The sequence below is a fragment of the Anas platyrhynchos genome, chromosome 2 (genome assembly GCF_047663525.1).
Source record: "Anas platyrhynchos isolate ZD024472 breed Pekin duck chromosome 2, IASCAAS_PekinDuck_T2T, whole genome shotgun sequence".
Lineage (NCBI taxonomy): Eukaryota > Metazoa > Chordata > Aves > Anseriformes > Anatidae > Anas > Anas platyrhynchos.
The window spans coordinates 42,204,857-42,267,354 of record NC_092588.1 but is presented as its reverse complement, the minus strand read 5'-3'; the positions used below and the strand labels follow the sequence as shown (position 1 = coordinate 42,267,354).

The 62,498-nt window shown below is 39.8% G+C and overlaps 1 protein-coding gene across 3 annotated transcripts; it reads left to right on the top strand.

Moving 5' to 3' along the window:
* Positions 1 to 3,467: 3,467 nt before the first annotated feature.
* Positions 3,468 to 42,156, top strand: SS18 (SS18 subunit of BAF chromatin remodeling complex). 3 transcript variants are annotated; one of them, XM_027452209.3, is made up of 11 exons: positions 3,468 to 3,626; positions 4,208 to 4,284; positions 5,463 to 5,547; positions 17,490 to 17,643; positions 22,969 to 23,190; positions 31,661 to 31,828; positions 32,509 to 32,613; positions 34,810 to 34,902; positions 35,621 to 35,743; positions 38,240 to 38,373; positions 40,484 to 42,156. In XM_027452209.3, exons 1-11 carry the CDS (start codon positions 3,558 to 3,560, stop codon positions 40,508 to 40,510), a joined length of 1,257 nt encoding a protein of 418 aa, XP_027308010.1. In that variant the 5' UTR covers positions 3,468 to 3,557; the 3' UTR covers positions 40,511 to 42,156. The 3 variants fall into 3 exon arrangements, with proteins under 3 accessions (XP_027308010.1, XP_027308011.1, XP_027308012.1); XM_027452210.3 differs by lacking the exon at positions 34,810 to 34,902; XM_027452211.3 differs by lacking the exons at positions 32,509 to 32,613; positions 34,810 to 34,902.
* The last annotated feature ends 20,342 nt before the right edge of the window (positions 42,157 to 62,498 follow it).

Sequence of the window (62,498 nt, the reverse complement as noted above, 5' to 3'; positions counted from 1 at the left end):
TGGTTGTATTGCTGATGTTACCAAACACATGCAGAAATGCCCTTCTTTTTAAATTGCAAGATGAAATTGTCCGTGTTGGAAAAAAAGAGCCTGCAATTTGCCCTTGCATCCTACTAGCAGAAGATCCTGAGCTATCATACTTACTAGAGTAAGGAAAGTCATTTTATTTATTTAGTCAATTGGAAATGCATACAGAAAATTAGGTGCTGTCACCAGCATGTTAAAGGCTTTATTCAAGAAACATCTAACTCTTAGGGTCATTCTCAGAAAACATTCCCAAATGAGACCTTTTAGTCAAGCAGTTGTTGTAGACAGAGAAGACTACCATAACATTATGTGTTATTGTCTTTCCTGTATATAGCTTGGTAAATACCAATTCTGACATTTGAAATTTAAATCTAAGTTTGAAAATAAAGATGAATCAGCATTCTGTGTTTGTCTGCTTGTGGAAAGGAATGGCTGCCAATTCCTTCTTGTTACCATCTCTTCCAGAGAATTTATGGAAACTCAGGTAATGACGGAAGACACAAGCAGAGACCACTGAGGGCTTACAATTTTTTCTTCAGATTGTTGGAAGACGGGGTCATTCCAAATTATTACAGGTTTCTCAGGAACTAGCTGAAATATAGCCCTCTGCAATAAGGAATTTTGACACAATCCCAAGAAGACTAAAATCACTCTACTTTTACGCACTTCCTTTCAGCTAGTTATATCAAGGAATCAATTGTTAAAGCTTTCTAGACCCTAGTCTCAGGGACTTTATCTTTACCTACTACTTGTCGTTAAAAAATGTGAGTTGGAAGCATGGGAAACAATCTCTCAGAAAAGGGCCCATCCTTCTCTACGCATGTTCATCTCTCTCCAGAAGATACAACACACTCAAATGCACATTAACGAAAAAGACACTATGCTAATAAAGTCAGAACAGAGGTGAAAGAAAGATCAGGATGAAACATATTTGTGTTTGAAACTCTTGGTGATGACCTAGATTTATGCATCTAAATTACAATTAAATAATGTTAAGGTTGCGAGTGACTCACAAGAGCAAAGAAATGTGCAATTAAAGAGAAAATACACCATATGTCCTTTGATATCTAGGCATATTGCTGTGCATTAAGAAAGTCATAAAAGAGACACCCTGTTGTGGTTATGTGTTCTGAGACATGTGGCACATTTCCATTGTAGCTATCTATTTCCCTGCTTGTATGCATCTGTGCCATTATTTACATGTTGGTTTTAAAATGGAGCTGTGGAGTCTTTTTCCAATATTTCTTTAGAACTGTTGCTATTTATGAATGTGTAAGTCCAACATTTTAAACATATGAATGAAAAGTCATCACAAAGGAAAGGGAAATAAAGGGATTTCATTTAATTGTCAGACAAAGCCAGGCAAAAGAGATGGGTTTAGTTATTACAAATGAATGAAATTATGTGTCTGTCTTCCCCTAAAATCAGATATAGTTGAATTCCAAATACCATTCTCCCATACTTTGCATAGAAATAGGAAGGAATGAAAAAGTTTCTCACATTCAGTTTGGACCACCTTGGTGAAATTTGACAGGCAATTACTCCTTTCATTTTAGGGTTCCTCACCTGTGGAACCCCACAAGCCTATTTTTTCCTCTGCTCATCATCAACCAGAAAATGTGGGGGAACATAAAGCAACGTTCAGGTCTTCAAAGCAGTATTTATGTGGCTGACATCTGAGTGTCCAGACTACTTCGTGAGAGCGTTTGCCTTCTGGTTACTGAAGGTGCCTGCAGCTTTAGGACACTTTCAGACACCTCAGCAGTTCTCAAGAGCCAGGTGCTCTTCTTCTGCTTCTTCTGCTGAAGAATTAAGTCCTTGTTTTTGCAAGTGGCTAGGAGATAGCACCTCCTCGTTACACTCTGATTTGGTCACAGTTGTCTTGGGGGGCCCAGATACCACGGGGATGAGTGACATGGTTAGAAACAAACAGCCTAATGGATGTGCTGGCATCACTCCTCCTCCTTAGAATGACCTACAGGGAAAGGACTGGGCCAGAGACGTTTTCTGGAGAGGACAGCAAGCCAGATTACCGGCACATCGAGCCAGGGTGCCGCATAATCAGGGCATGGAGAGGAACAGGCCTAAACAAGGGGCCTTGGGGAGGGGGATGCAGTGGGAGTGGAGCAGCTTGGAGACAGCAGTCTGGGAACAGGGGAATGAGGGCGATGGGCAGCGGCAGTCAGTGCCAGGACAGCGGAGCCAGGAGGAGCAGCCTGGATGGGGAGAGGAGGCAGCCTCGGAGAAGCAGGAAGCAGGGAAGGAGGCAGCACTGGTGGCCCATCGCTCAGCACATGGAGAAGTGGACGTGCCTGGAAAAAATAAAGCATTTCCCAAACGCTTGGGCTGTGCGTCTTCTGCCTCGCTTTGCTACCGCCCTCTGCAACTCCCAGCCCTGCCAGGAGCTGAAGACTTGGCAAATCTGCACAGGAGGATCCGCGGTGAGGCCAGAGCCCCCCCAGCAGCAGCAGTGGAAAAGCGGGGCTGCAGTGGGCGACCTGACCCTCGGCAGCGAGCGCTTCTCCTCGCCCACTTCGCTTGGTAAGGGGGAAGCTGCAGAGGCCGGTGCTGAAACCAGCCCCACACCGAGCAGCCGGGGGCACGGGCTGCCCGCTGCTGCTCCCCCAAAACTTTTATTTTATTTTATTTTATTTTATTTTATTTTATTTTATTTTATTTTATTTTATTTTATTTTACTTATTTTATTTTACCTATTTTATTTATTTTATTTTACCTTATTTTAATTTATTTTTACCTTCCTTTATTTTACCTTACTTTACATTATTTTTCCTTACTTTATTTTTTTTACCTATTTTATTTTATTTTATTTTATTTTATTTTATTTTATTTTATTTTATTTTATTTTATTTTATTTTATTTTATTTTATTTTACCTTATTTTATTTTACTTATTTTATTTCTTATTTCCTTTTATTTTATTTCTTATTTCCTTTTATTTTATTTTATTTATGTCTCCACCTGTCAGTGTTGGCAGCCGTTCGGGCGGGCTCTGCCCTTCCCCGCCCCCTCCCCCTCGCCCCGCCCCTCTCCTCCCCCCTCCCCGCCCCTCTCCCCGTCGCGGGCTGCCCGGGCGCGACCAAGTGCCGCGAAGGGCGGGGGGGGGGGGAGCAGCGCGGCCCTCGTAACATCAGCGCCTCAGAGCTCCCATCCACCCTCCCCCCTCCCCCCCCCGCTGGCCGTACCACTTCGCCGCCCGTCCGGCGCTAGGGAGACTTGGGATGGAACGTACCATTAGCGCACGGGGGGGAAGGGGTGTCCGGGCAGGCGGCGTGACAAATAGCGGTGGCATTCAAACAGCGCACCGCCCGCCCAGCCTCCTGCTCCTTTACAGAGTATTTCTGAACAGATCGAGTCCTCTTCGCTCCCCTCCTCCCTGCTCCAAAGCGCGAGAAAGCCCCCTCTTGTTTCTAACCCCCCCCCCGGCGGGCTGGCGATGGTGCGTCCCGCCGTGTCAGGGCGCCTTAAGGGGCGGGGGCGGGCGGGGGCCGTGCTGCCAGCGGCGCCGCCGCCATGTCGGTGGCCTTTGCGGCCCCCCGGCAGCGGGGCAAGGGCGAGATCACGCCGGCCGCCATACAGAAGGTGGGCGGGGGGGAATGGGGCTCACGGCGGGGTTGTGGGGCCGCGCTGCCGGCCCCGCTTGGGCGGGTGGGGGCTGGGTGCAGCCCGCGGGGGGCTGCGGAGGCCTCGGGCCCGCTGCGCGGGGAGGGTGCGCGGCTGAGGGGGGGTCGGGCCCTGCCAACGGCCGTCTCGGGGCCTCTTGTAACTGAATTTAATTCACGGTTGTGCTCTGGGGAAGGGGGAAATGAACTCGGGGTGTGCGCTTTTAAGTGCGTTTCTTGGCAGAGGTTAAGTGAAGAAACTGAGAAAGTGCTGTGAGGTGCTTGTGGATCGAGCACAGGTGGCTGAATGGGGAACTGCACAAACAGAACAGGGGCTTAAAACCTTTACACTTCAGCCTCTAACTTCAATCACTTCAACCTCCAAAGCTAAGGGGGAAGGCTAACAGTGCTGTATAACTAACTGGTAAAATTAGAGCTTTCTGCAATGCTAACTTTTCTTAAAGGAAAAAAAACTCTCTAAGGATAGGAGCAAGACCCAAATTTATCTTCAGTATCCACTAAACAAACCTAAACTTAATTCATGCTTCTTTATTGTTTCAGATGTTGGATGAGAATAACCACCTTATTCAGTGCATAATGGACTATCAGAACAAAGGAAAGACATCCGAATGCTCGCAGTAAGATACTGATCCAAATCCTGCGGACAGGATAAATTTTCGTCCAGATCACAATTGTTGATTTGTTTAGCTCACATTGAAGGAAAACTGCCAGGAGGAATAGAAGAGTATTGCTGCAGATACTGCACTTCGTGTTTTTTTGCTGTGTGGTTATTGCTTCTGTCAATTAAATGTTGCAAATTGATTAGTGGAAGTTGGTAGTATGATGATGCTAATAAAAATGGGGGCTGTATAACTGAGATAATCTCCTGTATCATAATTAAGGTTTGGGAAGGAGGTACTCCTGCCTAAGAACAAACAAGATTTATCTTAAAAGTGTGGCTTGCTAAAGTATCCCCTGCAGATCTGTTGTCTAGTGGGCTTTCTGGGGAGTGATCAGGGAGACAGCTGCGGAAGGAGGGAATTATTTTCCCATTACTTGGACAAATATTCCATCATGTGATGACAGTGGAGTACCACAGTATGGCTCTTGAGGCCCTTCTTAAGAGAACTGGTAGTCTGGGGGGAAGATGGGGTTGTCCATCAGTGTTTTGGCTTTATGGGAATGCTTTTGTTGATACGAGCAGGGTGTAGCACAGTTGCTATACTAAGCTGCATGCAAGTGTGTAGCTACATATTTGTAATCTGTTCCTGCTTTCAAAGTTATTCATGTGACTGTGGGCTGGATGTTGAGACTCTGGAACGTGGTTCTGTCGTAAAAAAATAAAAATCCCACAGCGAACTTCCAAAGTTCAGGGTCCTGATGGAATGTTTGCACTGTTCTTGGTTGTGATTCATATTAAAGTGATACCTTGCATCTGGGGACGTAGCAAAAGCAGCTCCCTTTCCCTGGTGTTTCTGATAGAAATGACACCAAACAGCCACTCTTACTCTAGATGTCTCCTGGTGACTTGGTTTGAGGCAGGAAGTGAAACAGTTGAGAGCAGCATCGCCATGTTCTAGACTTGCACTACCAAGACAGGAGCTGTAGAGAACAGGCACAGATGTGCCAGAAGATGTGGGAAAGGTGAGGCAATAGGGAAGTGTGGGACAAAGGTGTAAGATTCCTGGTAATGGTACCCTTGTCTCTAATTTTACTTTACATAAGTAGCTTTTTTGACATGCATGGAGTTGAAATAAAAGAGGCAACATTGTCTTCCTGACTTAATGTCTTTTTTTCCTGTTGTTCTCTTGGGTAGGTACCAGCAGATGCTGCACACAAACTTGGTTTACCTAGCCACTATAGCTGACTCCAACCAGAACATGCAGTCTCTACTACCAGCAGTAAGTATGGAATGGTGTAAAACTGAGGGAAGAGATTTTATTTGGGCTACTGGGGTGGGTAAGAAGGTATTTAAGGTACTCTACAGTGAATAGAAGCTGCAGTGTCTCTTTGTGCCATGTTTGGAGTCTGATGTTCTCACTGCTTCAGTCAAGCTCACAATCTGACCGGTTTAGCTGAAGACTGATATTCTGGGATGCAGCATGCAAAGGCTAGCTAATAAGGCAAGCCAGACAACCTGTGTGTACTGCATTTTCTCACCTGAGAGTTTTCTTTCTGTGTCTCATCATCACCTCACGTAACAGTACTGTATTTTTCCCTTGCTACTGTAGGGAAAGGTTGGGAGTTTAGGGGATTTTCCACTTTTTTTTGGTGGAATATCATCCATTCTTCTGCCTCCATGGAGCGAGGTGGTTGGATAAATGTCTGCTTTGCAGGATTTTAGGGATGTCTTAAATGTTTTGCTTCTCTCCTTTATCTGAAAGTGACCTTTGTGGTAGATAGTGATGTGTAAGAAATAAGGTCATGCAGACTCATTCTGAGAAACTGCATAGCTTTACAAACGAAATGTTTGCTGGATTTGCCTTTTCTTTAATCAATAGTTTCTCTGAATTGGTATTTTTGAACTTGTATTTCATATCATACCACCAATTTTTACTTCTTTTCCCCTCCTTTCCATTGTTTATGGAATGGTATGGAAAGATACAACAAACATGAAAATAGCTTGCTGTCTTTTTGTGTGTGTTAATCAGAAAGCTTGGGGAGTTCATTGTGAGTAGCATGAGAAAGTTCTTTGTTTTTTTGGTAATAAGACTTTTCTTGAATTAATATAGTCTTGATTCATTTCTGTAATATGAAGCTAAAAAGAATGTCTATAAAACAGCCATTCCTAGATACTAGTTCTCACCAACTGAAATTGAATTACTTTTTCTTTGGTCTCTGGAGGAGTGTTCTCCAGTCATTGCTACTAGCAAAGCATCTTTTCAAGTTGGTACCTAGAGGACTATAGAAACCAGTGCTTCATTACGTCCAACCTGTTGTGCCTGCAGAGGCTTCTCTTTTTATAAATCCAAGCTTGTAGCTGTGGGGGAAGGGAAAGAAACCTTTAAGAGGGTTGTGCATTACTCAGCTAATGTTTTTTTGGAGGCTTAATTCATATCCTGGTTCTGATGACAACTGGAAATGAATTTGACCTTATTGTAGTCCCTGGTGCACAGCCCTGTTCTCACAGTTGAATGTGGTGACATTCTCTTAAGAAAAAAAATGAAGATAAGGCTGGGAAAGACTCTTGCAGATCAGGACTGAAGTACACTTCTGATCTTGAATGTGAAGCGTAGTCTGTAGTAGTGACAAAATTAGCTTTTTCTTCTTTGGATTACTGTGTGGGGGATAGAAAGGCAGCTTCCTAGTTTTTCTTCTAAGATAAAATACAAAATGAGATTTCAGGGTTCAGCCTTACTGAAATGTAAAGGCAGTGACCTACCAAGTCAAATCTTTGAAGATCTGCCTGAGATGTGGTAATTTCATCAGATAAGCATGGCTTTTAGCTGAGGCATTTGGAAAATCATTCTTTATGGTAACTATCTTCCCAATGTATTTTAGCCAGGGAAATTTGGGAACATGCAAGCTACAGCTGTTTTCAATATAAGAAACATTCAGACTTCATTCGTTATCTACTGCAGACCTGAGGAAGCTTAAACTGACTTGGAAGTCACTTGGCATGTGCTTCTCTGCCACCTGTTGAACAGTCTTACTAAATTCAAGGGTTGTGGTAGACAGCAATGCAATGTGGAGTAAGATACTGGGTGTGTAAACACCTATGTTTTTTAATAGAATACATAAAGTTTACATGGAAAGCTACTGCAATGGTAGTAACAGTGTAGTGAACCAACTGTGTTGCGCAGAGAAATGCTTTGATGAAGGTCTTAGAGGTGAGGAAGAGGTGAAACTAAAGTAAGTGTTGCAGGCTGTGGTTGAAGAGATCTAGAAAGACTTGAAGCTCCAACAAAGTTCTTGTCTTTGTATGCACAGTAGATGTTGAATATTATATTTACTCATGATAAGAGGCCTTCTTCACATCAGAAGACAAAGGAAATGTTCATCTCCTTGAGCTGACCAGTCTATTTGCTGAGTTGACCAGGGCTATTTTGTCCTGTCTTCTGGACAGGATGGGAGCAGTGGCTAAGTCTGCAGTTGATGCAGCTTTTGGTGCCTCTTAATGAGTTATGACAGTTGTTTTCTTGGACAGCAGTGGAAAGTCTATTTACTGTCACTGTATAGGGTCAGTTTCCCAAAAAGAGTTTGAGAAACTCAACACACGTGTTTGACTTCCATTTGTCTGCTTTTAAGGGAGGCAACAGCAAAATACCAGTCTCCTTGAAGTGTAGAGAACAAAGATGCAGTTAAAAGGTGGTTACTGGGACTTCCAAGACCAACCCCCCAAAAACAGCAGTGTGCACAGAAGCAGTATGCACACAGTGTGTGTTCCTAACTATGTGGTGTCTCAAACTGCAAAGTAGGCATCTTGTCCTTCCCAACTTTTAATTCTTATGCTTTCTTGAGACAATGCTTTAGTGACATTAAAAACCTATTGCTAACTACTGAATGAAAACAACCTTATCTCCTCAGGCCTTCTCCCTTCGCCATGCTGCTTCTTTTTACCAAGTATTTATAAGAAAACAACTCATGGCTGTCACATTTCTGGAAGAACTAGAAGGAAGTTTTTATACTGCACTTGAATGTGTTCTTTTTGGCATATTTATAATAAACAAATATGGAAGTTTGCAGGAATTATGTGATAGGAAAGGTTTTTTCTTTTTAAACACAGAAAAACTTAATTCTTCAGACTTGCTCATGCAATGCTGCTTGCCTTCTGCCAGTATGTGGAGCGCTTGATTTCAGTGTGTATTTCAAGAATGATGAAGATAAAGGGTTATGATTATTATTCACTTCTGTAACACACTATCTTAACTATCTTATAAAAAGTGCCAGTTTATTCCACCAGCAAGCTAAATTCTGTATGTGAAGTGACTTGTAATAAAACTCACTGAGTTTCAAAAAAAAAAAGTATGCATTCATTAAATATTTCATTAACTTTTTAATAACCTTTCCGATATTACTAAATTGAAGACATTGAAGTGACTTTTCTTGAGAATTTTCTCTCAGAAGTGAATCCTTTTTATAGGACTAGTCATCCTTTCTGTAGTCTTCACAATCTAGTCTCAATCTTGTCACAGGCTGTCATTATAGTTACAAAACACATTATATAGTGATGATGGATGTTTATAAAAAAACAAATGTCAACAAAATGAAATATTGGTTACTTCCAAAGAACCTGATTCAAGAGGTAACAATGATTGCAACATCTTAAAAGTACTTCAGTACTTTTCAAATGGGTACTGCTCCCTCTGTGCTTCTAAGGAACTTGTCACATGATTAGCTTATAGGAAAAAAAAATTTGTCTTAGGAACTGAAGAACATGCTTTATTTTTAGTCCTTCATTCTGAATATAAAATAGTTTAAAATATGCTAATTGGAAAAAAAGTACCCAGGAAATCCAACTGTGACTGACATTCAGTAACTTAAAATTTACAAATACCTCATTCTTACCAAGAATGGGGGATCCTAAATTAATGAAGTTCATGTCCAAATGTATGCTGAGTGCTACTTCGTAAAGTCTGGTCTCTGACACCACACTAGAAAATCTGTTAGTGGTGTCTTTCCTAATGATCACAGTTGGCATCGGTCTTTGAACCTCTGGCTTAATTCTTTATATAGTGAGGAGTAGGTTAAGTGTTGATAACATTATTTTTAAAACAGATGCAGAAAGCACTACGGTATATTGTTCTGGATTAGCCTTTCAGAACACAAGTCCATGCCAAACTCAAGTTCAAGTGTAAATTGAACTAATAATGAATGGCATAAAAAATGTTGCATGTTTCCTGCCATAAGGCAAGTGAGCTATTAGTCAGAAGTGGAACGTGAATTTTGAAGAATAATTGCTCTAATTAAAGGTTTGATAAACAGTTTTTGAAAACTAATTTCTAGAACACTTTTTGAAAGGCAAACACTCCATAGGAGGTGATGACAGGAGCACGAAACCAGCTAACGTTCCTGAGAAAAGGAGGAATGGTGTTGGTGTTCATACCTATCATGTTATGCAGGTACACTCCAAGGAGGATTTCTTCCACTGTCAGCAACTGTGCTCTTTAAAAAAAATTAAATAATTTAGATACTCTAACATGAAACTCCACATTGAAAAGTAACTTTAACAAAAGAGCAATTTTCCATCTGCTCTTTGAATGAGGCAAGTGGAGCAACTCTAGGATAGGGAAAAGAAATTAAGCTTTGTGTTCCTGTACTGTTACTAGGAACTCTCAAGCTGGTGTAAATCCTTATTTGATAAGAAGTAACTTCTTTGCAGAGACTGCAGACACAAGTAATATAGTTTCTTCCATTATTTCTTCTTTAGATTCTTTTTTCATTCTACTTTATTTGCTGTTTTGTGCACCCAAGTCAGAAGGGGTAAGGCTCCAACAGTAATAATGTCTCCAGTAGACAGTTTTAGGCCATCTTTGTTACTGAATGAGAAATGTAGGAACATTTAGGTTCCTTTTGTAGTACTACAGTTCTGATAATTTAGCATTAACATTGAGTATCTCAGTCTAAACACTTCTAATGAAATGGTAAAGAAGATTTTTTTTTTCCTTGAAGTTTTACGGTTCTGTTAGAGATGAGATGTAATTACTTCTGTCAGCAGATTAGTTCCTAGTTAGGACTAATAACCAGTCCTAAAATCAATGCATCATTGTGGAGCTGTGTAAGTCCTTACAGAGGTATAGCATGTCTGTATCAATTCTTTGCTCTATGGATCTGCTGTACCTGTTTCCTTTGCTTGAGGCTGTGGGTGCTATTTGAGTTGACCTCTAGATGAACACTGATTTCTACGTAAGATGAACGTGGAGGCAATGTGGTTATGGCGTATTAACCAAATGAACTAGTTTTACAAATAACTAGTCAGATTTTCTTTATTTACTTGCTTTAAGCAGAGCATGGAAGGCATCTGTCACCATGGAACTGAGAAACTTCTTTTTATTAGAAGGATAGAAGGAGATCTTGTAGAATTGTTAATGTGTTTTTTTTTTTTTTTGGAAAACTTAAGGGCAAAATAACTAAATTGCCTATAAGATAGGGTTTGTGAGTTGCTACTTACCTAGTCTTTTTCTGAGTCTCTTTAACAACACTAGTACATACATTGCTTTGTACCTTTTGGGGCTAGTAGAGTCATCCTGCTTTAGCAAAAGGGAATTAGATATGATGCATTTTTAAAAAGTTTTCAGATTGTGGACCCTCGGGTTACCCATGTGTGTTGTAATCTTGTAATAAAAATTGCTTTTCCAGGTTGATTGTTTTGCTCCGGAGAGGCTTTTAAATGTTGGAAAGAAGTCTGGCTGTTTGACAAATTTCCTGTTCCCTGTCCCTAGTTAAGCTGACATAACTAGTGCTTTTCTCTCATCAGCTGTGGTTCTGCTGTTTGATGTTTTAGTGTTTCTGTGTGATGAACCAATCTGGAGAATCAGTCTGGGTTAATTACGAGGGAAGGTGGATGTTCTCCATCTGGGTTAGTTCAGATTAACTGCAGGGCTGTGTTGGTAAGACTGAAAGGGAGGTGGTGAGCAGCTGCAGGGAGCTGCTTAAGCCAGAACTTCGACTAAAAGAAATTCTTACCAGAACATGGGGTTGAAGATGTTACCATGTAAGGGGTGAGTTCACAGACAGTGTACTACTGCAGGTGAAATAGGAGAATCACTCCAACTTCTGAGAGCTACTGTGCCTATATTGCTAATCAAGCGTCCACATGGGGAGCTAGTGCACTGTGTGCAAGAAACTACGTTGCCTGCTAACTTCTGAAGCTGTTTCAGAAATCACTAAAAGCTAACAGCCAACTTCATTAAGGATTATGCTCCAAAATGTAATTCTCCTGTACTTGAAGATGTGATTTGCCTCTCTCCAGTAGTGTCTGTACAGTATGTGTCTGTTTCAGCCCTAGACAGTTTGCCGAGGGTGGTACCAGGCACTCTGGTAGCATCAATGTTGTTGTATGGATACCAGTCCTTCTGGCTGCACCGTTTTGCTGTTTTCCCAATGAATTGTACCTCAGCTTCTGTAGGATTCCTTGTGCCTTGAGTTTGCTTAAGGCCTTCTGCCTGGAATAGAGATGGAATTCTTCTCCAGGGTTATTGAATGCAAGCAAAACTTGTAAATATTGGACCAGATATTAAAGCATCTTAAAAGCCAAAGAGGCAGGGTGTAAATGGCTGTGGAACAGAAAGTTCCTGCTTTTGAAGACTGATACAAACTGTTTTATGGAGCTGTGGAGTACCTTTAATTTGCCTAGTTCCTACAGCTGAGGGTTCCCCAAGCGAATGCCTACAGTTAACTTATTCCTAGTCTCTCACAACAAAATCTGAATTTGTACCAGATCATTTAACTTGATTTAAATGACTTCTAGTTGTAATGAGAGTTAAGAATTGTGTGATGACTTTAAGTAAGAGAAGTGCTATTGCTATGGAGACATTAAGTAATTCAGGGTTAAATTTTTCTGTTCCTTTAAATGATGTTAAGGAATATTTGTACAGTGAGATATTTTTGTGAAGCCACTTGTGCAGTTTGAAACAACTAAAAATTGCAGTTTCTTCTTTGAGTAAAATGCTTAATTACTATGCCACAAAATACTGTAACATTTTGTTCAAATATCAAGTCAAGAATTTTTCTGGTTATCGGAGGTAGTGATGTAAATCAAGACTTAAGAACTGGCTGTTAAATTACAATTCCTTACTGCTGCTGTCACAACTCATACTTCTGATAATGGTAGCACAAATTACATTTGTAGGTAACAGTGGTACGTTAATTAGTAGAGGCCATTGTAAATGTTTTCCACATAGAAATCCCCTCTCTCCAAGTATTACTGAGAGGTGATTCATTTTTTTTCATTTTTAGAGGTGGTTCATTTTTTTATTTAAGATGTTCTCAGTACAAGGTACCCTGCACCTGATAAAAAAGAGTCACAGCCCAATTACGTGTATCTTGGTGCTTTTGAATCTCAGAAATGTATCCCTTTATGATCTTATTTCCCACTCTGACACCTCAGGAAGTGCTCTGCAGGTGCCATCACTGTCTGTCAACAGGGTACTGTTCTCTGAGACTGGGACAGGTGCTGTGATATTAGCAATGTGATATTCACAGGGCAACGTATCTCTTGGGATGGGATATTTTGCTTTGTAGAACAGGATATTTGAGGACTGAAAATAAAGATGACTGATTAAATTCTGAGTTAGGGCTTCTCTTAGATTAGAAAGCTTTTATGCTTGCACTGCATGTAGTTCTTAATTGCTATTCTAAGACAATTTCAAGAAAATTGTATTTGTGGTAGTGTACTTTCAGTATTTCGTTAGATGTATTGATTAGTGATACTTTTTTTAGTGTGCTGAACACTATTTCTTGTATTTTACGTTTTTACTGCTTTAGGAATGTTGACTACTGAATTGGTATTCGGCCTCAGTTGATATAACAATAAATTTTCCATAAACAAATCTTTCAACCTGCTATTGATGGTAAGAGAAATCTGATAATTTGACAGAGGGCAGGGAAGAAATGATAGATAAAAGTTCCAGATGTACCATTCCACTATAATAGATTTTTATTGTTTGCTGTTGTGCATTTGATCTATTTTATAGCTTATTCTTAAAAGTTTATGCTTTCAAATAACTTTTGGGATTTGTAGGATTTTGCTGAAAATTGTCAGTTAAAATCTAATGATTATTTTTGTCTCAGTTCTTATTAATTTATAATTGCAGGCAAATTTAATTCTTTATCTAGTTTAGCTTACCAGAATTAGGCAGAACAGTTTATTTTTTTCATGCTCTGATAAATTTTAAATGCTTGTAGCAATAAATTGTAATTGGTATGTTTGGGGAAGTGAGCCAGAAAGTAGTGTTTAACAAGTTAAGCTATGTCTGACACTATCTTACTTCTAATTATTTAATTTATTCTTGTACTGAAATTTCAAATTTTCTACTTAATAACTGGAATAAAATTAGCAGAGATCTTAACTTGCTTTCTGTCACTTAGCCAGCAAAATAAGAAGTGGCCTTTCCTCTGGTTCTGTCAACCCACCTACAAGCGGATGTAATCTCATCCGAATGGAGTATGTAGGATTCATGTTGGGTCAGTTTGCTTTCACAAACTGTGTGGGTTTTCTTTTTTATTTTTTAACTTAAAAAAAAAATTTTGGCTTTTGAATACTACGTGGTCATTTTGGACTTCAAAAGGTCTTCATTATGCCTAGTGCATATTACCTGGGATAATCAATTTCCTCAACTTCTGTGAAGAACAAAAAAGGCTAGATGACCCAAGGTTATACTCCTTTAATTAAAGGTGATTTAAAAGAAGTTTACCTCTAGAAGTGTGGAATAACTGATAGAAATAGGGAAATTATCATTTTAAAATATTTTCCTTGTTTTCTTCTGGGTGTAGCCAGTAGAAAAACGCTCTGGCAGAATTTCACTGGGGAATAATTATATCTGCAGCAGACACTTCTTTTTAATTACTATTGGGTAGTGATTGGTTTATGACCCTGACATAAAGGCTTATATCATGCTTAAAAATATTCTATATAATCTAACCCTGTTTCTATTGCATATATGTATGTGTAATTATCTCCAAATCCTATTTAAACCTTGCTCTCATGTCCTGTGTTGATGAATTCCTCAGGTTTATGTGATTTATGTGGTGTCTTATATGTTTAATGTTATTCCTCAATTTATTGACTGTTCTCCTGGGGTTTTCTTTGTTGTTAAAGCATAAATTGGATGATCTACTTTTTCTGTGGATCATACATTAAATTGTATTTCTGTCATATCCTTTTACGTTCATTTCCTTTCTGTTTAAAAAAAAAGTCCTTTTTTGACTTGTTTTGCGTAAAAGGCATTCAGTCTTTAATCACTAGTTGCCTGTCTTTGGAGTCCTTCTGCTTTTATAGTATTTTTTTGTGATTGCTTTCCCCAAACCAAACATGTACCAGTCACCAATACCATGGCATTTTGTTCCTTGTGTTGTGTGCCTCACTGTTGTTATATCAAGTGCTGTGGACTTGCAGCTTGGAGAACAGGGTTCACAATCTGAGAGCTCTGTGATTCCCAGAATCAATCCTGCTACTTCAAAAAGGGTACAGGGTTTGCTACCTCCTGGTTTTCTTATGGGATAGTTTCTATTAATGAAAGATGACATTTATTAGCATCTTGGACCTTTTTCTTGACATTATTTTCAATGCTCTCAAATGGATTCACACAGGTCTTTGTCCCTTTCTGTATGTAGAAACTTCTGTTGCTAAATTATCTGGTAGTACCTTTTTGGGTGCTTTAATTACTCCTACTCCCAGTTCCCTGCGGCTTGAAGCCTTTTGCAGGGTTTTGCACCTATTGGGATTTTAAAAATCCTCAGTGGTGGTGTTTTCTTCCCCCTTGTCCTTGAACGTTCTCTGAACACTGTTTCTTATCCCTGCAGCATCTGTCTTAGTATTTAACAATAGCTGACTTCAAGTTAGAATAGGTTTCAGAGTTGGAATATATAGTTTTGTCTCAAACAAGTTTTGAAGGTTTTTAGTCCATCTTTCTATGCATAAGGGCATGCGTCTGTGCAGTGGCATACCCAACTATGAGGTAATTTTTTTAGGACTTTACAATATTTTTCAGTATCAACATGTTGTATGAACATTAGATTTAGCTATGATTTATAGTTGGAATCTAAGAAGTTCATCTTAGTTTTGACAAGTGCTAACAGGACATGCTAGCATTCAGCTGGGATGCTTTTCTGGTTTTGATCTGCTTCCTAGTACTGGGTTGTTTTTACTCCCTGAGCTCCAGCTTCTCATGCAGAACCACCAAGTATTGGTTTTCCTTGTATGCCAAAAAATACTTCCTAAATAAAATCTAAAACGTGTATGTTCTCATCTGTTTCTCTGTACGTTGGTTTTAGATAACTGGTAGATGCAAAGGTAGGATGATAGCAGACTTTAAAAGGTGAAGGAAAGGAAAACTTAGCTCATGTGGCCTTACTCATCCCTTCTGTTGCTCACTAGTGGAGGAAGATGAAGCAAAACAGAGCTACATTTCACTCACTGTTCACAGCTGCCTTTCACTTCCACCTTCACCTTCTATTATAAGTTGAGGAAGAAGCTTGCTCATGAAAGGTCATTCTCTTCGTTGTGGAGGAGTGGAAGGAATTTAATAAGAGAAGTCATCTACTTGCACTTTTCTTTATCTCCTTCCTTTCACCTCCTGAGAAAGTCTTTTACTAATTTCTTGAGGTATTTCTAAGACTATTGCAGGGTAAATAATACCTGCTTGAGCCATCTGAAAGAATGTTGAGAGAATAAACCAGCACTGCTCCCTCCTCCCCTCTCCCTAAGAAGTGAATACATGTCTCTATTGCACACACGTCTTAAAACCATCAAATATCCTGAGTTGGGAGGGACCCACAAGGACCATTGACTCCAACTCCTGGCTCCACACAGAACCGCCTAAAAATCAGACCCCATGTCTGAGAATGTCTGAACACTACTTGAGCTCCAGTAGGCTCGGTGCTGTGACCACTGCCCTGGGAACCTGTCCCAGTGCCCGACCACCCTCTGGGTGCAGACACCCCCATCCTGACCCTCCCCTGTCCCAGCTCCATGCCATTCCCTCGGGTCCTGTCACTGTCCCCAGAGAGCAGAGCTCAGCGCCTGCCCCTCCTGCTTAGCACTCCTGCTACATGTGTGTTACATATTGCTATTAAGAGCCTTGTAATGAGTTGTAGTGGTATGGGGAGCTATGCTAGACAAGAATTTAGTTCACCCCCTCTGTTCTTTCTATGAAGAGTTTCTGAAAAATACACCCATCCCTCTCTCACGGGAAGGGCTTTTGCATGAATAGTTACGGCTTTTTAGATGGGGTCCTCAAAGGCCACAAACCCATGCTTTCTCTATCACAGAGATTTTTATTCCCCTGAAAGCGTTTGGCTAGGATTCGTGAGGAGGCTAGCATGCTCTCACAGGGGTTTTTAATAGGAAAATGAAGCTGGCTACTGGCCGTTCCTTTGCCTCCTTCCATCGCCAAGCGCAGAACCTAATAGCGAATTCCCCCTTGTATTTGTTGTTTTTCTTGCTCTCCCTCTTTGAACTCTCAAGGTTATTCAGTTATTTTCCTCACAATTTCATTAGGAAATTTGCCAAAAACATCCTTTCTAGGCAGCTGTCTCTGGACCTTTGGAGGCCAGCACTAATGTGCTTCCAGTCTGTAGGGGGTGTTTGGCACAAAATTATGAACTAGGCCTTCGGTGCTTCAGGGGAGAGAGGAGCGATCTCAAACATTTTACCACACCCAGGTGCAAATTTTTTTTGCTGGTCTACGAGCATTTAGAGGCTTTCATCTCTTGTTGTACCTGTTTTGTCCTGGTGCGAGGTCTGTTCACGGCCACAAAGCGGTGATAGGAGAGGGTTGTGACGGAGGAGTTATTTTTCCATTGAACAAACGTTGCCTTGAAGGAGAGCTGCCGTGTGGGAGGGAGCAGTTCTGGCAGTCTCGAACTGTTCAGGTATAATTTTTTAATGAGGCATTGATCTGTGTTTTTTTTTTTTAATTCTGAAGCAATGCTCGAAGGTGCGGTAGCGCTGTCTGCCTGTAATACCTCATGTAAAATTGATAGAAATATTAAATGTTCGGCGAAAATTAATACTGAGTTAAGTGTACGAGGGGGGGGAAAAAGCCGGAATGGCTTCCCCGTGCCTCCTCCTCGCCCGCCGCCTGACAATATAGGCACGCAAGCAGCCGCCGTGCCATATGTAGGTATAATATATTTGTCAGCCTAACTGCTTCCCGTGTTTGACTAAACTGTCTCCTTTCAGCCACCCACACAGAATATGCCTATGGGTCCGGGAGGGATGAGTCAGAGCGGCCCTCCCCCGCCGCCGCGCTCGCACAACATGTCTTCCGACGGGCTGGTAGGTGGGGGCCCTCCTGCACCACACATGCAGAACCAGATGAACGGCCAGATGCCTGGTAAGTTTTTCTCCTCCAAGACATTAACACCAGCGTCGCTTAGCAACGGGAACGACATGGGGGCTCAGGGGATACTAGATTGTTGATGACAAAACTGCTTTGAATGCCCCCGAGTACGAGCTCTCTTAGAGTTTGTTAGCTACAGAGCTACGTGACCTGTATTCAGTGTTTATCAGGCTGCCCTTGGGCTTTGATGTAGCTGACACACAGCATTCCTCTGATGAACAGAACTGGCTAAATTTAGTCTGTTTGAAACCATGCAGTACAGCTGGCTTTAGGAGGCTTATTGGGGAAAGGTATTGGCCTGTGGCTGAGCGAATGCAAATCCTTCCATGAAAAGGTGATGTGAAATGGTCACGGCTAAATAATTAGATAATAAAATACATCTTAAAGCGTGAATTTTGGACGTGGGTAAATATTTAAAAATAAAAAGTAAAAAAAAGATTAGATCACTACTTCACAGAAAGTCATCCAGTTACCGCTAATCCTCTGTGTTCTTTATTATGGAAGATGCGTTGAATGGTAAGGGATTTGTAGAGAAATGGCCTCCAAATTATTGTGCTAGGTATAAATTTTGTCGGTTTTTATACCATCCTATTTTGCAATAAAAAGAAAAGTGCTTGAGAAGTCAAAAACAAAGCAGTGAAACAAGACGGTAAAATTCCACATCGTGCCTACTGGTACTGGCTTTGGAGTAACTACTCCCTCCAGCAGTCAGATCAGAAAGAAGGGAGCCCTGGAAAAGCATGCCTCTTTATAGAGAGGCTGTTTTCCAGGATTTCCACTCATAAAGTCGAACTGCCTATTTTGTGTGAATTGGCTTTCAACTTAAAATTGCATTCACAGGATTCCTTTTGTTCAGGACTCCTTCGTTGTTCTGTATGGAAGAACTTGTCATACAAAAGCTCTTCAGGGTATTGATTCTTCCAGGAAAGGAATCTGTGGTCAAAGGATCTTTGAAAATTTCACCTCTCAGTGGTCACGAGGATAAGCCCCATGATAATAAACACAGTAAACAACTATGCAAAACTTAAGCAAAAATTGTAGCAACTGCTATAGTCTCTAATTTGTGTTCAAATCTTGATACAATGGACTTGATAGTCACAGCTTTTCTAAGAAAAGTAGATGAATAAAGTCCATAGTTTTTTTGTAAGTATAGTAAAAGATCTAGAGATGTTAGTTTCATCATACGAGTTGGTCATGGTCTGCATTTGGAAGTAGAAAGAGCAATATATACTGCTCCCTAAGTAGGGCAGAGATACTCTGGTTGAGGAGTCCTCTATCCATCTAAGATCCATCAGCTCCCATGGAGGATAGCATTGCTTCTCACAAATCAGTCTCTTTGACCCTCCAGTGTAATCATATTATTGTTATTATAATGATCTTTTCCAAGGAGAAGGATTACTAAGTCACAATGTGAGCATAATGACTTCACTGCAGAGCCACAGGGGAGAAAAGTCACTCCTTAAACATACATATTTTGTAATTAGATGGAATAAGAAGAGTGCTTATGAAGATATGTGAAAGGTAAATAGATTTGTTTGGGTATTCACCTAGACAGATACTTAACAGGGTTTCCAACAAAGCTTTAATTTAGCCTTTCTTCCAACACATACCTCTTTTGAATGTCTGTTCCTTCCCTTCTCTGTTTAAGGTTGTCTCTGAGGATGTGAAGATAAACAGCTTAGGATGAGGGCATCTCTAATATCAGGAAGGCATGCTAAAATCATTTCAGAGTTGCACTCTGGAGAAGGGGAAAGAGAATCGTCTTGTTAAGTGGATAGCTGAATAATTTTTCTTAAGTGTTTGTTAGCTTGCTTCTATGTGAGCCTTTCCATATTTCATGCATATTTGCAATTTATTCAATCTGTGTAGTTTTCTCTTTATAGTTTTCTCTTTATAGGGTACTTAATGTAAAACTGCACAGATACTTTGTCACAGACACCAGACACAAAACTTGAAATATCTGAAGAGATGATCTGTCCAAAAGCAGTTAGGTTGCTAGTGCGTAAGCAAAGAGAACCCAGGGTCAACAAGTGCAATTTGACTAGCCTAGAAGTAAAATGTGTTCTCTTAAAAATGCTAGCTAAGGATTTCTGGAAGGCCTTATCCAAGTAGGGGCTTCCATAGGCCTGAGTGTTGCTGGAAGGGCTGTAACTAGACAGTTCCTCTTCAGCTGATCAGAAGAGCTGTCCAGTAACACTCAGTGCATGAGTTGCTAGAAGGTTTTGCCATAGCCCTCTCCCCTTACGTGAAGGGCAAAGAGTGATTTTTCTCATGTTTGTTCTGGTTAATAGAGAGCCTGAACTACTGTTGAGGCCCTTAATTGCATCCAGTGACAGGTGAGTGTCTGTATCCTCTTGCTGGGGAAGACAGCCATGATGAGCGTTGTTCAGGTTGTAGTGCAATTCAGTGTTATCTGTACCTGTGACAGATAATGGGTTTTACCTTAAAATTTAAAAACAAATATTGTTTGAAGAGATATATTCACTGAGTTTGTGTGATGTCAAGTATAAGGCTGGTCTAGATTTGGAAGGAGATGATTAGTGTTTTTCTGGTGTGAAGTTACCTTCCTGATTTCTTCAGCTTGTTTAATAATCTTCAGAAAGTCTAAAGGTAAGCCTAGCCTAGCGTCCGTGATCTTTGTCTTGGCAGTGGTAGGTGTCCTTCCTGAGTAACAGATTCTTGGGTATTTTAAGTGAGTTCTCCCAGATTCTTCTTTGCTTCTTGCATGTGTAGTCTCAAATGCACTTAGGCTGACTTGCAATGTAGTCTCAGGGCTACTATACTGACCACTAGTAGTTGAGAGGAAAAAGGACTTCCTGTTATCCATAGGTAAGGTTCTTATTCCACTAACTTGAGGATAACACAATCTAATTAATACAGCATTTAAAGCAGTTACTTTAATGACGGTTCTGCACTTCATGTGTCATTCATACTACGTTCTTCATTCATATAAAAAAAAATTGTGTTCTTATGTAGAACCTCCTGTTGTCAAACTGTATTAAAAAGTTGTTTTTCAGATAAGATATGTTCATGCTATTTTTCATTTGCAAGTGTTTTTATTTTCATACTGCGGTATTAGCTTTACCTCTGTCCTTGTCTCTAGCTAACCACTAACAAACTTCCTGCTCTAGATCCCAGAACAAGTCTGATATTTCCTCTGCCCGCTTGTTCTTACGAGTGCTTTCTCCTATTTTGGCTTACGCTTCATGGCTAGGGTAGCACCAGCCCATTAGGAAAACGATTTTATGAGTTCAGCAATTTCTTTCTTGTGGTGCTTTGTATCTTCCCCATTTTGCTTCACATATTATTGGTTTTCAGAAACTGAGTCCAGTGTATGGTTGGTGAGCTCTCTTAATACCTGTTACAGACAACTTCAAAAAAAAAAAAAAAAAAACCTCACTCCCAGATCCTGACTTTCTGGTACTAATCCTGTGTCTTCCTTCCTTTTCTTAGGAAAGAAATTGAGCGAGTAGTCTTCTCTCAGTCCTGTAATAGTTGCTTGGCACCATGGTCTGGAGATTTCTTCACCTTAGCTTTGCTTCAGCACATTAATGATCACATCATTAGAGATGAGCTCATTTTTCCTAATTGAACAGTCTCCCTGTTCTCTCTATTACAGGGTTAGACTGTGTTAAATTGAAGAAGGCACAGTACTGGCAACTGTACTTCTCTGTCATGGTCATAGTCCTATTCACTGTCTCTTTTTCCTGTATTTTGATTATCTGCCTCTGTACAATTCAGCAATCTCTGCTTACCTTGTTTTGCAGGAACAGTGAACTGCATGTATGATACCTTTTATTTTCCTTTTCACTTTCCTCAATGTAATCCTATCTATTTCAGTGAAGTGTCTTGAAAAGGTCAAGTGGATAAACATATTCTTAAATGTATTTTCTTTCTTGGTGTTTGCTTTTAGTAGCTGTGCTCCTTAATTTGTTACCTTTTGTTACTTTTTTATTCTGTGTTTTTGTTTACAGGTCAGTTGGTATTGCCTCTGTGACCTTGTGTACAGCTTTTAGCTTAAGTCTTTATTTTTGCCTTCATTCTGTTCTAGATTAGCCCTGCTATTTCCTTAGTCAGGGCAGAGCACAGGAGCTGTTTACATGTGAAGGCAGATGCTTTCTGTGCGTGTGGAGATGCATAACCGGATCACTGTCCTCCTGCAGCTCTACTGGAATAATTTTTTATGTTCTTTAAGTTTTCTGTATTCCTTCTCTATTTGTTAATAAGAGAAGCCTATGGCATGCTTGGCAACAATGGTCTTTTGGTGAACTCTGTGTCAATGCTTGCCTTGTTTACAGTTGACCTCCTCTCTGTCACATACTCCATTTATACGTGTCTTCATAAACTCTTCATGTGATGCTTGTCATATGCATAATCCTTGCCTTTCATTTACTTTTCTCACTTCTTGTATTTATATCTAGTCATGCCTCTTACTAATTTTACTCCTAATAGCTGTTCACTTCTCCCAGATGAAGTAATGAGAAAATGGCTCAGATGGTATTGTAGCATGATGTAATTAATGTTTGTACTTCTTGAAATATCCATTTAGAGTAGATCCAAGTCAAAAAACAGTCCAGTTCCAACCTGGGTTTCAGAAAGAGGGGGATTAAATTAAAATACGTAGATGGCCTTGTGGATATAAGAACAGGTTGCTCTTCCTCTGTCGGCATGAGAAGTGAGCTGATAAATTGTTGGCTGTCCTTTTAGTCATCATCTCCCACCCTAATAAACTGTACGTACAGTTGCAGAATATGGACTGTAGTTTTTATGTTCAAACAATGTTAAGTATGACTACAACCCTTTTTGTTCTACATTTATTTGTACCATATCAGTGTTAACACTGTCTGACCTTAGAAAAAATGTTACCTTTCAGAAATACCTAGTATATTCATTCAAATAAACAAATGTTATAGTAGTTGTAACAATTAAGCTTTAATAGAGCTACTGAGCTGGCTATTAAACTGATCCTGTGCTTGATCTTGTGCTGTTAAGGTTGAAATTTTGGGTGTCTTGTGCGAGTACTAAAAAGACAAGTTTTGTATATGGTATGGTTGTAAGATGAGCTGTAAGATAGTTCACACCTTTGTTTTGGTAGCTTCAGCTGCTCTACAAAATAAAACATATTGTATAGTAGAACTGCACTTTGATATTGTTTTTAAGTTAAAAAGCTTGGGACATTGTGAGCAAGCACTTAGTTCTGTTTTAAAGTAATTGTATTTAATAACTTCTATTTAGTTTTGTGATTCAGTGTTTATATTTGCTTGTTGTATAGTGCTTAATGTAGAACCTTCCCTCCTCTCCCCACTTTTCTTTCCGAAGGACCTAACCATATGCCTATGCAAGGACCTGGCCCTAACCAACTCAACATGACGAACAGTTCCATGAACATGCCTTCGAGTAGCCATGGGTCGATGGGCGGCTATAATCACTCGGTGCCATCCTCGCAGAGTGTGCCCGTGCAGAATCAGATGACTATGAGCCAGGGGCAGCCGATGGGCAACTATGGTCCCAGACCAAACATGAACATGCAACCAAACCAAGGTAAGTGAGGTGCCTGTATGCTTCCACAGAAGTGCCTTGTTCAAACTTTATTAGTTGGTCTTTTTCTTGTGGATTTCCTACTCTAAATACCCTTGTCCTATGTTTGTAGGACCCTGTGTTTCTCTTCTCCAATGTGCCAGTGACTTTTTATTTATTTACAGACACTGAACTGTGTTCAGGTGTTGTGCGAGAATCTGGGACTGCATCTGCTTTCAGGAGTTGTAAATTTGAACTGCTGTTTATTTTTCTTAGACTTTAGGCTTCTAAGTGTAATTATTGCTTGGGTTGATAAAATACATCTCTGTACTCTTCAGTCTCTTGAGTGAATTGAAAAATTAAAGTCAGGTAGCCCTCAGATTTTTGTACCTAATTAATCTTTGTTCTTTGCTGCATGCTGGTTTAGCTTGGAATGTCTGTTAATCTTCAGAAATAAAATTCAGTTCCAGGACCAAATCTGCTACTCCCTACTGTTTTCAGTAGATGTCCTTGTGTATATAGTAAAATTCAAAACTAATTTTGTTTCTAGGATATTTACATAGCACAAACAGATGATGTATCCTGTCGACAGTCTGGTCCTTACTGTAGTGCAAGGACATCACAGAATTAAAATATTGTATTAGAGTCACAACAGATCAAATTATTAAATTGCATCTAAACTGTCTATTCTTATAAGTGTCCTTTACAAGTCAGCAAACGGTATTTTCTGCTTAACTGTTAAATCTGGACACACCATCCACTAGAACACACAATATAGATTTTTATGCAAGGCTTCCGCATATGGCAAAGTTTTGGTTTTGTTCTTCAGTCTGTGTGAACTTAAGCATGCTTACTAGCTGAAGGGTATGACTTGAGTCAAGGTTTTAGTCTCTTTTTTTTTTCTGATGCTGTGGAACATGCTCTTTTCTTCTTCAAGGCTATCTTTCCAGTCATGGGGGGGAACATCTAGTGGCATTGTCTTGATGAGTCTTCTGTTGTCCACATAATTAATAGCATTTTTCTTGAAATGTAACAGTAAAGGAAACAAACGATAGGCACATAGCAGAGGAAACCATTACAAATATGAATATTTTTGACTCTGAACTCACAAGTTAGCTGTGGCAATCCACAATAGAGTAATTTTGTACGCATTGTAGGATGCAGTAGAAAAGCCCCGTGCATGTTCAGTTGAAACTTCCTGATTGCAGAGAGTTAACAAATACGTAGCAGTATGCATGAGGGAGCAATCAACTGAGTTGCTCCACCAAAACGAACTTAACTTTGTATGACTGGCTTACAATTTAGGACCAGTGATTATTCCATCTCAAAACAATGTTCTTTACTATTCCTCATAATATTCCCATGCTGCATTTTCAGTACTCTGTGAAACTTGAAAATTGTTCATTAGAAATTACGCAGAAAGATACTGAAAAGGTTTCTGTTCTGAACAAATAATAGTGTGGGCTTTGGGGAATAAAGAATAAAAAATAGGTTTGGGGGAATAAAGAATCAAGTGGTATCTAACCAAATTATAGGCTCAAGAACAAGATTAAAATCTCCTGTTAAAGCAAGAGCTAGCACCATTGCCTGCATGTAAGGTCACAGTAAGCTTTCCCATTAAGGTTCAAGTTCTTTCAATCTCAAATGTCTGCTTCAAGGTTGAATACTTCATGGAAGCTTCACAGAAGTGGACAATCAGATTAATTTCAGATAGCGGGATGAAAAATTACATTTTAAAGATATTTTAGTGTGGCACAGAAACACTAGTAAATAGAGGACTTCCTATGTAAATCATAGGATGATTTGGGTTGTGAGGGACCTTCAAAGATCAGCTAATCCAGCTCCATTGCCTTAGAACAAGGCTTTGAAGCTGGTCCATTATGCTGTTAAAGTGCTGTTTGCTTTTGCTGGTTCAATTAAAATGTTGTCCAAAATTAGTCAGTTTTCAACTGTTGGGGTAGGGAATGTCCTTCTAAAGATGTGCATGGCTGTTAGGTATTGATAGTGAAGATTTTTGACCTAGAAGTATTCCAAGATACATTTACGTAATACCTTTCTGCCACTTTCTACTCTTGCTTGTTGCATTTGTTTTGAGATTTGTTAGCAAATTAGTGGAAATGTAGGTCTATCTTCCCTCTCTAGTGACTCCGAATGGCAGTTAAGTCTGTGGTAAGTCTGCTGAGACCATGATAGATATAAGTAGGTGGCCAAGACTTCTTAATCAGTAGTGTGTGCTGCCATCCAGAATGAAACAGTTCTCAGAACTTCAGTATTGCTGTCAGGAAGCATTTGTGAACCCCTAGGCATGCTTTGTTTCTTTGCTTTATGAAGAGGTGATCCATATTAAGAATGAGAGATTCTATTATTTCTGTCAGTTAATAATGACACCAGCTTAATATAATGTTGCATATTTTGAAAGGTAAGGTCTTAGCATCTCAAGTTGGCTGTGAACATGTTTTTACCTTGATCTTTCCCTGCATGGCTTCCCTATCTGCAAAGGAGTGAGTTGGATGGTGAGTTTATAATGCCATCTGATTTCACGGGAGTGTTGTGAAAGCATATTCTTTGCAAAGATTTGGGCTTTTTAGTTATGAGCGCCATAAGAAAGCCCATGAGTAAATTAATAATTCTGTCCTCAAAGCTGTGTTTGAATAGGCATGGCATCTCACATTGAACAGTTAGGAGGAAAAATGCTGAGTAACTTTTCAGTGAATAATATCTGTTACTGGATGAGGCCAGGACTTGTAGAAAAAGTGTGCTATTACGTAACAGAAGACACCATAACATGCAAAAAGGTTTGATCTAACTTTGAGTGTTTTTAACATAACATTTTATGTGCAGATTCTAGCAAAACGTCTTACTGCATATGTACTTCTTGAGGTAGATGCACTTGGTAGGAAGAAAATTAGAACTTAAGCAATATAATGCATAGTAACAAAACCCATTGTTGGATTTATTTTTGGTCTTCTCCATACTCATCGATTTGTCTGTCAATAAAAAAGCTACTGTAGCAGCCCGAAAAAGATAGGAAGCAGCAGCAGCTGATTGGATGTAGAAGCTCTTTTTTATGGGTGCATTTGTTCTTTTGTATGGTAAGGTTTAGTTGCATGAAGTCAAAAATTCTTGCCAGTGTTTGACTTCTCAGATGGGAGGGGTAACTGTAATTTTCTGGAACCTGAAGCTTGTATGGAAATTCCTCCTATTTATACTGAACAGGTCTCTTACAGGGATAGATTTATAATTCAAATGCTTTAAGAGTAAGAACCAAGAAAGTAATGCCTTTGCCATCTCAAATTTTGTTTCTCATATTCTCTTGCTAGAGTCAATTCCCTTGCCAGAAGTGCTTGAAGCAAGTTGCCCAACTCCCTCAGTAATGATTTAATAAGCATTACACATTTCTTTGAGGGAGGAGCAGAACAGGTTTCCTTCTAACAGCTGAAGTCTACATGGAAATGGGTTGTTGACTTGGTCACTTGAAGAAGACTAATCTTGTCTGAAATTTTTTTCATGACAGTCTCATTTAGATTAGCTTATGAAACTTCCACTGAAGTTTTAGGGGTCTTCTGATGATAAGTTAATAGGAAGAGATCACAAAGATGGGAAGGAACATCCAAAGTTATATGAAATGCAAACACATTCAGGGTATGAGAGATCAGGATGAACTGTTTTCTGAGGCTGAGGATCTCTGGTGATTGTCTTTCCATCTGTTCATTCCCATGTAAGCGAAGTCTTAGTTTCAGTATCTCATCTGCTTACAGCAGCAGTGGTGCCATGAACAAAGCAGAGTAATCTAATATTTTTTGACATCTAATCTCTTCAGGAAAAATAAAATTGCTTTCACACTCTGAAGTGCAAGTGTGCTATTGCTGGCTTTGTAGGGATGTCTAGCTAGAGAAGACACTGCAGTTCTAATGTCTTGGAAAAACAGGTGTAAAGAGGTGTCATGGTTCTGTTGTCTTCCTAAAGAGACATAAAAGGCAATAATGGTAACTAACGGATTTCTTTTTTATTATATGCTTTTAATCTTTATGTATTTATTTTTCCCTTAAGTGGCACCTTAGGTAATGCTTCAGTTTGAGGAAAAACTTTGTGGGGTAAGCAGTGTTTCAACGACCTTTAATTTGCAGCCTAATTCATAGGAGTAGCAAAAAATTACATATCCTGCAGGTCTTTCTCAAAAGTGTTTAAACTTCTTCTAATGTTAAAACAACGTTGGGATTGTGGTTTGACAAGGGCATCTGAATTCTAGCTTCTCTCAAGAATCTTGAGAAAATTGAAACTTAAATTTATCCTTTAGTAGAGTTTCTAAAGCTAGCTCTTGAAAGTATTATCATCAGTGTCTGTTTGAAAATAAGTATTTATTGTATATTTTTGTAACCCTAAAGGAAAACACTGACAATAAAGGTTTTGTTGAGGGTTGGTGTATTTCTAGGCTTACACTTCATTATTTTTATACAACAGGGGATACAAAGGTGAGATTTAGCACTTAGCAGGGTGCATTTTGCTGATACTCTAGATGTGAATACCTGATTGCTTTATTGTTACCTGTGCACATTGTGAAACACTGTAAGAATAGACTTTTTTTTTTTTAAGCAGTAAGACCTACACATTTAAGACTGAAGAAACAACAGTTTACTTTGCTTCTTGGTTATAGCCAGCCTTTCCTTCAGCTTTTCAGTCATAACAGCAGAGCTGTTCATGAATATGGTTCCTCATTGCCTTTCTCCCCTTCCAGAAGCTTCAACCACGTCTGTTTTTCCTGTCCTTCATTATCTGTTTCAGCAGAAGAGACAAGGCTAAGGAAGCATTTTGAACACCTAAGCTTTCCTACAGCTTGTTCATCCTTAGTGCTCTTCACAGATTTGTCAGATTTATTGGGGCCGATTTCTAGTTTAAATTTGTTACACCCCTTTTGCTTTACGTATGACTATATTGACAGGTTCCCCAAGTAATTTCTTGCCACAAGATTAGCTGGAATTATAAGATCGATTACGCAACCTATTGTTACTTAAATCCTCATACCAAATCCTCACACCTTTTCCTCCCTATATGCTTGTTCTACTTACGAGACACTTGGCTGGAGCAAGGACAGGCTTTTCACATTTACTAGGTGTAGAAGACTTCTTGAATTGAACAGTTGAGGAGAATATTGTGCATTTTTGATAACGCAGACTTAAACTTAACATTGAATAGTTCATTTTTCACTTGTATGGCTTTCTTTATACACTCACTTACTTTGCAAGCATGGTTTGGGTTTACATTGTGCATTTTTCATATGCCTCTTTAATGTCTGTGAAAAATACCTGTACTCTTCACAGGCCATACTGTATGAATTCCTGCCATCTTTTTCAGACTTTTATCCCAAGAATGATTCCAATATATTGACGTGTGAAGGCAGCTTCCTTAATGTAAAGAATCATTTGTAGGGCATATCTGGGTTTGCACTACCAAAGTTAGAGTTGTTCCTTGGAAGTGCAGCAGTGTGCCTCTGTACCTGCATATTCACTGTGACAGCCCTACACAATATTTTCTTAAACCCAGAAACCCTATGCAAATCAGGTATTTTGTCCCCTCTCCAATAAAAGTACTAAAGTTTGATGAAGAACAATTGTCTGTGAAAGGAGTTTCTGAGATTAGTGACCATTCTGTCACAGTATGTGTTTTTTTTTTTTTAACTTCTTTGTGATATCTCCAATTCTGCAAGAAATCGTAAAATGACTTCTACTGACTATAGCTTGATTTGACCTGGCTGGAATTTCAAGAGCTATATTTTAAGTGGAATGTAAAAATGTACTGTAAATCACAGAATCACAGTCATCTAGGTTGGGGGAGACCTCCCAGATCACCTAATCCAACCTCTGACCTAACACTAACAGTCCTCCACTAAACCATATCGCTAAGTTCAACATCTAAACGCATTTTAAAGACCTCCAGGGATGGTGACTCAACTGCTTCCCTGGGCAGCCCATTCCAATGCCTCACAACCCTCTCAGTAAAGAAGTTTTTCCTAATATCCAACCTAAACTTCCCCTGGCGCAACTTCAGCCCATTCCCCCTCGTCCTGTCACCAGGCACGTGGGAGAACAGGCCAACCCCCACCTCTCTACAGCCTCCTTTAAGGTACCTGTAGAGAGCAGTAAGGTCGCCCCTGAGCCTCCTCTTCTCCAGGCTGAACAAGCCCAGCTCCCTCAGCTGCTCCTCATAAGACTTGTTCTCCAGACCCTTCACCGGCTTCGTCACCCTTCTCTGGACTCGCTCGAGCACCTCGATGCCCTTCTTGTAGCGAGGGGCCCAAAACTGAGCACAGTACTCGAGGTGCGGCCTCACCAGAGCTGAGTACAGGGGGACAGTCACTTCCGTAGCCCTACTGGTCACACTGCTTCCTAGAAACTCTTAGATCATGAACTAATGATCTTACATTTTTGACCTAAGCTTCGCAAAGGGGTTTTCTTGGTTACAGACCTGTCATACAAGCATTAAATGATGAATATAGGTAGTTTTATTGTAGGCTTTTTCAAAACAAAAAGCAAATACAAAGTTCCCTCACCCCACAGAAGTACTATTGTGGGTTCTGTTGTGTGAGCTGATGGAGCCCACGCTCCTCTGCGAGGCATCTTCATAGTAGGAGAGAGCTGTTGAACCAAACTGGAAGGAGGCCAGGCGCACAGTTATTAACACAATGCACAGTCTGATACAGGGAAGTGAATTCTCATTGTGGCTCTACAAAGCGTTAATGAAGTTCTAATTTAAAAAGCAAACAGAAAACCTCTACATTGCACCGTGGGGACCCAACACATTTTATCACATTGTATTGTGACTAATATTAATATTGTTAATTAACAAGCTTTCTTGAGATCTAGGAATATTACGGCAACAAGTTCTTATTTTTTTTTTTTTTCAAGGCTGCCTAATCTTTCTCAGTACCTCTAAACAGGAAATCAGTGAAACAGAATGATCTAAATCACCTACTTGTTCAGAAGATTGAAAAAAATAACTATATTTTAAGTGAAAAATAATTACGGCGTCTCAATTTAAACTGCTTTTTTAACTTTAATATTGGCATGCGGAAACTGTCGTGCTGAAGAATAGAAGCAGAACTAGATCATCTTAAGAGCGGCCAATATTTATCTTCAGAGGAAAATTAAGCTTAACGTAGCTAAGGCCACTTCACTTCTCACTGAGAGATTCCACACAGGGGTTTAATGGGATTTAACTAACGCACTTTGAATTCATACCATTAATTAATTTGGCTTAACTTTCTCTTGTAACCCCACACAGAGAGGGCCTAAGTGCCTCTGTTCCATTCCTTACGTGAATCCATTGCTACTGACTACACCTAGCCAATTTGCTAGTGCTGCAGTTTCGATATAGGACCTTCTGCTTGTGCTCCAGCACCTTGTTATTAAAAAATAAAAATAAAAAATGCAATGGCAGAACTTACCTAGTTTTACTCTGTGCTATCTTCATTTTTGTCTTGATACGGAGGGACAAGGAGTGGCTGAACTAGTTTAATATTTTGATTTGTTCTGGTTTTTAGTGTGACTACTTAATTTGTTGCTTTGTGATGTATTTTAAAAAGAGCTTAGGGTTTCACCGATATAAAATGTGTAATGTGCATTAATTTGTTTGAATTAGCACTTTATAAAAATGTTGTTTAAAAAGTATAGCTCATTGTTACACCTTCCCATGTTTTTAATACTGAAATAACTCCTGTGAACTGGTGCTTCAGAGGAAGTGAGGAGGCTATACTTCTTAAAAGTTATGTCAACATAACCTGCAATCACATAATAAAATGGCTTAATCATCATTTTCATTGCTATGTGGTGTCAGCAAGACGCTCTTTAACAGTCTGCTTTCATTACTGGTTTGCGTTTCTCTAAGTCTGAACCAGATTTTCCTGGTTGATAAGACATGGGCAGTGCTTCATCTCTGCTGGTCTCTTCCTGTGGCTCGTAGAAACTTTCTTCAGCTTAGTGTGGAAGATCTTTCTAACAGGCCTTGTGGGTCTGTCTTTATAATGCATATCGTGTGATTGTCTGACTCGGTACAAGCGGTTTGTCTTTACAGGCTAGATAAAATTGTTTGCTTTGTGATAACAGCTAGGTGGTTTGTTCATGGACTATAACAACTACATGTGTATTAAAACTATGCCCTAAGGAATTCGTGATGTTAAATAACGTTTCTATAACTTGTTGAGTTTTCACCACCAGGTATTCATCTATGCTTTCTTTTAAGATGATAAAAAAAAAAAAAAGTTCAGTTGAAAGCAGTTTTGCTTATGCTTAGTTCTATTTTATAACTTGCTTACTGAGTTGATTGCCTACATTCACTGCATGCCTGTCTGTCCAGAAACAAGAAATCCTTCTGAGAGCATTAGAAGCACAGAGTTTTTTGATCTGTTTGTTTAAGGTTGAGCTTTCCTTAATAGATTTTTTTTAAAGATTTAGTCACGAATCACGTCTTACAGAAAACATTTGCTGTTTTTGTTCCATAGGTCCAATGATGCACCAGCAGCCTCCTTCCCAGCAATACAACATGCCACAAGCAGGTGGCCAGCATTACCAGGGACAGCAGCCACCCATGGGAATGATGGGCCAAGTTAACCAAGGAAATCACATGATGGGTCAGAGACAGATTCCTCCGTACAGACCACCACAGCAAGGTAGGACTTCACTTCAGTGTTCTTACATGGATTTTAAATAACCATTAAAATAATTATGTTGAATCATGTTCTTGCTTACACCAGATTTCAGTCAAATCATTGGGTGTCCAAGTTACAGACTGTTTGCATACTCTTTGTTATCTTCATAAGGGTGGTTCTTGAAGCAATGGGTTACTGGTATCACCATGAAACATGAAGATGAGCTTTTCTTTTGAATTCTTTCTGATAAAAAGCATCTAAAATCATGCTGATGCAGAATTCTGTTTCGATATTAAAGTGAGAGGTATAGAAAAGGAACTAAGTACCTGTATTGTTCTGAATTTGCTCAATTACAAAAAAGGAACAGTGTTGTGCAATATTGCTTTTTTTTTCCAGTCCTTTTAGAAAAGGAGTAAATTTATTTTTAACACCTTGTTGATGTTAAATGCATGTTCCTAAAATGAGCTCAGAACTGAAGTTTGATACATATGTGCTTAATCTAGTGCAGCCAAACAACTGTGTGTGTATATAGATGTATTTTTTAAGAAAAAAGTCAATCAGATTACATGTTATCTGAGATGCAGCAATATATGGGTGGGGAGTACATCTGAGAAATATTTCTCATAGTAAAATCAGAAAATAGCAGGCTTTATAATAGAGAAAACAAGTTATTTACGTATTGACTGGTTGTGGTTTTTCAGGCCCACCACAGCAGTACTCAGGCCAGGAAGACTATTATGGGGACCAATACAGTCATGGTGGACAAGGTCCTCCAGAAGGCATGAACCAGCAATATTACCCTGATGGTAATCTCTCATAAATGTTAACTTTCCCGTTTTCTATACCTGCCCAATATTAATGTAGACAAATGCCCAAAGTTAGGGAATGGGACAGCAGTAGTAATTGAGTATCGTATCTCACATTGACAAAAGCTTCCAAATTCAGAATTGTTACTGCAGTTTTAAGGTACTGTGACTAGTTAAATACTCTGAGGAAGTTGTAAAATTAATTTGTAGTAATTTTATTTGAAACTATAACAACAGTATTTCAAAATGAAATTTCTGTAATTGGTGTATCTAAGGAACCCTCTATGCTTTTAGCATATCTAGTATAATGGAGATTAATTAAAGCAGCTACCATAACTCTATTATAAATAAGAAAGGGGGTGATATCCTTTTATTAAGGAGTCTATTGAAATGGAAAAACTTGCTTAAAAGAAGTTTTTTCTGTAAATGTTCTATTTTTTACCTTAGTGCTTAGTTCTAATGCCGCACAAATGTATTACTGCGGCTATTGGTATGGGCCTTTAGCGTAATTTTACAAAGGAATAAAATGGTCCCTGCCCTGAGGATCTTGTAATTGTGAATCCTCTTTCGAACTCCCCCCAGTGCTTTCAAGACAAGACCATAACTTTGAATGGCATAAATCTCTCCTACCTCATGGAATTTAGAGTTCTGAAAGCTATTGGATTGTGTTATAAGTTAGAAAAGTTGTGAATAACCTGTTTTTAGGCTGAGCAGAGGCTGGGAGAACAAAGGTGTTGACTCATGACTACTGTGAGAACCGTGTGCAACTTAATGGTATCTTATGAAGTTCAAGGAATGTGGTAGATGTTGATGTTTAAGGGGGGAAAAAAAACCACACATAGAATCATAGAATATCCTGAGTTGGAAGGGACCCTTAAGGATCATCAAGTCCAACTACAAAGCAAAGTTAAGTAATTGCCAAAAGCAACTACTCATTGCAAATAGAAGGACACAAGTTAGCTGCCTGAATTTTAAGTTCTATTAAATTGACTTTAAGATGCATCAAGCTATACCTATAGAAGTTTACAGGCGTTATTTTTGGAGCTAAATGTGCAGTTATTTTACAAGTTGCATAGCTTGTAATTATTCACCTTATGTTTTGGAACTTATGTTACACAAGAACGTGAAATGGTTATGATCAGTTTACTGTAGTAAGGGCAATTGGACGTTACCATTGACAGCTCCGTGGCAGCACCTATGAATCCAAAAACCTATTCCTTCTAAAGATTCATTTCTAATCACTACCTCATTATTCCTCTTCAATAGAATATAAAGAGCATATGTTTTAAGGCTTGTGTTAATGGTTATGTGTTTATATTAAATTCAGTCAATGAAGTATTGTAGAGTTCCAGAACTGATTACTCATTAGTTTCAAAACTGTTTTCTCCTAGATTACCTCCTTGATATAATTTTATTCCAGCTTTAAACACAATTTTGGCTTGTTTTTTTGACCAGGGTAGCTATGCAATATATTTTCTGTCATCTGTAAGACACATTTGTTCTTAAAGCAACAAAGAGGTAGGGTGCTTACTGAATGTATTGGTTTCGTAATCAGAGATGCCTGTAGCATCCGAAAAGGAAGGCTCGCTTGTAATGATTTCTACTCAGGATTGGAATGTAAGAGGAAAAGTTTACTTCTAAGCCTTGTAGGAATCCTGTTTGTAGGGAAAAGTTGACCTTGAGAATGTTATTTTTCTGTCACTTCAAAGTTTAATGTAGACTGTGGTTCATAACTTCATCGAGCTTTATTTGTTATATTTCACACCGCTTTTAGCATATGCTTTTGAATTGGAGATCAGCAGAACAGGTGTTAGACAAAGTATGATAATTGCTTTCTTTGTTCATTCTAATTTAATTCAGGTTATTTACATGTGAAAGGCCTAAATGCTTTCATTTTTTTTGAGTGAAAGATAAAGTACTTTTTTTTTCCCCCAACAAGGATTATCAGAAGGTTAAGACCATCCCTTGCTGTGATGTTGCTAAAACTAGTGCTTTAAGCCTTTTTTTTCCTGTCACATGTTAATTCAGTATGAAAGGAAATCATATTAATAAATCTTTGGCTAATACAATTGAAAATTATTTTCCATGTATATCCAGTTGAAAACTTTTTTCCTTTTTCTGAGAAATGAAATATTCTTAGGGTTTTCACTCAGAGGCCATTAACGTTTCTTCCTGTCTCTTGTCGAATTGATGTAGGTCATAATGATTACGGTTATCAGCAACCGTCGTATCCTGAACAAGGCTACGATAGGCCTTATGAGGATTCCTCACAACATTACTACGAAGGAGGTATCTATATACCTTCACACACATACGCACATACATTCCCTTTCCTCCCCCACCCGCAACGGGACCAAAAACTCCTGCACAACACAACTTATACCCATGCAAAGCTCTTGTAGAATACTAGTTGCTGGCTGTCTTGAAAATTGCAGGGAACTTGGAGCATTCAGAATAATTTCTTGCAAACACCTAAAATATATAACCACAATTTGCCATTTCTAACAACAGTAAAATGACTAAAACACTTTAGAGATTTTTTTAATCTCAATGGAAATTTTTATTTAAACATAAATTTGTTGGTTCAGTTGTATATCTTTTTGTGTGTGTATATATTTTGTATAATTATAGTGCTGTTAGGAAACAGCTTGCTGATCTTGTGTAGCTAGTCTGTGCTCTTGTAGCTGTCCTTAATTTTGTCTTTTTTTTTATTTTATTTAGCATAGTCATGATCTTATGACTGTGGTGTTCCAGTAAATGTAATGCTCGTTTGGCAGAGATGCTGAAAATGCTGCAGTTCAACTTTGCAAAATTGGCTTTAACTGCAGTTTGTTTGGCCGAATTCCTTCTGTTTGGTTTGAGTTTTCTTTGTTTCGTTCAGTTTTTGAAATCAATATTGCATTTTCATTTTGTTCTTGTGTTGTTGGCTGTGCATCTTAGAAGGAAAAATATTTGATGAAAGTAAGTATCTTCAGTTGTTCTCTTCTTTCTTGCAATCATCTTACAGGAAACTCACAATATGGTCAGCAGCAAGATGCATATCAAGGACCACCCCAACAGCAGGGTTATCCACCACAACAGCAGCAATATCCAGGCCAACAAGGCTATCCTGGACAGCAGCAGGGTTATGGTAAGAGCCTGAGGATGCAGACAGTAATCGCAGGAAAGACTAACTGATCCTCATATGTTATTCTCTCCTTGTTTTACTGGGTTGAAAGGCCAAGCTTGTGCAAGAATCCTATTTCATTGGACCAAAACAAAGTGTAGAAGACAGTATCTGTTGGGAAGTAGGTCTCTTGGCAAGCTTGGATTATGTAGTTGCACATAAAGCTGAACAGTGGCCAGAGAATGTTTTCACAAGTGTCTGTAACTTAGAAAGGGTTCGCTCTTTTGTGTCCTCTGTAGATGAACATAGAATCTAGAGGGCACAAAGATGGCATAGAGCCATGTATACCCCTTCACCTCTGGATTTGGCATTTAGAACAAGATTTTAAAAAACTATTTAAAAATTTCATCAAACATAAATGAATCATTCTGCTAACATTCCTTTATCTACTGATGAGTACAAGAATATCATTAGCTATGATGCTTTCTAAGAATTTTTCTTAGAAATGCTTGCACTGGTAGTGCAAACCTTGCAGTGTATGTCAGGAACGAGAAACCGTCTGCCACAAGCGAGATGATGTATCCTTTGGATTCAAGGAGAACCTCCCAAACAGGAAACTTATAGTAGTATGGAATTTTTGTGCATTATTTTTGAAAGCTGTAAGTGAGAAAATCATACTGAAAATACTGATCGTAGGTTTTTGCTTGATTGCATATTGTAAAGCTGTACCTATTTATCTTAAAAGGTACAGAATATGAGAAGGAATCTCTGAAATCTAGTTCCATATATTCTGACTTTTAGGTTTGTGGTAGGTTTATACGCTAAGACTTCCAGCATTGTGGGTAAACATGGAATTCCATCGCTGACTACTTTGCCATGGAGATAAAATCCCATGGCATTTCCAAGGTTTGCATTAAATCCAGTTATGTTGAGTTGAGTTTTAAGGGGATATGCTGAGATTTAAAAAATTCCTCCTTTGGTATGTTATACATAAATTAATAGTTCTAAAATGTTTGTTTACTTAAATTCTGCTAAGCTTAACATAATAACAGACTGGAGATCTATCTAGCTTACTATTCTGAATGTCGTCAGAAAAGAAAAATTTTATTCTGAAAACTTAGGTTAAGAAATAGTAGAGGAAAGGGATAAAGATATCTGTTGCAGCTACTTAGAGCATTTTTAACACAAACTTTTCAAATTTTTAAAGCAAAAATAGGTATCAAAGTCCCAAATTAATAGTTCCCATTTTTATTTTATAAAATCTATCACTGAATATTTAGAATTCAACCATAAAGAGTTACCATGAATAAATAAAGCTAAGTTTCATTTGTCAGATGAACACAGCACTTTTTAGGATATAGTACCCTTGCTCGATTTAATATTTAATTGCTTTCTAATTTGCAAAAATAAATCAGCATCTCAGTCATTATTATAAATCTTTAAGATTTTTGTCCCACTGTTCAAAGCTGAAACTGCATAGTTCAAGGAGACTTGAGACCTGAGGAGAATGATAATAGGCTGTGGAGCTTTTCTTTGCTAGGTCATCTTTCTGACCATTTCGTGGATCCAGAATTACTAAAAGTTACCAGCTGATGTGGTTTTGATTTTAAAGAAGGCACATGCGTGGAGTCTCAGCTCTTCCATACTATCTATGCCAGTTTTTAAGGCACGGTGTTGAAATAGCTAGTGGCACTGAATTACTCTGTACTTCCTGTCTCCCAAGGCAGGAAGGGATGAGGTTAATTTTATTTGGAATATGTCTGCTTTGCTTGATGGTAGCAACGTGCAGCTTCCCGTGGTAGACAGGCTGAGTCCCTGTGAACAGTGACAGTTTGTCCTGACAAAAGAGCTGCTGCTTCTTACAGCCAAAAAAGGCTGGAACCAAAGTTCTTTTCTATCCTATTCCTGGAAAGTTAAGATGACTAGAAGAGTAGGGAGTAGACGGTGCCCTTTTTTCATCCTACAATAGCATTTACCGGTTGTCACATCTCACATTTTATGCACGTAACTCGCTTGCCTGACATCCCATTTATGATTGCCTGCTGTGGTGTGAGAACTGACTTTTTGGCAGTGCAGCACTACTGATCTCTTCAGAGTCCAAATACTGAATGCAGTTGATCATATGGCTGCTCCTGGCATTAGGAAGTCCTGAACTGGAGTAGCACGCAGCAGGAGGAGAGTGTGCCCCCTAAATGGAGAGTGCCCATGTTTATAGTTTATCACTTCTTGCCTCGTTCTTCTCTGTTCTGTGACCTCATGTGTGGAACTATGTGCACTGGGAATTAAAAATAAAAAATAAAAAAATCAATGGTTGGAGCACAGGCCATGTCAGGTAAGGTGCTTTTTTAAGGGTGAGAGGACGACTGCTGATCCCTAACGTGTTCTTAGACGAAAGACCTAGTTGCATGGTTGTGACACTTAGTCCTGCTCGGTTGTAAAAATCCAATGCTTTTCCTGTTTGTTTCCTAACTACTTAAGCAATCTTTTTCTTCTTTTCATTTCCATGTTAACATTCTCCAGGCCCTTCCCAGAGTGGTCCTGGACCTCAGTATCCCAATTACCCACAAGGACAAGGACAGCAGTATGGGGGATACAGACCCACACAGCCTGGGCCACCACAGCCACCACAGCAGAGGCCTTATGGATATGACCAGGTATTCCCTCATTCAGTCACAAAGTTATGATTCTTACACATTCCTTTGGTAACTTTAGTTTCTTGTGACATTTAAACTGACAAATCTGAGGACATGATCTCTGGTGTGTATGTGTAGTTCTCTTGGGTGTTGTTTCCAGGTAAGATATCCAGAAGCGTTTGTCTAGAGGTGTGTTTAATCATTCTTCCCCGAGTTTGCAAAGTTCAATGCAATTTGGCAAAGTGAGACCCTCCAGACAATACTGGTGGGCTGTAAAAATTAAGCTGATCCATTTCATAGCCTAATACGGAATGACAAATATGAAAATTGAGGTTGCTAAATCTCATGCTGGATCATAACTGCGTTGCAGTAAAAATGATTTAATTGATTTTTCCACAAACAGGAATCCAGTAATCCTTGTTTCCAGTTGCAGAAGCACCTCAGGTGTACAACTTCGTACTGTAGAGGTGTGTGAGGAGATAGCAAGCCTTTTTTGCACAGGCTTCTTCTGAGCAGTATTAGAGGGACACTAAACATGGGAATGAAGTGACCAGAAAATCAACTTTCTTTTCCATTGCTTCTAAGATAAGTTTAAAACAAATAAAAATACCGCACCAAAACACTAGGCTGGAGTTGTACTGGAGGACTCCTGGGGGGAAGAAAAACAAGAAACACAATCTGTGGTCCTGAAGTATAAAATAGATGTTATTCCTGTAGGATGTACTGAACCCTAAAAAATCAAATCCTTGCAGTATAAATAGTTCAGGAATGTCACTGAAACATACAGTATTATTTTCCCTGCCATAAATAACATTTTAGTTATCTTCATTTTAAGATACAGTTGAGATTTTAGTGTTTAAAAAATAATAATATATTCCTGATAATGTCAGTAGAAGATCAGTTGAATTTAAGAACTCTCCTTTAGAAGTTGGAGTAGCAACAACTACCAGCGTTTCTAAAGGAGAGCAGTTGGCTCCCTCTCTACAGAAATTAGAAAAGGCAAGGAAGAAGAAACAGACAAAACTCTTTTAGTGTGGTAATTTAGAGATACATTTATAATTATTGAAATGAAAACAAGATGCTCGTGCACTGACCTAATAGCTTCCTCATATAAAGAATGAGCTAAACGAAAGTGCTGAGGTGGTGGCACATGTAGAGTTAAGGAAACAATTTCAGTTTGAGTATTTTCCAGCTTTCTTTGCAATAGAAGTTGATAACCCTCTGTAGGTATGCTCTAGTCCTTCAGGTTGTGCAATGTAAGTTCTACAGGGAAACAGAATTATAAAAGACCTCTCCACACTTTTGTGCTAGCCATTCCCAGAGGAATTGCACTGCTTAAGTTCTCATCTGGTCTGAATTTTTTCTTCCCGATTGGCATAATACACTGGAAAAAACTGACACTGTAACATAAAAATGAAATTTAAAGTATTGCCATATTGTGATGGTACTTAACGTGGAATAGTGCTGAGGCTGCGCTTTGGAGAATGTTTGCTTCATAGCACTCTCCTTGTTGCTACAAACCTTGAACCCTGTGGTGAAGGATCATGATAAGCTTGTAGCACTGATGCTTTCACCTCTGCTCTCCTCTGCAGTATGTGATGTTATCAATGAAGGTAATAGTTCTATGAAATGGATTTATGGAATAATTGATTCTAGTAGGATAAGCTTACTAATTCTTTGTGTACCTTGGTGTTTGAGCTACATATCGGTCTGTTCCGTGATGTTTGATAGATGAATTTTTTAGGTATCTCTGGAAGCAGGTTAGCCTTCTAAATTGCTTGAATTTAGGTGACCTTGTCTTTTTAAAATAAGTTTTTGAAGTTTAGGGGGGAAATAATTACTGTCTTTCAGTTTCGGTGGTGTTCTGCAAATTTTACAGCAGTGTATTAAGTTAAAAGGCAAACCATTCTGATCAAATTAGATTCCTTGCTTTAAATCCATTTCATCTTGCATTAAAACGAATGATTTTTACTGAGCCGAAGCTCTATACTTAGTCAACTCAGTTTACCATTTGCTGTCATTTGTGTCCACCTCTTAGCATCATAGTTTCTTTAGAAGATGATCCGATTTCAGCTTTTAATACAGTACAACATACCTTGTGGTCTAATTATGTTTTGAATTTTCTTTTTAGGGTCAGTATGGAAATTACCAACAGTGAAAAGTATTCACATTCCGGTAGGCAATATCTATTAGCAGCCATATTGTCTTCTCAGCACTGTGGACACCTTCCTGAGATGAGAACCTCCCATTCCATCTAGTTTTTGGAAAAATCTTGTGGCTGTTTTACGGTATACAGTCTTTATGGGTTAATTGTTAAAGACTGTAGCTTCTCAGAAACTGATTTCACGTCTCTACTCTAGATGGCAATATTGGACAGAAAATATGTGACATAACAATTTGCAGTGAGTTGAGAACTGTATATCAAATAGACTGTTACAGACTGAAAGGTGCGAACAGCTTTGTATGTTTATGAAGGTTATGGGAATTTAATATTTTTTCCACAGATTTCTTTTGTAGGGGAAAAGGGGAAATGCACACTTTTTACAGCAGCAATATTTTGTATATTATGTTTTTCATGTGGTGAATATGCAAGACAGTACACTACTCGCTGGGCAGGATAAGAAATCCACAGTTAAAAATGGGTAGGGGCATAAGTGCTTGGTCGTGTAAGTCTCGAAATGGTGTACAATAAAGATAACAGTGAAAAAAGATGAAGAGCATCACACATCATTGATAGGTTCATGTACAAAGAATAAGAATCCCAGTTAACTAAATGGGAACATAATTAAGAACGGTATAGTCTTGTGCAAAGATTAATTTTTTAAGCTTTTCGATTTTTCTGAGTGAAGCATTTTTGTAAAAATGGTTTCTAACATAGTTTGACAATTTTCTGCGACATTTTTTGGGTAACAAGATAAACATTTGGGTTGTATTTCTCAAGTGTTTTGTCACAGCTTCACATAAGTAAGCTGTAATCCCTCTTAATAATTGCAATAACAAAGAATGAGAAGTGTTAATTTTACTTGGCTTGAATATGCAAAGAACTTGAAAAAGAATATGGAGGACAGGACTGTATTGTATAAGTGTATTTTAACCTTTAGTTGAATAATTTGTATGTATCAAAATAGCCTAGAAGACTTTGTAAAACCTATCTAAACTTTCCTGAGTGGGAGTTAATATCTTTAGAAAGGGGGCATTTTGTGTGTGTGTCCATTTTTCTTATTGGTTAACATGAGACCAAGGGACGTTTTACAACATCAAATACAAAACCTGTTGGTGAGGTAAATGCCAAATTTTGTTTTGAACTGCATTAATGCTTATAGTGTTGCATGTGAGATAGAGGCAGCACCTTGATCAGTAGCATAGTACACAAAAAAAAATGGGTTTGAGACTGTCCTGCAACAGTGTATCAGATAAATGAATATTCTTTTGTGCAGGGATGTGTATTCAAGAATTCCTGGCAATGTTTATAAAGGACAAAATTGAAGACTAGCCCAGGAGTAAAATCTTATTTTTTCAGTTGGTGATCATGGTAGGGGAAAAAAAATGGTGTCCATATTATGTGTGACAATATATATGGAAGACAAGATTTTCAATTTACTCACTTTTAAAGGGAAAACAATTTTTTCTTAAAGTGGTTTGATAGAAAATACACATCAAGATTTGAACAGATACGGCATGAGGAACGTTATGAATGAAATGCTTGTAGGTTCTGTGCCAATTTTCCACCACTGTGTACTTCATTGCTATTTAAAACTGTACTCCATCAATTCTAACGGAAGAATAAATTATTTGTGATTTTAATTTTCTCATTTGTTTCTTTAAATTAGATCCCTATCACTCTGATGTCTCATCTGGAGACTCTGCTGTGGGTTTTTATTTTAGAGAAGTTTGGCCAGGATAGCCAAACTGTATTTGCATTCGAGGACTTTATCAAAATTCTCTTGCCATAGCCAAGTTAATTAGAATTAACTGTTCAGTAATCAGCATGTTGTGTAGGTTGTTTGTTACGAAATTCTTCCTCTGAAAATGAAGGTCCATGAGGCTATAATCAAGATGACTGAATTAGATAAATGAGTTGAGGAGGCAACAATGTGTTGAACCCAACCTGGTGTAGATATGTTATCTCATTTGAAATAAGCTCAACTGACATTAAGAAATAATTTGTCTTGCCAGCCCATCTTCTGTTGTCTTATTCTCCTTTTTAATGGAAACTAAAATTGCAATTTTAATAAGCAGAATTTCCTCCAGGGTTTCCCTCCTAGAGACTACTGCATTTTCAAGGTTTAATTGTTTTATAACGGTCCTGTTTCGTAAAACTTTTTAATTGGTGGTGACAAAAATTACCTTATTCCTCTGATACTATGCCAGCAGAACAACTCAAGAGGAAACGGCTCCACTCAAAAGTGAGTATTCCTACCAAAATTATATATTAAAAAAGAACCAATTTTCCCTAAGCAAAAAGAAGCTGGCATGCACAACAGGAGCATGATGATGAAACAGCAAGATACAAGGTTCATTTTAGTAATTATTATTTATTAACTAAAAACCAACCAATACCAAACTTGTGAAAAAGGTGTTATATAAAAGGTGTTACATTTTACAGAGTGTAAAAAATAAGAGCTGCATGGGAGTCTGACAAAGCATATGAAGTATGTGAACAGAAACGGTACAAATTTCCAAAGAGTAAAGAAGAGTAGTTAACGAATTAAATGATTTTTAATTATTGAAGTGCTGTGACTTCTGCCATCATATTTTGCTCTTACTTTCCAGACAGTTTTGTCATCTTTTCTGCTCTGTTAAGGAGTCAGAATAGGCAAAAAATGGTGAGCTGTTTGGAATTGAATTGACTTCACCATGTTCTAACATCTGTAAGCAAGCATGCTGTTTTATAAAGCAGAACAAGAGTATCTTTCTGCAAATAGACGCTCTTTTATTTTCCTAAAATCAGTTTTAAATGTTTAAAGTAATTGACTTTTTAAGAAAATACTCCTGATAAAGAAGGGCAAGAGACTTCAATGCAAAAATATCATTGTACTTGTGCAGCTCTTACCATAGAGAATGCTGGAACATACTTTAATGTCGTTTTTAAAAATAAAAAGTATCTCAGATTCCAAAAAGGTGGCAATACTTAAATTTATAAAAATGAAAAGAAATTGTTACATCAGCAAGTCCAGGTGGAATTCAGCCAGAAGCCCTGAAGAAATATAAAAAGTAAGTAGCTGATACTTCTATGCAGGCAACAGTTTCTGTAACATAAAATAAGAGGTGAAGTTGCTGTACTATAAAGTAACTTAAATCCTATGAAGTGAACCCAGATGCACCTTCTAAAGTGAAAAGAAAACTGATTAAAGTAGTAAGTTTAAAAAAAAAAGTATAGATTTAAGCATTTGTCATCTTATAGTACTTTATATTAAAGAAATAGTATACTAGATGATAAATAAAAACAAGAAAACTATCTTAATTGATTAGGATTACTTTAAGAGATTTGTAATAAAATCCAGTGGAATTGCTCTTTTTACATTCGCAGTTCTTGAAAACCTCTGAGAAGCTACCATAAAGATGTAATATCCAGTAGGGTGGACTCTGAAGCTCTGGAAATCAGATGAAGTGGGAGGGGAGGAGAGTAGGAATAAATGTTAAATATAAAGAATGATGAAGATTGGTAACAAATTATGCCAGAGATCTGTTGGGACCACTGATTAACACTTACTAAATGAAATGGAGAAAAGAATACATGTTCAGGTATTACAGTGAGGTGGAAATGGTGCTACTTAGATTATTCAGCACCTAAAACTTTGAGGAAATGCAGCTGACCACAGCAGAACTTACTAAATGGTTATGTGTACAAATACAACATAGTAACAGTGTAGTAGGTACCGGATGGGATAATTCCAGCTTAATCATACGGAGTTAATTAAATGTCAGGAGAAGTTCTGTGGCTAGTTCAGTAAACTTCTGTTCAGTGGGTATGGGGTTTCTTTATTTCAAAAATCAGTACGTGTAAAACAATTTATGTAATAAACAGTAGGTTTTGCAAGGGTGCAGCCAATATGATGAAAATTGAAGGTAACACCTTTAAATCTGTAATAAGAAACATTTTTTACAACATGCACAACTGCAAACTCAATACAGTGTATTCTTAGGGTTAGGGGTGTAGGATTTATAAAAAGGAAATTATATATACAAATATGTACAGTAGCATTAGATCTGATTAAATGGTTTCTTTTGAAATAACACCAAGTGTCGTGCTTCGCAGCTTTATGCAACGAGCAGCATGATAGAGTTTGGAAGAAATTTCTCCTAGTTCCTTCTTGACAGTCAGTATTGGGTGTATACTTAGATTTTGTTTTTGTTTTTTTTCTTCTGAATTTTCAGAATATTACTCTGCCAAAGCAGGTAATGGGCATCATTAGCACCAGGCTGTTGCTTTAGGTTGCAGAACTAAAGCGAACTGAACTGGAGGTGCATTGCTCTGTTCAGAAAATGATTTTTTTTCCCAGTTACAATGTGTAACTGCTGGGATATAGTTAATTTTCTTCCTAGTAGCCAGAAAGGCTCTGTTTGGATTGAGGATGAGAAAAATGCTGGTAACACAACGATGTTTTAGTTGCTACAGAGTGGCGCTTACACTAAGTCAAGGACTTCACAGCTCCTCACACCGACCTGCCAGGAGGAGGCTGGGGGTGTGCACAGAGCTGGGAGTGGAGCTGACCCCAACTGGCCAAGGGATATCCCACAGCATATGGTGCTGTGTGAACAATAAAGCGGGGGGAGGTGGTTGGGGGGCGGCTGCTGCTCGGAGACTAGCTGGGCATCAGTTAGCTGCTGGTGAGCAATTGCATTGTGCATCACTTGTGTTTTTTTTTTTTTTTTTTTTTTTTTCTCTTTTATTTATTTTTTTAAGCTGTCCTTATATTAATTCTTGCGTTCTCTCACACTTTACCTTATTCTGTGTTCCATTTCCAATGGGATGGGGAGTGAGTAAAAGGCTGTGTGGTGCTTAGCCAGGTTAAACCAGAGCATGGTGGGATATATCACAAAACTTGTATGACCATTGAGGTACTTCTATTTCAAACTTGCTGGATGCTTTCAGTCAATTCTCATAATCCTTCTGTGATAGTTTTTCAAGATCTTGACTAATTTAGCAGGATGTGTTTCCATGCCTATGTTTTACCATCTTCATTATTTTACGGATGTTTTCATTTTTCTATAGATAAGGTTTTCTAATTTTCCTTTACCATTCTTCATTTACCATTCTTCACTTCATCTTAAGAAATGAAGGTAGTACAGTATTTAGGAGGCTTTGCGTGCTCTCACATCAGGTTTCAGATGGGAAAGAGCTTGGGGATGGAAAGAAAGCTGCTAGAACACCAGTACTGTTAGTCTGAGTCCTTCAGAACACAGCATTATACTCACTTGACACTTTTTAAACAAATAGGGTAGGTGAATTGCCATATAAATGCTTTTGCATTTTGGTTCATAATTTTCATTGCGTCTGAAAGTTAATTTTACACAGCATAAATTCTAATCACCTGCTGCAGTTGGTGTTGCCAGAAGTGTGCTGGCATCTTGACACAGGTCCATTACAGATGCATTTGTAGAAAAATGCCATTTGCTAGGGCAGGTTTGGTAGAAATACACGTTTTGTTTCCATGAAATTGTTATACCAGTTCTGTCTCCTGAACTGTTTTTCAGCAAACTTCAGGTCAAGTGAAGAATTTTCCGTCTCCAGTAACAGCGCTGCTCACCCCAGAGCCTTCAGACTTGTTCTCTGCAGGGCTACAGTAAAAACAAGTGCCATCCTTCTTAGAGTTTGTCTAAATACTTGTTAATGGCCTTACTTGTTACGGTAGTTTCTTGTCAAGCTGACATGGTGTCATTCTCAAAGGTTAATGATCTGTGTATCCTTTTTTATCTTTGTTTCCCTAGCAATGGTAGAGATCGTTTTAGAGCTAGCTTTTTTATATGAGCACCTACCTCACTACATCTATACGGTTGCTCCCAAGGCTCTTCTGCCATGAAATATCTTACTTAGAACGTTTGGGAAAAAAGCTCTGCTAATAAATGCCAGAGTTTTAAATTTTTTAAGCCCAATGCGGGCACACATGAATATGGCAAGGTTTCCACTATCCTGATGCTGGTTTCACATGTATCATTTGCTTTGCTATTCATATAGGCAGTGAAGAGAAGAACACAGCAAACCTGAGGTAACTGTGTGGGTTTCTGTTGTATCCCCCAAAGTTTTTGCTGATGGCAAGTGGTTGATTTTTAGGACTGCAGATGAAAGGATGCCTGGTGGGTACCAGGAAATCCGTAACCACTACAAATACCTTGCGTGCAGGCTAACATCTCTAATGGAGCCTGGTGTTCACTGGTGCTTGTTATGATTGTTGCTATGCTGTTGCTATAAAGGCAGCACTGATATTTTATTACCGCAGAAACTTGGTTCTGCTTGTATTCCTTGCCCTTCTATTTTCCATTATTTTGTGTTTTCCTGCTCTCTGGGCAGGAAGGCAGAAAGCTAGGATCATATGTGAGACCCACTTGGAGGAGTGAGTAAGGAACATGGAGGTGAATGAGTTCAGCTGCATTAGTTTAAGACATGGTAGACCTGAGGTCTATGGGCCAAGCATGATGATAGTGACCTGGCAACTAAGTTTTATTGATAATCTCCCCCATTATAATTACTTTAATGACATTGGCAGCTGGTCACTATTAAATGAACACTTGGCAGTACGTCTGCACTACCACTTCGTAGCAGTCTTTGAAGTGAGCTGGTGGGCTGAAGCACCTTTTGTTGGGCTGCTGGTTTTTCCACTGACAGTTGTTGCTGGATGCTGTTGTATATGTCATGCTGGCTGGAGTGTATTTGCATCTTTGCAACATGTGGGTCATACAACATTAAATGCAGACTACCCTATGTTACTAGCTGTGCCTACAAATAGTATATTTAGGTGAAAAACAGGAAGCTCTCTCCTTTGTTGCTGTTGCTCTCTCTCATCCATTAGATGAAACCATGTCAGTCATCTTTCCTGATTCCTTTTGTAAGGCATGATAGCTCAACTTTTGGCCATGCTCATCTAGAAGGGCAGCAGGCAAGACTTACCTTGAAACTTGGCATGGATGCAAAGGTACAATTGCTGGTGGAGTTGCTGGAAGATGCCTGCAGTGATAGCAGTTCTTTGTGGAGCTTCCCCCTTTGATAAGATCATCTGTAGTTACTCTCTTGATATGTGTTTTGAGACCACCTTCTCTACTGGTCTGGGAAGGCTCTGTGTAAAATTCCAGATGTCTGTGTGTAAATGCAATAAATAGAGGGATATACAGAAAGATGCTCAGACTATTATCAAAATCACAACTGTTTTTACAAAAAGATGCTTATATTTACAAGGCTTGAGTATTAATATTTGCAGAACTTCTTCAGGAAGGACAAGCATATCAGTGAATTCGCCAGTGTATCTTCTCTGAGGTATGCAGAAAATAGACCAATTGTGAATCTGTGGCAGTAATAAATGGGAAGAGAGCAAATGCTGTCATTGTGGCGAGCGTTTGCTCTAGACTTCAGACTAGATCTGCTTGAGGTGCACTGGGGCATTCTGCGACTAACCGAGCTGAATAATCTGAAATGCAGGTGTTGATGGTAATGAGGAATTGTATCTATGCAAGCATCTCTTGGGAAGTGAATGCAGCAACGTACAGGTGGGTTCTTAGAGTTTTGATGTGGGAGGTATGGGGAAAGCAGCCAAATGGAGAAGGTCTTCACTTGTGAGAATGAACACAGAAGAGGAATCAACACATCTCTTGAGTAAGAGATCACGAGGTGATAAGAGTCCGCTCTTAGAAAAGGAAAGAGAGAAGCAAGTAATTTTTTGAACAGCAGAGCCAATATTTCTCACTTTTTGCATGGTAGTGTCAATTAAATTTATGGTTGGATTCTCTGATGCCTAACAAGTGTTGAGCTCTCACTTTTTTCAATTAAAAAAAATCTATTCAGCTGTTGATGAACTGAAGTATTTATCAAATCTCTCATAGTAGGATTGTTTTGTGACCTGCGTGGAAATGTAATGTCTCAAAATGACCCTCTCAGCATTTGGTGAAATTTGTCAAATTAGGTTGAAATTGATGGAAGTTTACTTTTCCTTGGGAAGCCAAACAAACACCAAACTTCCACAAAGACAAATTCTGTGGTGTCAGAGGATGAAAAGGAAACATGGCATGGGGGAAAAAAGTCTACAGAAAAGAGTTCAGTAGAGTTTGCAAGTCCTTAAAGCAATTCTGCTACAGGCAGAGGTACAAATCATCACTGTATGGAGGTTCATCAGTGCCTCCAGACAAAAGAGGAAGTGCCCTGAAAGGTCTAATTATTAGGATTAAGCTTAAAAGGATGCTAAAACATTGAAATAAAACCAAGGCAAGCAACAAAAAGAAATATAAGTATCCAGAGGAATTGGTAGAAGAAAAGGAAGAAGTGGTCTATTACTTCACAGAAAACAAAATCTTTAAGAAATGTTGCTGAGGAGTAGTCAAGTTTAGGACATTACTCCCAGACTTAGGTACATTCATTTATGCAAATACCTGATGAGGAACAATTCATTTGGTACATGTATCTTTGCTATAGTTACGGCACGTGATTAGGTTGCTAACCCCATTTTAGGATCGAAGAACTAGTAAAATAACAGCAATAAAAATGATACAGTCCAGACTTGTTATCTTAGTGCCTGCACAAGACCAATTCATGGCAGGAGGAAAGGCAGTGGGCACATTAGAGGTAGGCTCTGGGTGGGGATAATTATTCCCAAAGGACCACTGGCAAGGGGTGAATGTGGAGAGAAGATGATGGGTGGATGTCAGTGGGGAATAACTTGCATCGATCGTATTTATCAAACGCAGTGAGCCGACCGCAAGATCCATAATAGTATATTGGCTCATTATGGTACCAAACATATATCAGCTCTAACATAGATTACACCTTTACTTTTAATCCCCACTACCGCCCAGGGAGCCACGAACTTCCAGCAAAGGATCTGATGGGAAGGGAGTAAATACAGGGTCTTGTAGAGAACCTGCCAGCTGCACCATCCCCCTGAAATGGATGCTTTTAGAGCCCGGGAAACCTGTAGGTGAAACTCATTTAGAATATCAGTAGCTGCTGCTATTCAGCTCTACCATTACCTATTTTTAACTTCAGAAAATGTTGCTTTGCTTTAAACTTTGCCTACACAAATTTAGGACATTATGATTCCATGGGGCCTGTACTCCTGAATGGTTTTTGACCTCGTGAAGCACCAGTGTAAAATTCCTCATTGGTGCTGAGAAACTGTGGCTTTGAGGGAGATGGGAATCCAAGTTCTGTACTTAACGGGCTGTTCGGAAGCACCACCCTCTCCTGTGGCTTGTTTCTCTTTTTGGTACTGAGAACCTGATGAAGATGACTGGATGCTCAGGATGTCCATCCACCACCTTCAGCTGAGCAGGAGCTGTCTAGGCTGGAGCTGCAGGCAGTGCTTGTGGTGGGGATGTCCCTGCAAGGCACCTGAGCAGCAGTGGGCTTTCACAGTGGGTTACCTGGCCTTGACCTTGCTAACTGGTGTGTACACAAAAGGGAGCACATCTTCCGAGGTGTGCTGAAAAAATAACTTGGCACCGCAGGTGGATCTTACCTAAGCACAGGGACTTGGAACTGATCCCTGGCTTGACTATGTTACACATATTTTGGTACTCCCTTGAACATCCAAAACCAGGATCAAAAGAACCATTTCTACTTTATCTACACCCTCCTGAAGTTTTTAAGAAAACCATTTCAGACATCCCTTACAGGATTGTGTTCCTAAACCTGAAGCCCGTGATTCTCTTCAGCAGCAGCAGCTCTACCAAGCCATCGAGACCTCGTGCTTTAATTTCAGCATCCCACTCTCCAGCAAGTAGTTGAAGCTCCATAGCAAACTTGAGTACTTCAAACCCTGACAGTTAGAGCTCAGTCCTCATTCCCACATAAACACAACCATTTTGCAAACATGATCTGATATTAATTACCCCCCTGGCACCAAAAGTCAGGATTTCCTGATGCAGCCCGCTAATGTAAAATGCATTAGTGAAAATGCTGGCTCCGAGGGGTTAGGTTCTCTAAATAAACATAGCAAAGTTCTTCTTTATTCACAACTCCCAGGCTATTCTGAAAGCCTGATTTCTCCAACATGAGGGGAAAAAAAAAAAAAGACTAAAATCATCCTTGGGTTTTTAATAGGTTATAAATGCCTTTTTTCTATTCAGTTGCAGGAACTGAATGTCAAGTTGTAGATCAATGAAACCTGACTCTTTCTTGCCTTAGCATGAAGTTTGCCCAAGCTCCTCTCTGCGGTCGTGTGCTTCGTTTCCTCTCTCTAATAGCAGATGACTGAGGATCAACAGGACAGGTTTGCACCTCGCACTTTTGGGCAAAGGTGGCATCGCTAAAATTTGTAGGTAAAAATGGAAACATTTGTAAGAGCTAGGGAAAGTTATGAGGAAAAAAAAATAATTTCTAAGGCACTGAGTTGAGAATAATTTTTCTTCTGCTACAAAAAGGAAGGTGGACTCAAATAGGATCAGTTTGCAAAGAAATAAATGTTCAACTCTGTTAACAAAACATGGCTGTGAGGCTGATGGTTTCCATCTGAGAACTTGCTCCTGTCCCCATTGGCAGTACCAGCTTAAGGCATTACCACCTCCTGCCAGTACCACAGTGCCCACTGCCTTCTGGTTTGTGCCAAGACTTGAACACAACCAGGAATTCAACCTGGCTTTAGCAGGAAAAAAGGAAAATTGGGTCTGGGTTTTGTTTTGTTTTTCTGTTGAGCAAGGTAAATCCCCCAAGCCCTTCACAGCAACATCCCCTGCAGTGTTGTCTTGGGCCACCTACCTGACAGCCCTAGTGAGAAGTGAGAACAGGGGATGGCAGCAGGAAGAGCTCACCCAGGACGACTGCCCCAAGCTGCCTGGTGCTGAGCTGTGGCACCCTGTGGCCACAGCCAGCAGCAAACAGCTGGGGCTGTACCAGAATGGGAGAGCATCAGGGAGGGCTGAGATCAGTTTCCAGATGTCCTCTCCTGTCTGCCACTGGCCATGCCATTGGATTCATGAGCTCCTCCAAAGTCCCATGCTGTAAAATTTCCACACCAACTAATAAAATCCTGTGTGAAAGGCCACAGAAGTCACAGGCCAACAGGTTGTAAGTCAGCTCAGCCTCCCTGGCCTCATTCCCCATTCTGTGTCCATGAGGTCTTCAGAAATGAGATCCAAGTTCTCTACCCTTTCCTGTTCCTTGCTTTTCCCATCTTTCTGTTCTTACAGATCAAGGAAAGGGAGAGGGCTGGAGCCCTAGTCTAGCTTTTTTTATATGGTGTAATGAGGCTGGAGCAGCAGTGAGGATTGTGATCTGTAAATGGCAAGCACTGTGTAACTAGATTGCCTACCTAATGTGTGCTCGGCCCTCTTCCTATTTCAGAGCAGCTAAAAATATACGCACTTGTATGATAAGATCAGATACCAATACAAGCATCTCATCCCCACCTGATTTGAAACAAATGCCTGTTTAATATTACTCCACTAGAAATAAACAAATTTGTATCTGAAATGCTGTCCTGCACATACGATAAAACGTATTCCGCTAATGGTCCTGTCACATTTATAAGAAGGGTTGAAACCTGCACTAGGTTGAAAGAAAATTCAATTACAATTTCAACAGAATACTTGTCCAGATCAAATTTTGTTTGAATCATCTAATGAGGCATACTTAATCACTGGAAAATGGCAGCATTTCTTAAACCAGTTTTCAAATGCTAGCTGTGAGCATAATGCACCTCTTAGTTTAAACAGTTCGTGTATGCCATGGTTTAGGCTGGTTACAAGTTTTTCTTGATTCCAGCCAAAATGAAAACCCTTTCGGTCTTGGTATTCTGGCCTTCAAAATTCTAATTTTTAGTTGAATCATGTCCTGAAAATTTATTTTCATCTTGCACACCTGTGGAGGGAAGAGTGAAATGGTAGCTTCAGTCTACTCCAAAATTTGTTCTTAATCCAAAAAAAGTTTGCCATATAAGTTTTCTGCTGGGGTCAAGATCTGGGGGAGGAGGGGAGAGAATTCTGAAATTTTGAGACTAAATACCTCTTTTCTACCCAGAGTTTTCAGAATTCATTCTTTGTCATGCAGGTCTGAAAGGTTAAAAATAACTGTGCCTCCCGAGACTTCTCCCTGGGCTGTGTTCTTCCCTGGGATTCGGCGAGCTTTTTCCACCCAAACTGGGTCAACCTCAGTGCCTAATTTTAAAATCTCTGGGATCTGATGCTTTATAAAAATCAATGAGAATTTTCCCATTATGTAATCCCAGCAGTCACATATGGTATGCCCTGGCCTGATTCTGCTGAAGCTCAATTTTTTATATTGAAGTAGTGATTACGGGTTTTAAAGAGATGTGAGCTCCTTGTGGAAAATTATGGGGAAAATTCTTCTTATATGGAGTCTTTCCGTGTTTCTTTATTCAGAGTGTTTCCTCTTTGGGCAGAAAGTGCCTTTTGTATTTTGTAAAATATTACAGTTTTAAAAAGGAGAATGTTTCTTGTCTGAACTTACAAAACTGTCTTTTAAGTAAAGGTTGGTAAAGTAGATTATTTATTTATTTATTTATATTTGCTGCGATTGTTCTTGGGATCTCTTTTACTCTGAAAATTTAATCAGAAAAATTGGTAGTGGGGGTCATAAATATCTGTACCAATACCGTTTTTCTAGATGTTTTGATACCAAAGTTGTTCATGCAGCTAACCTGAGAGGTCTGGAAAGAGCACAAGTAATACTAAGTAATATAGGGGACCTTTATTATCAGATAAATTGATTAAACAAATTTTTTTCTTATGGAAAATACCTCTTTATTTTTCTGGTCTCTGCTTAGAACTCTTCTTTGCTGTGCTGTCTACAAAAATATTTGACAACTTTTTGACTGCTTGCCTACTAAACTGGTATCCGTCATACCCATATGCCTCTTTCTGTGCTCAGCCATTTCTGGCGCTACCTGTTTGTTCCTAGACTTAGATTGTGTATTGGAATAAGATTTTTTCTGTGCTGTGTTTGTGCAGCACCTAGCACAGTGACATCCTGATGCATGGCAGGGAACACAAGATGCTTCTGCAAAGTAAATTAACAGTATCTTAGGGATTCAGAAATGACATGAAGAATTATTCAAGATTCAGCTCCAGAAAGTAAATCACTATGTCAAAATTGTTAACGATAGCTGTGACAGGCCACTTGGTAGCAATGCATGGTTTGGAATATTATTGTAAACAATTTGACAAATACTTTAGATAATGAACAAAGTAATAAAAAATCAATGTCTGTTCTCAGATAATTTGTGAAAAGGAAAAAGGAGAATATTTATCAAACAATATTGTTTCTGCAAATAGTTCACCTTGTGATTTCAGAGGGGAAATAGGTAGGAAGAGAAAATGAGCTCAAATGAGCTCAACCAAACAAACATTGGTTTATATGTCAATACTCTTGTAAACGGCAGTGACAGAAGGGAAATACGGCTAATCTGATATGGAAACAAAGTCGTTTCTAAACTGAATATTTTGTTGTAACTCTCCTGAACCTCACCAACCCCATAATGAGGACAAATGCCCCGGGCTGCACACTGCCGCTTAGCGAACCCAGCTCGGGCAGTGAGGCTGTCTGAGGGCCCGGGCCATGCTGCTTCAGTCACACATCCCAGCTCTTGTGCTCCCTCAAACACCATCCAGCACCGCCTGTTCCCTTTTGCTCTGTGTTTGTCTGTGGTAAATTACTGTTTGGGAAACAACCAGGCACGTTTCTGCATTCCAGGGGAACAGCAGTCTGGCTCGGAGCAGAGTTCCTTATGACTTCTTAAGGACAACATTAATATCATTTATAGTCATCTTAATCATTCCCTTTTGACAGAAACAAGCACAGAAGAGGGAAGCTCCTTCCAGGAGCTTGCCTCTGCCTTATTCATGGCTTCCCCCTCAAGCCGGCGGCATCTGACCCCTGCCTGGGATGGATCTAGACAGGTTTAGAAGCCCAGGAGTTATGTACTATGTACTTCTGGTAGGTTTACCCAGCTGGGCAGCTGAACTCCACCACAACTATCTCTCACTCCCCCTCCCCAAAGGAAATGGGGGAGAAAATACGATGGAAAAGGCTCAAGGGTTGAGATGATATTGTCATGGGCAAAACAGACTCAGCAAAGGGACATTAATATAATTTATTGCCTATCATGAGCACACTAGAGCAGTAAGAAACTAAAAGCAAACTAAAAACACCTTCCCCCCCACCCACCCTCTTCCACCTCCTTGCCCTGAGCGGTGCTGGGGAATGGGGGCTGCTGTCAGTCCCTGACACTTTGTCTCCACCACTCCTTCACGGTCCCTCTCTGCCCCTGCTCCCCGTGGGGTCCCTCCCATGGGATGCCATCCTTCCCAAATTGAGCCTGTGTGGGCTGCCCACAGGCAGCAGCTCTTCAAGCACTGCTCCCACACGGCTCCGTACCACGGGGTCCATCCCCCAGGAGCAAACTGCTCCAGCACGGGTCCCCCACGGGTGGGCGGCAGCTCCCCCCAGACCCCTGCTCCTGCGGGGGCTCTCCATGGGCTGCAGCCTCCTCCAGGCCACATCCACCTGCTCCACCGGGGGCTCCTCCACCCATGGGGGGGCTGCAGCATGGAGATCTGCTCCATGTGGGACCCATGGGCTGCAGGGGGACAGCCTGCTCCACCAGGGGCCTGGCTCAGCCCTAGCTCAGCTCTGGCCAGCAGCAGGTCCCTCTTGGAGCCAGCTGGAGCTGGCTCTGATCTGACACGGGGCAGGAGCTGGACTCTGCTCACAAGAGGCCACCCCTGCAGCCCCCCCGCTACCAAACCCTTGCCATGTAAACCCAATACAATGCCATCTCAAAACACGTGTCCCAGCCCCTAGCCAAGGTGGAGGTGTGTCTGTGAGGTCTGCTGCCACATCCTTTCCTTGGCAGTGCAAAGTTTCCCTCCCCACTTCCTGAGGTTTTTGTTTCAGCTCAGCGCATCATGTTTCTCCTGTCGTTTGGGTTTACAGGCAGAGCAGAACAGCTGCTCTGAAAAGTTAAAATAATTTGTTTTGTTTCTGATTGGAGTTGTGATTTTTCTATGAGTTATTTTTAGTCTGATCAGACCTAGGAGAGGAAACAACACTAGCTGAGATAAGAGGGAGAACCAAGCCAGAGGAGTATGGAAAATCTGAGTACGCTCAGATCGCTCTAGCAGTAAGAGAGCTTGTGGCAACACCAGCTCAGGAAAAGCAAAGCAGCCAAGGGTGTACATATGTGGGTAGGGGCTGGCAGGGTCCTCTCTGTGCCCATTTGTGCTCTCCTTGGCACACACACTCCTCTGGCTCTTGTGGGAAAGCAGGCACATCCAGTCTGGGGGATGCCTTTGCAGCTCCTGTCCCTCCCCTGAGCAGGGCGGCTGGGCTGGCTCCTCTGGTGATGGCATCCCACCACGTAATCCCTGCCTCAAGAGCAAGGCAGGACAGCTATCTTCTTCTCACTGAACAATGTTTGGGCCTTCCTGGGTGGTGGGGACATGCCAGGGGAGAGGAGACCCTCGTCAGAGCCAGCAACTGCTTGCTGTACCCTGGCTGCTCGTCCACCTGATGCTCACCTGGGCAGCTGAGGCCTTCCTCAGGGGCACGGCAGTTCTGGCCTCCTGAGAGCTGTGGCCATCCCTCGAATCTCCCCAGACCAGAATCTTAGGAGATTCTAGTGGGAGAGAAGCTCTCTGGAAAAACAATTTTCTTTGCCAAATGCAGAGACCCTACATTAAAATGAGACTGCAGCTGGAGGATAGGCTGAGTAGCACAAATCCCTCAGGAGGTCTCTTTCCCATTAATACCCTAAAACCAGGCAACACATGTCTGGGAGTTTTATCTTCTTTCTTTCCACAGAGTGATCTTCCACTACAAGTAGTAATATTCCAGGAATGTGCTGTCATGTTGTGAATATCCTAATATTCAGAGAGGCTGTTAAGCATGGTCTCCACGTAAGAGTCTGCTTGTAAGGAGGGGAAGATGTTTTTTTGAGAAGGAAGGTGGCAGCAAGCTCTCCAGCATCAGCTCTACATTTGCTTACACCTCAGCCTGTTTTTCCCTCTGGGATTGTGAGGCCATTTGCATAGGCTAAGTGATAAATGCCCACAACATTCAACTCATTTTGGGAGGTCAGATGTTCTTCTGTCCTTATGCCCATGCAAGGTCAAGATACTCTACGACAGGGAGTGGTGTAACAGTGCTTGACAGCAGATTGTAGGCACTGAACGCTGCCATAATCAATGGAGGTCTATGCTATAAACAGGCTGTGGCGTTGCTTAAGTCTCAGAGGTCTGTGGAAAACATCAAAGAACTTTCTGTCCTCATTACTTTAGAGTGTGTTCATTGAAACTGAACAGAGAGCATCAAGGAGTCTAAAGTTTGTTTAAAGCCTAAGTAAAGTTGTAGCCTCAATTTGTTATTAAAGCACCCCCAAATAAATAAATAAATATAAAAAATAAAAGGAAAGCTGACTTTCAAAAAGCAACTGTGAATTCTAGACAAATGTTTAGTTTCAGAGAGAGCAATGAAATGCCCATGGAGTGGAACTGTGGATCATATCCTCTTTCTTTGGCTTCAGACAAGCTCCTTGGCTTGGAGAAAATCAAAAGCAAAGAGTTGGGAAAGCCATTACTGGAGGGATTGATTTCAGTTTGTTGGGGTTACACAAGTCTTGCCCTGACTGCTCTTGTTCTCCAGGAGGCTAAGTGGTTATCTTAAGTGTAAGGGAGTCTCTCCAGGTACAGCATCCAGCCAGGCAGCTGGAAGGATACAGTAAGGATCCTAAGACACAAATGACAAAAACCAAGACAAAATGCGACAGTTTTGGTCCACCCAGAAATATATATATTTTTTTAACCTACCTGGCCTGATATACAGAAACATTATTTACAATACTGTCATTTATACCTTTAGAGAAGAGTGAATTTCTTTCTACAGCCTTCAGTTTGCCATCTGCACTTTGCTTTCTCTTGTACAGTCTGAATTTATTTTTCCCGAGGACCAATGATCATCCTATTCAAACAAAGACCAAGTAACACAGTGTGGGGAAAATCTGGCAAGCCTAGTCCTCCTGATGGGTGAAGTATTATTTATCACTGTACTTGATTGCAAACTCTATGTTTTGATAGTTTTAGATGTTAAATGCCAGTTTAAAATGTGGCTCAGAGACTAAGGTGGGTATAACCTGCTGGAAATCAGTGAGTGCTGAAGTCTTTTTGTGCTTAATCTTAGGTTCCTATCCAAGGAAGCTTGACCCTTCCATTCAGTTTTCATGCTTGTGATTCTTTGGGCATTTTAAAGATTGTCTTCTAAGTGTTATTTTTGCCAGCAGATGATTTGGAAGGCCTTTTAGATCATAGCAGCCCTTCAGCTGAGTTTCAGAGCCTTCCAGAAGGTCCATGATGCCTGGTGCCTGGATGGTATGGTGTTTTAATGCTGTCCATTATGGATTCTGGGCTGACTTTCCCCTCTGAACATTTAACAGACCATGTCTGGGTGCTCAGACCACTCCTCAGGCTGATTCACTGGGTGCAGGTGACCCTCTCAGAGCACCACCTCCTCCCTATCCCATTTCCTCTTTGGGTTTGAACACACAGGTAAACTTTGCAAAGGGTCTGCAAACCAAATGTATTGCGATGGATAGTACAGGATATACGTGGAACCAAACAGAAGTCACCTTTTGCAGGAAGTCTTCTGCCATTTTGCTTGAACCTGCTGCTAAATTGGACACCCTCTTGCTAGAAGATGCCTCCCTGCCTCTAGAACTGCAAACCATGAGTGATCAAAAATCCTGAGCTGGATTCTCTCCAAAGAATCAAAGTGGAAGAATCAAAAGACTATCCCAGTAGCTATTAGATTACACGTATATATATATAAAAAATCTGTTTTCTTTTTGCAAAAAAGAATGCCCCTTCCCCCCCTTTTAAAATCCTTTCTTTGCAATATTTTTATGCCAACTTTTAATTGAAAAATCAACATTTAACACATCCAGCAATAAACATCTCACCTTGCTTGCTCCAGCAGGCATTCTGCACACGCCAAAGACAAGGGAAATCCATGTCACGTAACAGTCTGGACTTTCTTCTCTACCATGGCCTCTTTCCTTCCCTATACTTACTTGTTCATGTGCAACAGTTCTAAAACGAAGACTGAGGTATATTCCTTATGCATCCACTGTGAAATTATTTTTCAATACATATTTATGTGAACTGCAAACATCTTTAAATGTAAAATTGTCATTACAGTGTCAACCATCTTGCTAACTGCTGGAAAACCCCTAACCTAAGCAGTGCTTTTTATATCTCAGCACATTAATTATATTTAGAATCCTTAATTATCTCTTTTCCATAGACAACTAATAAATTCCAAACATTTAAAAATAATTTTAAATAATGCTGCTTTCTTTGCATATTTTCAATCAACTGCACAAATATCTAAATTAGCTGGTGATTATACGACATTTGGTTTGCTTTAAAAACTGGTGCTTAATTGTCCAATGCAAGATTTCCTTCCCTAGCTTCTGTTTTCTTCCTTCTCTCTGGCTGCCCTAGTACCTGCTCGATGGGATGGGATGGGATGGGATGGGATGGGATGGGATGGGATGGGATGGGATGGGATGGGATGGGATCTTCAGCCCCAGCAAACAGCAGGGGTGGTGGCTGTCGGTCGCTCTGGGGTGACCACCTCCACAGCCCTTAGAGGAAGCTACCACTCCCTCCTCACCTGATTATTCTGTACAGCTTTGCTGATTTCCATGCAAGTACTCATCATTTTAGGAGTGAATACAACTGGTAGTAGGTGTAGCTTTTTGGTAGTGGTAAGCTCAGTTCATGAGCTGCTCAGACCAGGCATCTTCTTGAGAACATCTCAAGTGTACTAAATCCTTGCATGCTCCAAACAGCTGTAGACTGAGGAAAAAAAGAGGAACACAAACTATAAATGACATTATAAATGATGAGCAGCAATAAATTTCAGACTCAATTGCACCACACATGAACCAACTCTTTCACGTGTACACACTGTTACAGTCATACTGGTTGACCAGAAAAATATCCTTTTAAACAAGACTTTTACAATTATTATTATTTATTTTTAATTTTGCAAACTTTTGCTTTAAAATCATCTTTAAACAGGTTTCACTTTACCATAGCTTCCAATTAGAAAGTAAATATTAAAAATAAAGTTTTTGTTTTTTTGGTATTTTAAGACACCCCCTCCTCCATATTTTAATTTAAAAATATGTTACCCCAACAGGTGGGTATGTTTTATGAATGAATGGTTCTTGTGATGCCCCCCTCCACCCCCCCCCAAATATTCAAGCAATAAAATTCCATCCAGTAGAAGGCTTTTAGGGAAGAAGAATCACATCATACTTTAATTATAGAAATAAATATTGTTATATGTTTGACTTTTTTTCTTTTTTATTTTTATTTTTTGGTACTTGATGTACTTGATACATTTTCATTTGCTTTTAAACTGTTTTTGATGGTTTGCTTCAGAGGGAGGGGGCCAGAGGATTGAATGAGGCAGGTAAAAAGAAGACTAGGAGTGTGCAGGGAAATATTTCAAAGAGGAGAGGAGATAATACCAGAAGTAAATTATAACACTCAGCATTTTAATTGAAAACTTCATTTCTGCTTTAGCTTATCTGGTGCTCATAAGGTCCAAGTATCATCATCGTGCAAAGATCCTCTGACTCTCTGAGAGAGGCTGTGCACAGCACCTGTTTAAGCCTAGCTGCATAAGGTTTCCAAAACAAAACCCGCCCCATATAGAAAATGGGTGATGTCTTCAGAGAAACAAGATGATGGCACCAAGGGACAAAAATATCAGTATAATCTCTTTATAAAAATCAGAAGAAGCAGCTCGTTCTGGACAGTTTCACATTTGTTAAAGGGAATTTCTCCTGAAGACATACTGGGCATTTTCGTAGGGGAATTACTGAAGGTGGCCTGGTGAGTGCCACCTTCCTGCTTGTTTGTGCTTGCTCAAAGTACAGATTGAATAGCACTTCCCAGCGTGGCAGATGAGGAGTCACAGGGTGAGGGTGAGCTCTGCTACAGCCTGGTGCGTGGCCTCAGGCAGGTCACTTGGCCTTGCTTGGTGGCAATGGGACCCTCGTGGACCGTTCACCTTTGTAAAGCATGTCTTTGACAACTGGGGATGAAACAACGGGGCTTTTATTTGGAGATTGCTCTACATTGCCTCTGCAGGGGAAAAAAAAATAAAGGAAAAAAAGGTGATAATAAAACAAGGACTGAGTTTGCCCTTGGGGTAGTCAAAAAGAAGATGAACATTTGAAGATAGTTGAAGAAATATTTTCTGGCAGATCATCTCATGTGAAAGAAGGAAAGTAGAAGCAAAAGGGAAATATGCCTAACAGAGATTTGTGTCTTGGGGCTTCCTTTTCTGCACGAGGACTTCTGTGTTGCGGGTCTCCACCCTCTTACCATCCTTTAAATTGCTCCATACTGGGGATTTCTCACTGTTATTAGAGTGAAGTGAAGACTCTCCCAAGGATATGTCTGAGCAAACTCTCTCAAAAACTGACAGGCCAGAAAGCCTCTCTGGCTCCTGTGAGTGGTGAGCCTGGAGCAATGCTGAAGAGAGCCAAGAGCTGAGAATGAAGGAAATCGAGCCATGCATGCAGGCAGATGAGGAGAAAGCAAAACCTCTCATATACTGCCTCAGCATCTGTCTCCTGCTGCATTAACAAGGCAACACACAGCCAGGAAAAATCAGGGTAGATCCTTTAATGGAAGAGAATTAGGAAAGCCAGTAGTCCGAAAGAAAACGCTGATCCTGACATGATGATAACCCTAAGATATTTTTTCTACTGAAAGGACTGAGAAAAAAAGTGAAGGACAAAGTGCTTATTCTAGAAATAAAAGCTATTTAGTCTCTGTTAGCAGAAAGGAAATATGTCAAGAGCTCCATAGGCTTCTTCACTACTGACTATGAGGAAAATAAGAGCACCTTTTTACAGATGGGTAAACTAAATGCTAAGGGAATCAAGTTTCTGGCTGTCATCACACAATATACCCAAGGCATAGCTGTGCATGGATTCCTACACATCAGGTCATTCCCCTGTCAATTTGCATGTCAGCTATTAAGAAAGCACTTTGATTATAAAGAAAAGTACACAATTAATCCAGCAGAAGTTGACTGCAAGGTGTCCATGACATGTTTCTCTAGTCAGTCCATTGCACCATTGGTCCATCCAGGTGAGGACTTCCCAAAGGCTGGCACATATAAGCTGCATTCCCAGCCTTCAAAAAAAAGACTAAAAATTCTGATTATATCCCAGAGTTTTGTTGTTACGTAGCCCCCTCATGAAAAAAAACAGTAGGTTCACCATCTGTTTCTGCTTTACACATGGTGTAGTTACTGACATTCGCACAAAGTGGACAATGGTGTGAGTGCTCCTTTCTGGATCTTTCATGGTTTTCTGTGTGTTTTGTGTGCATTCTGTTACAGGCAGAATACAAGGCAGTAGAGACTTAGACCAACTGGGTACCTGTTCACGTACGTGCATCTCTGCATATTGCTTTTTCTGCCTCTGATTCCTATAAAGTGTTTTTCCCAGAGGGATTATTTTTTAAGTTGTGTTATAAAGCTGATGCACATTTCCCCTATCCCAGGGTTATTTGCACTGGATTGCAGCTGTAGAGAAAACTCAAAGGATAGATGTGCAACTAAACAACTCGGACGAGATATAGACTGCTACGAAATACATTATTAAGTAAAATGACATTTGATTTGTAGCTGTGAGACCAACCCCTTTTGACATTCAAGGGAGCACAGCTATGGGCTGCCTTGAAAGCCTCCACACATCGATAATTTTTCTGTTGCTAGGAGGAAGGGTTTTGAAGTGGGAAGAGAAACAGAGACCCTCTAGTCAACGGAAGGATCCTCATGTAAGGGTCAAGAGGGAGAAGAACTCTGAGAGAGAAAAAAAATTCAGCTGACCAGACTGTGCTATTCTCTATTCACTTTAATACCTATGCCTAATGGTATGATTTAAAGCTAAACCTCAGGAATG

Coding starts and splice junctions, on each gene's coding strand:
- SS18 (XM_027452209.3), top strand. CDS start 3,558: ATGTCGGTGGCCTTTGCGGCCCCCCGGCAGCGGGGCAAGGGCGAGATC. Junction 34,903..35,620: donor ACAACATTACTACGAAGGAG/GTATCTATATAC, acceptor ATCATCTTACAG/GAAACTCACAATATGGTCAG. Junction 35,744..38,239: donor TGGACAGCAGCAGGGTTATG/GTAAGAGCCTGA, acceptor AACATTCTCCAG/GCCCTTCCCAGAGTGGTCCT.